We start from the raw sequence: 62,416 nt of genomic DNA on the forward strand, positions 1-62,416 counted from the left end.
CATGGCATCCATCTTTGGTTGAGAAGAAATGGCCTGTTCAAGCTTGGAGGAGAAAGCACAGTATTTTACTGATATATAGGGCGTAGTCCCCAACCATTTTGGCAGGCTTATACACCATTGGTCTGTGATTTTCACAGACGTTTATCAAATGAATTCAATCACGCAGTAAACAGGTTTCCCTATAGTATCAGCTACTGACACAGTGCTCGTTATGTTTTTTCATGGAACCAGGGTTATGTGAGTAACTTTATCTTTCTCTTGTTTAAAGTAGTTATATTATACAGAAACATTTTTGGCAACGTCAGTGCGAGAATCATTTATATAATTTCATAAAAGTCATAACGAAGTACATTTACAGTGGTGTGACAAAGTATTGGCCCCCTTCCTGATTTTGAATTATTTTGGCATGTTTGTCACACTTTAATGTTTCAGATCATGAAACAAATTCAAATAGTAACTAAAGAAAACACAAGTTATCACAACCTGCAGTTTTTAAATGAAGGTTTTTATTATAAAGGGTGTGGAAAAGTGCTTGCCCCCTAAACCTAATAATTGGTTGGGCCACCCTTAGCAGCAACAACTGCAACCAAGCGTTTGCGATTCAGCCACATTGGAGGGTTTTCCGAGCAAGAACCCCCTTTTTAGGGCCATGGCACAGTATCTCAATAGGATTGAGGTCAGGAATTAGACTCCAAAGTCTTCATTTTGTTTTTACCTCACAGCCATATCACCTTGTAGCCCAAGACAGCTTGCTCACTGAAGCTAAACAGGTCTGAGCCTGGTCAGTACTTGGATGGGAGACCACCTGGGAAAATCAGGTTGCTGCTGGTAGAGGTGTTAGTGAGACCAGCAGGGGGTGCTCACCCTGTAGTCTGTGTGGGTCCTAACATCCTGACTCTCTGTGGTCATTAAAAAATCCCAGGATGTCTTTCAAAAAAAGGTAGTGGTGTGCCCCGGCATCCTGGCCAAACTTGCCAGTTGGCCTACTAATCATCCCCCCATACTAATTGGCCATATCACTTTGTCTCCTCTCCATTAATAAGCTGGTGTGTGGAGGGCGTTCTGGCGGAATATGGTTGTCGTCGCATCATCCAGGTGGATGCTGCACATTGCTGGTGGTTGAGGAGAATCCCCCTTTCATATGTTAAGCGCTTTGGGTGCTGCAGAAAAGTGCTACATAAATGTAATTAATTAATAAATTATTTTTTTTTAGCCATTCAGAGGTGGACTTGCTTGTGTGTTTTGGGTCACTGTCCTGCAGCAGAACCCAAGTTTGCTTCAGCATGAGGTCATGAACAGATGGGCGGACATTGTCGGACTTTAGGATTTTTTTGAAGACAGCAGAATTCATGGTTCCATTTATCACAGCATGTCTTGCAGGTCCTGAAGCAGCAAAACAGCCCCAGACCATTACACTACAATGACCATATGTGACCAGTCACGGAAAGTAGGGACACAAATCGGATCTGGGCCATTTTGAGTTATTCACATATTCTGAAAGTGCAGTTTCTAAGCTTTCCAACGATGTGTAACACATGGAAATCTGATAAGATTTGGAAAAGTTGTGGCCATTTGAACATAGGAACTCAAAAACACTCAAACCGAGAAAATCGAGACGACAGGGACTCTTCTTTCCAGCTGGGGGAGACAATAGGGCTCATTTACATCTCATTTAGCTAAGCCATACCCCCTGTAAAGCCGTTTTGAGATACAGATGTTCAAGCATCATATGTAGTATTTTATGACAGAAGGCCGAATGACAACATGCAAAAATAAACATGACTTTTTACCTTTGTGTTGATCACAAGTCGAATCCAGTCTGTTTCAGATGTGTGAATCATCCAATGACCATTTTTGTCCACAAATACGTATAATCCATGAAATATACATATATAGTCTATTGTTTATGTCACAGGGTGACTTAGGGCGGAACCGAAAATGGAGAGGAGCGGTTCCGCCCGGACAAAATTTTTAAACGCACCCTTTACTTCCTGGTCTCCCCGGCAACATGAATCAGGGAGCAACGAGCCACAGGTGCAGCCAATTTAAGCAGCTGCTCTGATTAGAGAAAGCAATGAGGACGGGCCACATAAATTGAGCTGCAGCAGCACACAGGGGGGTCGTTTTTTGGGCACAAGCTCTATTTGCTGCCTAGGGCAGAGAAAAATTCACACGCTCCGTCCTTGGAGGAGCCGGAGGGCGCCGTTGATCCACGGAGTGCTTATAGCAAGAGGAAAGAGTGCGGCAGCCAAGAGAGGCGAAAAGGACGGAGCTGTGATATTTAAAGGAGCACTGCACCACGAGGACGCTTTGTGGATACTACTGTAAGAGGAAACCCTGTGGGTAGAAGAAAACAATGGAGATTGTGACACGCTTGGAGTAACCAAGGAGGAAGTAAACGAAGCAGTTTGTAAACTATTTTCCAAGAGGACCGCTGTGAGTATTGGCTCTGGATTTAACTGAAATATAACTACTAACCTGTGTATTATCGAACGCCTCCAGGAAGGCGGCCCTACCCCTGATCTAGCGTGGTAGGTGAGCCGCAGGAATAAGTGGATTGAGCAGCCGTAGCAGCAGAACCAAAAGCTCCGACCGTAGTACCATCGCCCCCATCCGACCTCAGCGAAGTGGAGGACGTCGGGCGTCTCGTGTGTACACTTGTAGTGTGGTGGGTGAGGCTATGTCATTTTGAAAAACCTTTCACGTTGAAGTGGTGCTGTGTGTTTGCTGTGGGTTGCTGTGCAAGTGCTGTGTGTCTTGTCAGACGTACCCCGCATCATCCCTTCTACTGAGGAAGAAAGCAGAGAGGCTGACGGTTGTGAGTAACACTAATTATTGTATGCTGGGTGCGATCCAGGTATAAAGTGACGGCGTGGGCTTTGGAAGTCGCCCCGCCTGTGTGTCGACAGTTACAGAGTGTGGCGGTGAAGACTTGGAAGCTGGCAGCGCGTGTGTGAGTACAACCTCGAACCTGTATATTGCTATTTTACCTGTGTGTTCTATCTTGTGGCAGAGTGAGAGGCGAAGCAGTTCCGCCGCCCCGTGGCCTCTACAAAGGGGCGCCCCTGTCCGGTATCCGATCGGCCTACGGACATTGAGGATAGGGCAGCGCTCGGCCCGGTGAGACGGTGTGACAGTTCGCCCCCTGCTGATCAGCGCATCCGCCGAGAGGGTTTTTGCCCCCGGCGACCCCTAGGAAAACTAGCATCGTTTGCCTTTCTGTGCAGGCCAGCTGTCGTAAGCCCGCCCTCGTATATTGTCGAACAGAACGCCGTATAACGAACTGTGAACAGTCATACATGCCCCGAGCTGTAAACAGCAGAGAGGTGAGAAGTATCCAAGTTGCACTAACTGTGTTATTGTGTCCAAGCTGCCTGTAAAGGAAGAGAGAACGAGAGTGAACGTCAGTAGAACGAACTGTGAACAGTCATACATGCCCCGAGCTGTAAACAGCAGAGAGGTGAGAAGTATCCAAGTTGCACTAACTGTGTTCTTGTGTCCAAGCTGCCTGTAAAGGAAGAGAGGACGAGAGTGAACGTCAGTAGAACGAACTGTGAACAGTCATACATGTCCCGAGCTGTAAACAGCAGAGAGGTGAGAAGTATCCAAGTTGCACTAACTGTGTTATTGTGTCCAAGCTGCCTGTAAAGGAAGAGAGAACGAGAGTGAACGTCAGTGGAACGAACTGGGAACAGTCATACATGCCCCGAGCTGTAAACAGCAGAGAGGTGAGAAGTATCCAAGTTGTATTAACTGTGTTGTCGTGTCCAAGCTGTCTGTAAAGGGAGAGAAAAGACGGGAGTGAATGTCAGGAGAGTGACCTGTGGAAAAGACCCATACTTACCAAGAGCTATCAGCAAACCGACCGGTGAGGACGATCCTAGTCCAGGTTAAACGAATCTTCGTGTCCCAGTCGAAGCCTGTGGAAAGAAACACAAAGTGGAGTGAGAAGTGAAGTATCGGCCAACGTGACACAGGTACCGCAGCTAGAGGGAGAGATAAAACCCCAAGTTCACACTATTTTGTCTTTGCCTCCAGGAGAGAAGAGGAGGGCGCCACGGATAGCGGAGTTGGCAGGAGCCTGTGTTCTCCGTCCCCTCCCCCCTATATCTTGGTCACCAGCCCCTGGAACCCCCGTTGCCCTCTTCCCCTTTCTGCCACTTTTCCGTGCTGTGGTCTGCCTGGAAGGCAGAGAGGCAGCTAGTTTTAATTGCCCCTTCCCCATTTCCCCAGTTCTTTTAAATATTTAAATAAAGTTTGTTTTAATACATACCTGCCCTCGTGTTGTGTGGTCATTGGGTTGGCTTTGGGGACCTCCTCGAGGTGGAAGTTGAGAAGGGGCGTGGCTTTAGGTTTAGCAGCCAGCCCCTAGCCGTGACAGATTTTGGCGTAGTCGGCAGGGCTCCACCTCGAGTTGAGTAACCAGGGTCGCCCAATGACCGACAACGCGGGGCCCGCATCCCAACCCCGTGCCATGCCCGTCCTGTTTTTAAAGAAGAACCCTACACCGTTTTTACCCGTCCCTATGAAGAGCCCGTTCTAGGGACTAGAACGGATTGGCGGGGGAGGATGTCACAGGGTGACTTAGGGCGGAACCGAAAATGGAGAGGAGCGGTTCCGCCCGGACAAAATTTTTAAACGCACCCTTTACTTCCTGGTCTCCCCGGCAACATGAATCAGGGAGCAACGAGCCACAGGTGCAGCCAATTTAAGCAGCTGCTCTGATTAGAGAAAGCAATGAGGACGGGCCACATAAATTGAGCTGCAGCAGCACACAGGGGGGTCGTTTTTTGGGCACAAGCTCTATTTGCTGCCTAGGGCAGAGAAAAATTCACACGCTCCGTCCTTGGAGGAGCCGGAGGGCGCCGTTGATCCACGGAGTGCTTATAGCAAGAGGAAAGAGTGCGGCAGCCAAGAGAGGCGAAAAGGACGGAGCTGTGATATTTAAAGGAGCACTGCACCACGAGGACGCTTTGTGGATACTACTGTAAGAGGAAACCCTGTGGGTAGAAGAAAACAATGGAGATTGTGACACGCTTGGAGTAACCAAGGAGGAAGTAAACGAAGCAGTTTGTAAACTATTTTCCAAGAGGACCGCTGTGAGTATTGGCTCTGGATTTAACTGAAATATAACTACTAACCTGTGTATTATCGAACGCCTCCAGGAAGGCGGCCCTACCCCTGATCTAGCGTGGTAGGTGAGCCGCAGGAATAAGTGGATTGAGCAGCCGTAGCAGCAGAACCAAAAGCTCCGACCGTAGTACCATCGCCCCCATCCGACCTCAGCGAAGTGGAGGACGTCGGGCGTCTCGTGTGTACACTTGTAGTGTGGTGGGTGAGGCTATGTCATTTTGAAAAACCTTTCACGTTGAAGTGGTGCTGTGTATTTGCTGTGGGTTGCTGTGCAAGTGCTGTGTGTCTTGTCAGACGTACCCCGCATCATCCCTTCTACTGAGGAAGAAAGCAGAGAGGCTGACGGTTGTGAGTAACACTAATTATTGTATGCTGGGTGCGATCCAGGTATAAAGTGACGGCGTGGGCTTTGGAAGTCGCCCCGCCTGTGTGTCGACAGTTACAGAGTGTGGCGGTGAAGACTTGGAAGCTGGCAGCGCGTGTGTGAGTACAACCTCGAACCTGTATATTGCTATTTTACCTGTGTGTTCTATCTTGTGGCAGAGTGAGAGGCGAAGCAGTTCCGCCGCCCCGTGGCCTCTACAAAGGGGCGCCCCTGTCCGGTATCCGATCGGCCTACGGGCATTGAGGATAGGGCAGCGCTCGGCCCGGTGAGACGGTGTGACAGTTCGCCCCCTGCTGATCAGCGCATCCGCCGAGAGGGTTTTTGCCCCCGGCGACCCCTAGGAAAACTAGCATCGTTTGCCTTTCTGTGCAGGCCAGCTGTCGTAAGCCCGCCCTCGTATATTGTCGAACAGAACGCCGTATAACGAACTGTGAACAGTCATACATGCCCCGAGCTGTAAACAGCAGAGAGGTGAGAAGTATCCAAGTTGCACTAACTGTGTTATTGTGTCCAAGCTGCCTGTAAAGGAAGAGAGAACGAGAGTGAACGTCAGTAGAACGAACTGTGAACAGTCATACATGCCCCGAGCTGTAAACAGCAGAGAGGTGAGAAGTATCCAAGTTGCACTAACTGTGTTCTTGTGTCCAAGCTGCCTGTAAAGGAAGAGAGGACGAGAGTGAACGTCAGTAGAACGAACTGTGAACAGTCATACATGTCCCGAGCTGTAAACAGCAGAGAGGTGAGAAGTATCCAAGTTGCACTAACTGTGTTATTGTGTCCAAGCTGCCTGTAAAGGAAGAGAGAACGAGAGTGAACGTCAGTGGAACGAACTGGGAACAGTCATACATGCCCCGAGCTGTAAACAGCAGAGAGGTGAGAAGTATCCAAGTTGTATTAACTGTGTTGTCGTGTCCAAGCTGTCTGTAAAGGGAGAGAAAAGACGGGAGTGAATGTCAGGAGAGTGACCTGTGGAAAAGACCCATACTTACCAAGAGCTATCAGCAAACCGACCGGTGAGGACGATCCTAGTCCAGGTTAAACGAATCTTCGTGTCCCAGTCGAAGCCTGTGGAAAGAAACACAAAGTGGAGTGAGAAGTGAAGTATCGGCCAACGTGACACAGGTACCGCAGCTAGAGGGAGAGATAAAACCCCAAGTTCACACTATTTTGTCTTTGCCTCCAGGAGAGAAGAGGAGGGCGCCACGGATAGCGGAGTTGGCAGGAGCCTGTGTTCTCCGTCCCCTCCCCCCTATATCTTGGTCACCAGCCCCTGGAACCCCCGTTGCCCTCTTCCCCTTTCTGCCACTTTTCCGTGCTGTGGTCTGCCTGGAAGGCAGAGAGGCAGCTAGTTTTAATTGCCCCTTCCCCATTTCCCCAGTTCTTTTAAATATTTAAATAAAGTTTGTTTTAATACATACCTGCCCTCGTGTTGTGTGGTCATTGGGTTGGCTTTGGGGACCTCCTCGAGGTGGAAGTTGAGAAGGGGCGTGGCTTTAGGTTTAGCAGCCAGCCCCTAGCCGTGACATTTACATCAGATTTCGCATGAACGTCTGTTAATACAATATAATATACAATCTGAGGACTATTTACATCGTAACATGTAAGGGTTTATGAGATTGCACTCCGGTAATTTACGTTCCGTTAAACACATTAACCCACCTTCAAAGTTTGTATTTAAAATAGGGAGGTAGTATAATAGATAATCCAAACAGTGCCATTGAAAACGTGAAGTCCTTTAGGGATGTAACCAATCGCTCGCTCGTTCCTCCATCAGCCAATGACTTCATGGAAAATATTGATAGACAAAACATGTTGTCAATTATATAACAAAGTCAACGATCTCTGTGTAAGTTATGTGTGTTTGGCCGCATAAAGTCAGTGATGTGGCTGACGTATGACGCGGCTGACTGTTATTTGTTACGCCCCCAGCTTCTTTTATTAATCTTTTGTTTTATGTAAATCTAATGTTAAAACATCTTAAACTGTGTTGAACGGAGGTCTTCCGAGTTTAGAACGACATAAGGGTAAGTCATTAATTACATTATTTTCATTTTTGGGCGAACTATCTTTATTTAGTAGTCACGCTGTTCCCTTTGGGGGTGGGGGCGAAAACACAAGCCGCACAGTATGTAAATATACACACAGACAATGATGCACGCTAGAACACGCTAGAATCTCCGTAAAAACAAGCCGATTTCAACCGCAAAATGTATGCTTTTAAATATACAAAAACTGCTATCTCAAACATGAAGAGGCTTCTTCGTGATCTCAAACTTGTGCTGCCGACTTGTGTCACTGGTTTCCGTGACGGGTCACATATTTTAATGTTGGTATGATGTTTTTTTCTGAAATGCTGTTACTTTTATGCCAGACATAATGGGACAAAAATCTTCCAAATATTTCAACTTTTGTCTCATAGTCCACAGAGTATTTTCCCAAAAGTCTTGGGGATCATCAAGATGTTTTCTGGCAAAACTGTGACAAGCTTTTATGTTCGGTCAGCAGCGGTTTTCATCTTGAAACTCTGCTATGCAGACCATTTTTGCCCAGTTTCTTTCTTATGGTGGAGTGATGAACACTGACCTTAACTAAGGCAAGTGAGGTCTGCAGTTCTTTGGATGTTGTTGTGCAATCTTTTGTGACCTTTTGATGAGTCGTTGCTGTGCTCTTGGGTAATTTTGGTCGACCAGCCACTCCTGGGAAGGTTCACCACTGTTCCATGTTTTTGCTGCAGTCTAAAAGCTTTAGAAATGGCTTTATTACACTTTCCAGACTAATATATCTTAATTTCTTTCTTTCTCATTTTTTCCTGATTTTTTTTATCTCAACATGATGTGTAGCTTTGGAGGATCTTTTAGTCTACTTTACTTTGTCAGGCAGGTCCTATTTAAGTGATTTCTTGATTGTGAATCAATCAACCGTTGTGGCAGTAATCAGGCCTGGGTGAGGCTAGAGAAACTGAATCAGGTGTTATAAACCTCTCGGGTTACATGTGTAACTCTTGTTCCCTGAAAAAGGTGTTGCCGTAGTGACGCTTTGGGAACGCCTACAGCAATGAGTGCTTCTGAATGTGTATATCAAATTCAACCGATGGTGGGGCGTAATGTCACAGGCAAGGTGACACGGGAGCCAGAAAGTATAAAAGGTGACCTAAAATATGCCCTTGCCATCTAGAATATTGCGGAAGACGACGTAATAGTGACGTAGGAAGTAGGGAGATGCAGCTCACACTGGACAGAGTAAATTAAACTTCCTTCTTAAAAGTTAGACAAAATTTTGTTTTTAGTGTGAGAAACTTTTCTAAAACTGTATCCAATGGCTCAAATGGTGCCCCTATTTAGCCTTCCAGCACCAAGGACAGGTCCTACGCAGGAATCCTATAATGAATTGAAGGCCTTCGAGTGTCACACAGGAAATGCCTTACTAGTTGGTCTCTACCTAATAAGGGACCAACCACTAAGTGTGGAAAGCAGATATAGTTGCCACATAAGCCTTAATGGTAGAAGGAGACAGCCCTGCTGCGAATCGAAAAACATATAGGAGCCTGTGCCATGACATCCAGCCTAAGCGGGGCTGGGTGAGTGAGGGAAAAACAAAAAAGGCAATGTGAGTTCTCCTGAGTCACAAACAGGTAAGCGTTCGCTTAGCCAAACCTGAGCCAGATTTGCTCCACTATGTCTAGGTGGAGTCTTCATTCCCCCAAGCTCAACGCCTGCCTAGAGTGATGCATCCATCTTAAGCCTGATGTGACGACCTTGAGCCCCCAATATTGGCCTTCTTGGGAAAGGTTTATTCCATAATACTAAGGCACAAAGCATTTGCGTGTGACTCGATCATGCGAAACTGGTTGCCCTTCAGGGAACCCCATGTTTAAAAGATTGATTCTATACAAGCAGGAGACAAACGAGCCTGCAGTCATTGAAATACATACTACGCCCAAGGAAGAGGCCCTCTGTGCTGGAGAAGCACACTTTCTCTGGCATTTAGCTGATGGGAAATTTTTGTCTCTTCTGGCCTTCCATAACCGATCCTCAGCCTAAAAGAGATGTTTATGTTGTTATCAGTGATGGGACTAACGCGTTACTAAGTAACGCGTTACTGAAATTCCACTACTTTTAGCGGTAACGAGCATGTAACAAAGTATTTTTTTAAATCGAGTAACGCAGTTACAATTACTGAAATTTAAATGAGTTTGTTACTCGCGTTACTCACGTTATTTTGTGAAAAATTAATACTTGCAGACACGACATTTCTGATCTAACGTAACGTCACTGCATCGTTGAGGGCGCGCATTTCACGCAATGAATCATTAAACTTCATCATGGCCGACAGTGCGGCAGAATCAGCTTTCTCTCCTGGAAATATGGACATTAATTTTCGCTCGTCGAAAATAAAGGAAAAAATGTAGTGGTGAGTTGTAAAATGTGTGCAGGCGCAAAGAACCTATCCACGTCTAAGAATAGCAATTCAAATCTTATGAAGCACCTGTTAAAACAGCACGGTTCGACAAAGCTAGTAGCGAAAGACTCCAGCCCTACAGATGTTGAAGGCGCCACTCCATGCAAACAACCAAAGCTAGACTTTAGGTCTACACGTACTGCAGTGCAGCCGATAAGCCAGGCAGAGCTGAATAAATTGATTGCGAGATATGTCGTCGATGACATGCTTTCTCTGTCAACTGTCGAGTCAGTTGCCTTTAGGCAACTAATAAGCAAAATTCCCGTGACAATAAATGAAGGCTCGGGGCACATGTGCAGGAAGACGTTTTCCAGCTATTTAGACAGAGAATATGCGAAAATGCAGGTAGAGCTAAAAAAACATTTGAGGGTTTACAACATGTCTCTACCACAGCAGACATCTGGACTGCTTACAATAAAAGCTTTCTAGGTGTAACTGCACATTGGATTAATCCGAACAACATGCTACGTGGGAAATCAGCCCTGGCATGCCAGAGATTTAAAGGCCGACATACGTATGACATTATTGCAACCGAAATAGACAACATCCACTCGTCCTATGGTCTATCTTTCAAAGTGACTGCAACTGTTACTGACAATGGGTCTAATTTTGTCAAGGCATTTCAAATGTACCAGCCACCCGAGTCAGACACTGAAGATCATTTAGAGGAGGATGAGGCGACTTTTACAAACATCGGGGATGTGTTAGATAATGCTGTCGATGACAATGACGTGGTTTTACCCCCGCATCACAGATGCGCATCGCACACATTGAACCTCATCTCATGCACTGATGTCAATAAGTGGCTAATGTCAATGCCGGAAACAAAATCTATCTACAGAAATGCTAACACAAAATGCGCAGGGCTGTGGAACAAGGCAAGTCGGTCAACGGTGGCTTCGGAGATTGTCACCGACGTTATTGCTAAGAAGCTGCTTGTACCTTGCACCACCAGGTGGAATTCATTCTATGATGCGGTAGCGCGAATTTCTGAGATACCTGTGGCTGAATTGAATACAATATCTTCCCAACTTCAGCTGAAATGCATCAGTGAAAGGGAACATCAGGTCCTTAAAGAGTATTGTGTTGTGATGAAGCCGCTTACTGTGGCTCTTGACATTCTGCAAGGAGAGGACAATTGTTTTTACGGAACACTCTTGCCCACTCTGGAGACGTTAATGTCAAAGACTTTGGAATAAAAAAAACACCTTGCAATCCTTAATGGTCTACCAGAGGCAATTGTTCGGGTAAGAGCTGCTATTTTATTTTGCATTTATATTTATACAATCAGTAGCTCAGTTGCATTTAATTTCATTTAAAAGAACGGTCTAAATCTTAACAGCCAGCATATAATGCAAAAGTTCTAATGGTTTAGGCCTACTTTGTGATATCCAAGCACTATTTTAGTAAATAAATGCCAAACATACCTTTAAAAAATTGTGCGCGAGTCATAAGTCCATCCGGTCTCATGTTTGTAAATTACGCGTTCCCATTATGATATCAACTTGCGTTTGTAGTCCACAAAAGTAATAAATATGAGAAATGTTAATATATTCCGATGTTTCCATTGTTGCTTTCCAGTAAAATATGCACCCTGTATTTTCATCATACATAATGTAGCCAATGGTCAGACGATTCCATTGATACGCGGGTGCTTATAGGCTTGACGAGTAATTCACAACTTGTTGCTGCTGCGTTGTCATCACACCTGTCATCTGCTTTGTTGACATTCCTAGCGGTTTGTTTGCGTTTTTATATCTGTCTAACTGATTAACATTGTTGTAAATTCGTAAAAATCAACATTAACATTGTTGTAAATAGTTAAAGTTTAAATTTTAAATACTGTACATGTGCACTTTTATTGTTTTTGTAAAATAAAACAATCATAAAACATATTTTGTGTGTGTTATTTTATTAAATCTCAGTCTTTTGTGTCATGTATTTCAGGCAATCAAAACCCGATTTGCACGTGTTCTTGAGGATAAAGATGCTCTACTGGCTGCTGCAACCCTACCCAAGTTCAAGTTACGCTGGCTGCGTGACCAGGAGAGGAAGGACCTGGTAAAAGCAAGTCTAGTAGCAGAATGCAGAAAATATGTCCCAGAGCAGGATGAGCACCCATGGGAAACTGCAACAACACAGCGCCGACCATTTACCAAAGAGGATGAATTCTTTAGCTTTGATGAAAGTGAGGAGGATGCCTTTGTCTCTGTTGAAAATGAAGTAGCTGATTACTTTACATCAGGTGCCACAGGGATGGATGCTCTGAATCAGTTTCCAACAATAAAGAGAGTATCACTTAAATTTAATGCAGCCACTCCATCCAGTGCCCCTGTGGAAAGACTCTTTAGCCTTGGGAACCTGATTCTCTCTCCAAAGAGGAATAGGCTCTCAGATCAAAAGTTTGAGAAGCTTATTCTCTTAAGGTACAATAACTGGTTTGAGAGCTAGCAATGTTGTGGCTACTGGTGGTCAGAGGAGAGAGATGAGACTTGTTAGCCCATTTTAATGTTTGTTGAGAATCTCATCTTATCTCTATTTATCTTTGCCTTATGAGGCATGTTTGTTAAAATATTTGGTTAACCTTTTGTTAAATTACATTCAATTATATGCAGCAATTATATGCAGCACCTCAAGGCAAATTTGTTTTCTCTTTTAATTAGTGTTAACTGTTAATATTGTAGGCCAATCACTTTTATTTAATTGGGCCTATGTGGTAAAAAACAATGACTGAGACAGTTATTTTGTTTAACTACCTGTTGAGATTACAATAAATAAGTCTAAAAAATTTTGTTTGACTGTTTAGTACTGTTCATATTTACATTTAAAAAGCAGACATAAAAGTAACTTAAAAGTTACTTTCTCTAGTAACTAATATACTTTTGATATACAGTAACTAATAGAGTAATTCAATTACTTTTAAACGAAGTAACGTCTCGGTTACGGATGTAACCCTCGTTCCCTGAAGGAGGGAACGGAGACGTCACGTCGTGACCGACGAATTGGGAACTCGCTTAGAGAGACCAATCTGCTTCGTATACTACTAAAACGCCAATGAACTTGGCATTGAGATATTTGCATAATGCTGGCGCCGCCCCGCCAGGTGCCTTTATAAGCAGCAGGTGCAAATATGGAAATTAGCTTCTTTTTGCTGAGAAAGCTGGGAGAAAGTGACCGGTCGATAAACAGCAGGGAGCAGCCCTGTGGCGACGGTACGTGACGTCTCCGTTCCCTCCTTCAGGGAACGAGGGTTACATCCGTAACCGAGACGTTCCCTTTCAGTCGGTCACTACGACGTCACGTCGTGACCGACGAATTGGGAATCCCTACCAAAACGCCACTGAGGGCTGACCTCTTCCAGTGTCTGCGTAAAGCCCTCCGGTTCCCCTTAAGGATAAGGAGAATTAGGTTTTAAGGCAGAAGGCCGAGCACTAGATGTTCCTTTAACCCCACAGTAGTGCCAGCGACTGGGAAGCGCCCTATCTGAGCGGTATAGGGACGCTGCGGAAGCCACCGCCCCGTTAAGGGCTATTGGTGGGCGAAGGTCAACCGTAGTTGAGGTATAAATGACAGCCGTGGCTGTGTAAGCAAAGCAGTGCTCTGCTGAGGGAAACGTGGGCTAGTAGGATTAACCCCACGGAAAAATACTCGCAAAGGAACCCGGTGGGACGCAATGTGGAGCCCGAGCCAGACACGTAGGTTCGCGAGGATACAGCTAGTGAAAGGCTGACAGCCAATGCTCCGCAACAAAGGCTGCCAAAGCAGCGGAGGAAGAGCAATTCAAACCATTACGCATTTTTGCTCTGATGGCCTTCCATACAGACACTCAATTTAGAGCACCAGTCGGAGGATGCAAGCCGACTTGCGAGTCTGCTCTCCGTGCTCTCCCTGGTGAGGAAAAACACGAGAGGATACAGGCTCGATATGAACACTGAAAATCTAATGAACGTATTAGGTGTCGCACAACCAGCAGCTCTGTAGATGTCTGTTAGCGAGGAACCACGAGCGATAGCCAAAGATGAGGCAACACTCCGTGTGGAGTGCGCTCTCAAATTAAAGGGGCAAGAATACCCTGCAGATTATAAGCCAGGGCGATAGTAACAACTACCCAAAGAGACATCCTCTGCTTAGTGACAGCCTTCCCTCTCTGCTGATCACCGTAACAAACAAAGAGCTGGTCTGAGGTCCTGAGGCTTTGCGTGCGAGCCACGTAGAGTCGCAGTGCGCGTACGGGGCACAACAAAGCCATGGTTGGGTCTGCCTCCTCCGGGGGCAGCGCTTGCAAGCTCACCACCTGATCTCTGAAGGGAGTGGTGGGAACTTTGGGCACGTAGCCAGGTCTGGGTCTCAGTGAAACAGCAGGACCAAACTAAAGGCACGGATCGTCAACAGAGAATGCATGTAAATCCCCTACTCTCTTCATGGGGGCCAATGCTAGCAGGGTCAGAGTTTTCATTGATAAAAAACTTCAGACTCGCAGACTGCAAAGGCTCAAATGGGGGACCTGTAGGCTTCAGCACCATGGACAGGTCTCAGGATGAAAGAGGGAGGGCGCGAGGGGTTTAGCCTGCGAGCGCCTCTTAAAATGTAATAACCAAATCATGCTGGCCAACTAATCTGCCGTTGATAAGTGAGTGATGAGCAGAAATAGTGGCGATATCAACTTCAATGGCGGAGGGACAGCCTACCATCTAACCTATGTAGAAGATATAAAAGCACAATGTTAATGGGCATTCTCTGGGGTCCTCGTGTTGCGAAGAGCACCGGGTGACGAAAAATGTTTCATTAAGCGTGTAAGCCCGTCTTGTGGAAGGAGCTCGAACCGCGTCGATGGTGTTAGATACCGGCTGCGATAAATCACCTAAACCTTGCGCGCGCTCAACGACCATATATGGAGATCCCACAGGTCGGGGCGCGAGTGCCAAATGTGCCCCTTCCTTGAGAAAGAAAGTCCTTCCTCAGGGGAATCGGCCAGGGAGGGCTGTCGCGAGGAGTATTAACTATGAAACCCAATTCCTGGTCGTCCAGTACGGACGATTAATAAAGGGCTATCCTCGTCCTGCCTGACAGTGTCTGTGCGATTAAGCTCACTGGAAGGAATGCGAACTTGCGCATCCCCCGCGGCCAGCTGTGTGCCCACGCATCCACGCCGAGGCTGCCCTCGGTTAGTGAATAAAATAGGCGACAGTGGGTATCGTCTGGCGACGCAAACAGATCTATCTACGCACGACCGAACTTCTTCCAAATTAGCTGGACCGTCTGGGGGTGGAGTCGCCATTCGCTGGGGCGCGCAGCTGGAGAAAGCGCGTCTGCCGCTGTATTGAGCGTACCCGGGATGTAAATGGCACGAAGGGACCTCAGATGCTTAACGGTAAATAACGCAACAGTCGCAATGTTGTCGGTGTCGGCTAATACATCCTTCCCTCGCATCTCCAAGCGGAGCGTACAAGTCCCAGATATACAGCGCACCGCTCGCGGCAGTTGGGGTGCTACGCACACCCCTGAGACTGCAAGCCCGTCATACGTGGCTGATCATCCCGTGCTGAGGGCATCGCATGCTACAGAATGCCAGGAGACCCAGAAATGCTGGGTCTACTACGGGGTAAAATTGAAATGACACGCAGGTGTAATGTTTACACGGTGCATGCCGGTGCACCACGCTCTCCTCGAGTCTCGATCGTAAAGCCAACGCTGAAGCGGTCTCATATGAAGCAGCTCGAGCAGTGTCACAGATGCGGCTGCTGCCGTATGTCCAGGAGCTTCTGAAATTGTTTCAGAGGGAACGCGTACTTCCCTCGAATTAAACCGAGGCAAGTCAGAACTGACTGGTTGCGCGCTCATGTAAAACATGCCAATTAGTCGATCGAGTCTATTTCCATACTGAGAAAAAGGATCCTCTGCACGGGGCAAAGTTGCTCTTTCCCAGATGACCTGATGACTTAAATTATTATAAGTCGACGTAAATATAAGCAGAATGCGAACAACGCTCTCTCTCTGAGATTTTAATGCCGTGACTAGCACTTTCATGGAGACACAGGGAGAGAGAGACAGCTCGAATGGTGTACTTAATATTAATATGCCCACCCCACGACGCAGAGCGAAAAAAACGGTCTAAGGCGAGGGGAGATGGACACATGAAGTACACGTCTTACAGGTCTAAGGCTGCAAACCGATCTGAATATTGAAATACGAGCCTTGGCTTTATCATCCTAAAGGATCACTTTTGTAGAGCCGGTGCGTAAATCAAATTGATCGTAACCCGCCGCGTATTTTGGGTACTATGAGATAAAGGCTGGAAAAACCCTATCATCATCTCGGTAAGAGGGACCGGCTCGAAACATCCTTCGCCAGCAGGACATCGACTTTTGCACGTAGTACATGTGCATCGGACGCTTTCACTGTAGTGAAACGAAAGCCCGAGAATTTTGGGGGTGTGCCGGTAATTGTATTTCGTAACCGAGGCGGATCGTGCGTAAAACCCAACGAAACAGACTGGGAACTGAAGCCAAGCACCCAGGCACCGTACAAGGAGAATTAACGACACTACCGAAGTACCCGCGGTGGGGCAGCGAAGCGAGACAGGTGGGACTGCCGGTGCGTCTGCTGTGACAGCATAAACATCTACAGTATGTGTGTGTGACACTGACCTGAGCCCGCTGAGGGTGACGGTCGTCTGGTCTCCTCTGCGGAGAGCGCAGACTCCGATTAGGGTGCTGGTGGTCCAGTCTCCTCAGTGGAGAGCTCGGACTCCTCAGGACACCCGCTGGCGATAGAGGAGAGGTAGGGGAGCTGGTGTGTACCCACTCACGGCTCTCTCGATCCTCCGGAGACCTAGAGAGGGAAGAGGAATGCACTCTTATGTGTGGTTAAGTGGGTACCGGCTGAACAGCCGGTGGAACACATGCAAACCAAGAATTTTCCACCCGACCCTCTACCGGGGGGAAGGAGCGAATCACCGTCTCCTGAAGAGTGATCCTCTGCCAATCCGAGTCGCCCGTCACTGGCCACTTAAACTCCCGATCTTCACGAGAAGCGGCTAAGCGGGCGGGGCGAGCTGCTGACGACCGGTTCCCCTGGCTGCCGAGACGGGGTCCGAGAAGGGGAACGGAGGTGGCCGCCGCAGGACGCCGATGGCGAGAGGCAGACTGAGGAGCCGGCGTGGTGGACCAAGGGCAGCTCTCTTTCGCCGGGGCGTGACCTAGGAGATGGCCTCAGTCTGCGCAGCGGAGCTGTACGACTCCACGGTTTCGCCGAAGAGGCCGGTCTGTGAGACAGGAGCATTCAAGAAGTTGTTCTCGTCTGCGTCCGTCATGTCAGCCAGACACAGCCAAAGGTGGCGATCTTGAACCACTGTGGTGGACATCGCACGACTGAAGGTCGCGGCCTCCCTCGTAAATCCTTGTCTTTGAACCTGTAGCAGCGTTATTCCGTTCAGGACTGAAGCCGCCTCTCCGCATGCCTGATGGGCAGCGCCCGTAACCGGACGACTGTCTACAAACACGGGAGGGAAGGGTTGGGTGGTCCCTCCAGGAACGCAGCTGCATCGCAACCCTCCGCTCCACTGAAGGGGTCCCCGCCCTTAGCGGCTCCGTTGGTGAGGGAGGTGAGGGGTGAAAGCTGAACGGCCGAGACGGCCGCAAATCACGTCAGCTCTTCGTGCCGTCGGCAAAGAAAGGCACAGGAGGAGAGGACAGAGAGGCCCGAACAGCTCCGAAATCATGTGGGCAGTACGGTTCGGGCGGAGAGGGGTTAACCTCTCCAGCTCTACCGTTTCCGACGCTCGAGCGGGCACGGCCGCCATCTCCGGGACGACTCCGCCTCGGAGGAAAAAATGGACACCCCTCTGATGCTGCAGAAGTGACGGGATCAGAAGGAGGTCCAATGGATTCGGCAGAAATCGTAGAACCCGACTCTGCAGTCTCCACCGGAGCCTCAACCGGCTGAGGATGAGAAGGCCGGTAGGTGGAGGACGTATCCTCCGTCCTACTCAGCGTAGTGATGCGAAGAGCGTCCTGCGAGCGCTTGACAGCCACACCATGGCGGCGTCAGCACTGCAAAGGCGCGGACAGCATTCCCGTAGAAACGTCAGTCGTCTCCGCAATCCAAGAGGGTTATGCTCTCACAGAGAGAACAAAAACTCTCCACCAACGCAGCCTCGGAGTGCTTGATGCCTAAGCACGAGGACAGCGCTCGTGACCGTCACTGGAACCTTTATACCTCTCGCATCCAAGATTGCACGGACGAAAAGCAATCCTGAAAAGGACGCTGATCTCCGAATATACGAGAGAGTGTCTGTCTTTAAAAAGACACAGAGCTCTCACGTATCACTCTTTAGGGAAATCACTCTTTAGGTGCTCAGCTGATGATGCGCACAGGGAGAGGCAACGCACACACAAAACTCAAAACAAAAAATATGCAGAGCAGTGGAATACTGCGAGCGTCCGCTGTGTTAGTACTGCTTGTCAATCAACTTCAGCAACCGTTCCCAGAAGAGCAGAGAGTAGCTTCTCAGTAGCAGATAATGCCGGCTTTCAAAGCGAAAAAGCTAATTTCCATATTTGCACCTGCTGCTTATAAAGGCACCTGGCGGGGCGGCGCCAGCATTATGCAAATATCTCAATTCCAAGTTCATTGGCGTTTTAGTAGTATTGGTCTCTCTAAGCGAGTTCCCAATTCGTCGGTCACGACGTGACGTCGTAGTGACCGACTGAAAGGGAACTAGTAACTGTAACTAATTACTAATTTTCAGTAACTTGCCCAACACTGGTTGTTATTGTCATGTGGAGACTAGTGTTGAACGATGCATCGATACCTCAAAAGTACCGCGATTCTCGGAAATAAATAACGACACGGTTCCTAAATGTATTAGTATCGATACTTTTAAGAATGAACGTGTCCCAGATTTGTAAGTGACAAATTTCATGTTTGTGCGTGCAATGCACGTTTCCATTGCCTCCCTGTGGATGTCTGTGTTTTTTCTCCTCACACACGCAGCCAAAACTGCAGCTGTCATGTGACAAACACAACAGCGAGATGGCTGCATGTGCGAGCACTAAGTGATACTGCCCGCTGCAGCTCAGTCTGACTTCTGAAATTCAACAGGATGCGTTCTTTTGCCTTCAAGCTTTGTTTATTTTCGCGCTTTGGTCCGCAGCACGAGCTTCCGGTGATCATGCGTGCGTCAAAGAGATGATCCATGTGCACGGTGCGCGAGCGATAGGCAGCAGAGCTCGTATATGCTTCTGATATATGGTTGTCATTTTCTTTCAGTTTGTTTCACTTAACCGTATCTCCGCTATTTTAATGAATACTCGACATGCACTCAATGATTTTTTTAACTCCTCAAAAAGAATGGAGTAATTAGTAAACGGCTAATTCAACATCTCTAAAAACGCAACTTTCATAAATAAAATTAATAATTTGCAAGCTGCTAAAATAAAGCATACAAAACATCAGCTAAAATGATCTACAGTATAGGCTATATGATTATAATCAGAGCATGTGCATGTTTGTCAGTGATTTATTTATATTAGGTTATTATATTAAAGCATTTAAAGAGCACAGACCTACACAAAGGAGGTGTATTTCATTTGTGAAAAGCATTGTAAGAAATTATGGACTCAAATATAAAGTTAACCACAGATAAATCAGACATTGAAGTACAGGAAACATTAGCCTATATTAATCCATATATCACAGCTTAAATAACATATGGTTATTATTTAGGCTCATTATTTCCTATTAATAATGGTAATGTTATGGTTAAGTGAATGTTAGCAGTTATCACTATAACCACTGCGTATAGAGATGTTTTTCATATTTTGTTCAAATGTTTAATATATCTGCTGTTCATATGTTCATTTATTAGTGTATTATAGTATTAGAATGTTGTCCTGGTTTTAAAATAAAGCACAGCAATGAGATTTGAGAGTGTTTCTCCCTTTTCATGAAAAGAATCGAAAAGTATTGGAACCGCGATCCTTTACTTGGTATCGGCACCGAAACAATATTTTTCGTATCGTGACAACGCTAGTGGAGACAGACCGCAATTAGCCTCGGGCCTTGAGACAGAAACCCAAAATCTTTCCATATTCTTAGGGCATGAAGACATGTGCGTGTAACCCTGAACATGCAAAAAGGGTTGCCTTTCAGTGAAAAACACAGTTATTTAGCCAACAATTGGTGTGTGATAGGCCTAGCTTCATCTTGTTCACTTCTGTGAAAATGGACATGACACAAGCAGGAGACATCCATGCCTGCATTGTCGTCAAGTTCCATTTCCACAAAATGCGATCACCCACCTTGGGACTATACTTTTCTTGGCGTTCCTTCTCAGCCTTAGGTGTCTTAGATGATCTTGATGCTGTGCTGCTGACTGGGCTAATATTAGCAAATCGTCAATATAAATTCGTATGCAAATGCCCTGCATTTTGTAAATGTGCGAGGGGATAGAGCTAGGCAAAAGGGAAGGCCGATATAACCAGTTTTCAGATCTGATTTGTGACAAAATGTGAGTGACCTTCAGCACCATTCATACACCTTCTGTGTAGCCTTTCAGCAAAAGGGATTTCACTTCCTGCTCTAAAATTAAGGATGTAGCCGAAATGTATTGTGTGTAACACCCATTGAGATATGTTTGGAATGTTTTCCCATGCTGTCAAAAATTATACCAAGGGAACCTGATTCACTGTGCTCTGTACTACGAGAGGTGGTGTGTTACCAGTTAATGCAGGAGGGCACTGATAGGTGTGGGAACCCGTAAATGGTGGAGATATCCCACTCTCCACAGGAAGGCATGTCCTTGATAGCCCTGCACCATTCATCAGGCCTTCTTTGTTTTGTAGGCAATGTTGGAGGCTTTAGGGATGCAGCCACTCATGGCAACATACCAAAAACATTCTCTAAATATAGCCGATTATGTTTAAAAGCTAGTGCTTGTGGAAACATGGGCAGATAATGGTCTGACTTGCATACTAAGAATGCAGATCAGAAAACATAGAAAGCCCCTCGTGTTGAGATTTTGTATGAAATCTACCATCTAATTTGATGGATGATATAGTTTCTTTCTTATCTTGTCTCTTATCTGGTCAATAAATATTAAATCTAGCAGTGTCACGAAATACAACCTCTATTAACTCCTTATTCAATAGACCAGTTGGGGTGGGACTCGAACTGTGAGGCATGCAAACATTGACAACAATGACACACAAGCAACCGATCGGGCTAGGAGAAACCGACTCCCTCCCGACAGCAAAGATTGTGCATATTGCTTCAGTGGACGCGGATCTTGAACTGGAGACACGTGATCATTGTCTGCCTCGTCAAACAATGATGCATGGGCAACCGATCGGGGCAGGAGAAACCAACATGTGGGCTCCCGAATCCCTCCCGGCAGCAAAGATTGTACAGCGGACTCAAATTTTTAACCGGAGACACATGATCATTGTCTGAGTCGTCAAACAATGACGCACATGCAAGCGGCCGGTGAGAGAAAGGCTGTGCTTACAACATTTGTCTCCTTGAGGTAGAACATTGCATAGGGTTCCCGTGCAGTGCATGCTTCCAAACCCGACCGGCGCATAGTTTTCACGGTCAAAGTACACTACACCGCCTTAGCGGACGCAGGTTTTACAGTAAACACATGCAGCCCTCTCAAGAGCCACAAGCCAAACACCTAACTTTCTGTGACTTTTCTGTTGCTTTCGTCTTCAATCAGTTAAGCTATTCAAACACTCAGATACACACACAGCTAGCCTTCTGAGGCAATTAATATAGTGAGGGCATTTTTCAGGTCGCCTTTTATACTACCTGGCTCCTGTGTAACACTGCCAGTGACGTTACGCCCCACCATTGCTTAAATATGATATACACATTTAGATGCACTTACACCTGAAGGCGTTCCCAAAGCGTCACTACTACAGATCGACCAATATTTTCCCTTATATTTAAGCATTTTCCCATTAGCGGATATCGGTTTTGTTATATCGGATTGACCGATAAAGCCGACATCTTGTGGCCGTTTTGAGAAATCCGCGTTGGACACCATTTCATCACAGCATCTGAGGATAGGAGCAAATATTACGGTGGAGTGATGCGACTTCGTTAAAACGACTTTGAGTATACTTACTTTGCTTTAATTAATTAACTTATTTAACTTAACAGCCATTAATGCACATATGAGATGTGTTTTAAATGCCTGATATGCAATGTATGCAGCTTGGCTAGAAATAGAGACAAACTCACATCCATCAAATCCATCAGATCCTGTCCCAACAATGACGTAGCATTTACATGAATGAAACAGCCATGTATTAATGCTTGGTGGAATTAAAAACGCTTAAAAATTATTTATGCTTATTAGAAGCCTCGTAACATCACGTTCATATTGCTGTTCACTTACCGTTTGAAGGCTAAAGCACAGCCACCACATGTAGCTAACTTTTAACAAGATTTACTCTAAATTATAATAAAGCAACACTATGTAGTTTTTTTACCTTTAAATAATGTCTCTAAATTTATTTCAGTGATAGAACAACTTTTAACTGGACAAATTGTTCTATTGCTGCAACCTGAGTAGCCTCTTAGCTGCTACAAGCACACTCTGAAAGTGGCGGTGGAGGGTAGAGCACACAGCCCCACCCCTCCCCCTGCCTGCAGAAGAGTGTCTGATACCAGGCACTGTTGCGCTTTTCAACCACATGGGGGAGCTGTAAGTCATTTTACATGGAAACTACATAGTGTTGCTTTAACCTTTACCAGATAAACATTATTTAGCTAAAAACATCTTAATAAACGTCTGTGGATAACTGTCGCAGTTTGATACAGTTAATGCATGAGTTAATGCATAGATAAACTGCCGTTTGTCAACAGCCATAAGCTATAATACCAAATAGTAATTACAAAATTCAATGATATATAAGCTGTTTTGTTTGTTACTTTCCTGACAATGTATTATTTCAGTGATATTATTCATTAAATTAATATTATTCTTCACTCTTTCAGACCCCTATTTATTGCATTATATGCAAATAGGGAGTGATTGTTATTATTATTAGGGTTTGTTCAGTTCATTAGTTTTGTAGTAATTGTTTCAAAAACATTTTAAAAGTATAAAAGTAAATACAAATCGGTTCAGCATATCGTTTATCAGGCACATAAGCATTCAAATATTTGGTATCAATATCAGTTTAAAAAAAAATCTGTATAGTCGAGTGACTATAGCAACGCAGCGCGAGTTCCCTCGAAAGGGAACCACAGTTAAGTTAAGTTATGTTTTACCTTAACTGCTAAGCACTTTTTCACTTAGGGCCATGTGGGTATGGATTTTGTTTTCCCTTCATAATGAAATCCTTAAATTAAAAACTGCATGTTGTGTTTACTTGTGTTATATTTGATTATATTTAAATTTGTTTCATGATCTGAAACATTAGTGTGACAAACATGCAAAAAAATCAGGAAAGGGACACTTTTCACACCACTGTTCAAGAGTGAAATCACGAAAGTTGAAAAGTAATTTGAGGAGCACAGTACAAAAGACAAAAAATGTGTGCCACAAGATATGAGATGCTTAGGGAGGCTTTAGTTGCAAAAAGGTTAAGAAACCACTGCTCTAGTATTTTCCAATCAGCAAGCACGCAGGAGAATTTGCTTTAAAACAAAACACTTGTGCAGGCCAGAAGACCAAATAAATAATTTTTGACCATCCAGTTGTGGATGAAGTTCAAGTGAAGTAGTGTTACCAAATGTGTTTTGCCTGTACTCTATATTTCCTTGTCTGAGTCCAGCTTGTTTACATGTTAAAATAGAAAAAAATCCTTACGTGGAAGGAAGCCACATTCAGTCTGTTACAAAAATTTATAAAAAAGTACTATTTTTGAATAAATGTTATCAATTAATATCAAAATATCTTATGGTAGGGCTGCACAATAATGTCAAAAATCATAATTGTTTAGACTACTTTATTGGAAATTATATATTTAAATTAAAACTGCAAGCAGTGATGGAAGGGCCCTCGCACACATGACACCGCCACGCCGTGGCATAAGAATTAAAGGGAACAGTAGTAAATAGGCATTTAAGCATGTAAACATAGGTGAACCATTTAAAAGTGTAGTATAATGTGCCACATTTCCTGTTCCTAATTACAAATGACAGCGAGGTAGCATCGTGTAAGATAGCATGAGAGAGAGAGAGAGAGAGAGAGAGTGAGCGAGTGTGAGTGACTACATGTAAATATTGGCACATAGATGTGTTCAGTCCAGGACTCTTATCAATCATGTGAAGTTTGGGACAAATCCGACTGAACGTGAATGAACATGAAAAATCTAAACGGGACAACATACCTTTGTTTAAAAATTGTGCGCAAGTCATAATCCATCCATTCTCATGTTTGTAAATTATCTTCACCAAGCAATCGCAGTATGACATCAACTTGCATTTGTAGTCCACAAAGGTAATAAATCTAAGAAATGTTCATATATTCTTAGATGTTTACATCGGCTTCATGGAAGAGAACGATCCGCGATTGTTGTTTCCACTAAAATATTCACACTGCGCTGTACACCCGTGTTAAAACTCCATAGTATGTGTGAGCTCGCTTTTAGTTTTAGTTTCAGTCTCTCCGTATCCGAAACAAACAATCCACTCGCTCTGTGTCCGTCTGACAAAACAATCCACGTAGCCTACTCCGTTTTCTGATTAAATATCTTCCTTTAATCCTGTGTATCATTTAAATCCAACAGAAAACAAACAATATATGACCAAAGAGCGCAGTCCCTGTGTTCCAATGCAAGGGCTGCACCCTACTAAGCATGCGATAAAAGGTGAACACTCGGCCTTTCAAGGCGCTCAGAAGTTTGCGAAGAGAACTGAAATGAGACGGTCTAACCTTCGGAGGACCCATAATTTGCCTCATTTGCTGCACGCGCATCGCGCCTGTCAGCAGGACACAGCGGAGACGTTTCTAACTTATTAAAATAAATATGAAATCAGAAAAATTATAATTTATTTTAGAAAATATGACATGTTGACACAATTGTCTCCAAGTTTTTAAAGAGACACTACACAATTTTAATACATTATATATTTTTGTAAACATGCAGAATATTTGTCTAAATGGTCTAAATCAGGGGTGTCAAACATGTGGCCCGCGGGCCGGATACGGCCCGCAAAGGTGTCCAATCCAGCCCGCATGATGATTTATACAGTTTTATTAAATATTAAATACATATTTTAAAAACCCTTTTAGGCAGGTGTCTAGTTCGTGTTTAATATGAGAGACTTGCGGAAAGCAGCAAAACGCGGAACATAGAGTAAACACGGTGCCCAAAAATCTTGCCGTTTTATTGTTACCGCTCCGCTAAAGATCCACCAATTCTGGTAATCCACTTCGTGTTTTCCCGCCCGCTCCGCAGCATCTCTGTGTCCACTCTCTGCCTGGAGAGCGAAGACAACAGTTTCCAAAGTTCGTTGCATTAACAGGTAGATTCATTACATTATATCAGTTGTTAAACCGGAGAATTAGTAATTTGTAAGTATGTTTATGTATTTCTTCCGGTAATGATTTGCTGTCAGTGTTCTAAAAGTGCTAAAAACTTAGAAAGCAAACAACAACAAAATATCCACATTCTTATTAACGTTACAAAGCTTGTCTAATCGATTTAATGTTCCCGATCAGATCTAAGTTAATATAAACACTAAATTTGCTGTTGTTGGCATACTTTGTAGACAAAAAAATACAAAAAACACCAATGCCTTCACAAAATAACGACAGAGAACGGAAAGAGAGGCTTTTAGCAGCAGTTCAACATTGCAAACATGGATTCAAAGCTCCATCAAGCTAGCAGGTAAATCATATTGAATTTTTAGCAGATTGTCACACTTTAATTCTTGTTATTATATTTCCCATTATAATCACATGTCTAAGTTGATGCTAGTTATATAACACATAATATTTATAATACTTTATTAAAACCATAATAATAGTACCACCCCCCATAGTGCCATTTTTGGTTTGGGCCACTGCCCCATCTAGCATTTTCATTTTCTAAATGACTGTTCTCATTACAAATATATTCCAAAGAAAAGTGAATGGTTTATAAATAATTTTGGCATTAAGGCAAAAGAAGTTAAATTAAAGCTTTTCAACCTATAAGGCCAGTGGGTTTTGTTCAGATGTAAATTTGTGTGTATAATATGTACAGTACGAGTGTGACCTTATGAAATGTAGTTTTCACAGAGCTGTGTGTTTCTCTGGTTTTCTTGCTAAACAAACTAATTAATTGGTTTGTTTAGTAATTTTAACACAATTATCAGCACACTAAGGTTTAAAAAAATTATCCGGCCCGCACTTCATGGCGTTATTTACCATCCGGCCCTCAGCCTAAAATGAGTTTGACACCCCTGGTCTAAATGATATACATATATAAACTAAGTTTACATATTAAGATAATTTCTAACAAAAATATTCAAAGGTTGAATCTAAAGCAAAATAGGCTCCTACAGTATGTGATATATTAGAGTCTTACGTGTAAAATAGCCCATCCATATCATTTTATTGTTTGACTGTTCAGTACTGTTCATATTTACATTTAAAAAGCAGACATAAAAGTAACTTAAAAGTTACTTTTCTAATTAACTAATTACTTTTGATATACAGTAACTGGTACAGTAATTCAGTTACTTTTAAAAGAAGTAACTAGTAACTGTAACTAATTACTAATTTTCAGTAACTTGCCCAACACTGGTGACTATTGACATGTAGATGTGTTCAGTCCAGGACTATATTAATCATGTGAAGTTAGGGAACGATCAGACATTGCATAATCAGTGTAAACATGTCACTTCCTGTTGCCAGCTGGTGGCGCTATAACCATAAGTGACTATTGACATGTAGATGTGTTCAGTCCAGGACTCTTATTAATCATGTGAAGTTTGGGACAGATCAGACATTGCATAATCATTGTAAACATGTCACTTCCTGTTGCCAGCTGGTGGCGCTATAACCATAAGTGACTATTGACATGTAGATGTGTTCAGTCCAGGACTCTTATTAATCATGTGAAGTTTGGGACAGATCAGACATTGCATAATCATTGTAAACATGTCACTTCCTGTTGCCAGCTGGTGGCGCTATAACCATAAGTGACTATTGACATGTAGATGTGTTCAGGTCAGGACTCTTAGCAATCATGTGAAGTTTGGGACAGATCGGACACTGCATGCCTGAGTTCCAGCAACCTGTTTCATAGCGAAACATCAAAATTTGGCTGTCCGAAACAGACACAAATTTTAATATAGAATCAAATCCTTCGCAATTTAGCATCACACAGGCCTTAAGATGAGACTCGCCAAATATGAAGATGATCCGTCGAAAACTGTAGGAGGAGTTAGTTAAAGTATGACGCCTGGAAATGACAAAAACTGCGCCCAAATCACAAAAATAACTCCGAATAGCTGACTTCCTGTTTGGTTTACGGCTTCGCTCCAAGAGACTTTTTTGTAGGTCTTGTCATGCTACAGAAGCGTACCAAATTTCGTAATTGTACGTCAAACACAGTCCGAGGGCTGCTTCGTTGAAAATTTGTAGGTGGCGCTATAGAGCCATTTTCCCATGCCTAATTCTAAAGCCCACACCACATGTAAATTTTCATCACTCTTGACATCTGTGCAAAATTTCATGAGTTTTCGAGTATGTTTAGGCCCTCTAAAGTCCCGCTGAAGTCGGATAAGAAAAAGAAAAAAAATAATAATAATAATAACTCCTTGAAGAACAATAGGGTCCTCACAGCCCCGGTGTGCTCGGGCCCTAAAAATACAATCAATTGCAAGGCTGCAGAGAAAAGTGCACTGTTGCAGGCTTATATACTGAGAATTGAATTATATTATTTTAATATAGTCAGTTGTGAACAAAAGTGGGCCAGTCCGCGTTCCAAATTATTATGCACATGCCATTTTTGTTTATTTTTCCAATACAGTCAATAAGTTTAGACATTTTATTGTTCCCTCAATACTTATATGATAGTGTGGATGTTATTCTATTTAAATGAAATAAAAATTTGAAAAGATACTTTAATACTTTGAAAAATTTGAAGAATATGCTGTTCCAAATTAATAAGCAAGTTGAAGTTCTCCTACAATATCGGTTACAGTACAGAAGGATTTGACTATATAAAGGCTTTTTTAAATATTTATTTTAGGAAAATATTAGGAAAAGGAAGCAATAAGTAGCCACCGTTAAGAAGCAAACATGTATGTAAACCTGCTGGTGTCTCTAGAATACCAAGAACCCCTTTAATATGGGATCCTTTAGTGCATAAAGCTGTACTTCTACCCCTCCCCCAAACGAAAATGTGCAAAAATGAAACATTTGCTGTGAGCTCAGAATACAAGAATACTATTTTCACATAGTTTTATTCATTGACATTCCATAATACACTGAATCAATGAATGTCATTCTGGTTTGTTGTTGGATAGCCACTATGTTCAAACAAGGCTATAACAATAGGGAGAGGTGGCAGAGTAATGATTTGGGCTGGAATATTGGGAAGTAAGATGGTAGGTCCCTTTAGGGTCCCTGAGGGTGTCACAGGGGCATCTAGAAGAAATGCAGAGTTCCTAAAAATATGTTTTTCACAATGGGATATAAAAGGAATCATGTCTTCTGAAATAAAATTACTTTGATGGAGGATAATACACCATCCCATGCTGCAAAAGCATCACTGACTATTTTAATTAATATGGGCATAAAATAAGAAAGAAATCAAGGTATTACCACCATCATCCTCTGACCTTAGTCCTATTTAAGAGCCTGTTAAGCATCATAATATGAAAGATCTGTGAGGTGGACAGCACTATAATTCGAAACATCAAGTTAGGGATGCAATACTAGCGTCTTCCAATGAAATTAAGACAAAACCTATACTTGTATACTTACTATAAGTTTAATGAATGGGAGAGTTAAAGTCATGTCAAATATATGCTCATATATTATTATGTAACTTGTGTAAATACATAATTTATTTTACATTGTGTTTGTTTTTGGACAATGTTTGTTTTGTGTCCATGCAGCACATTTGACAGATATCTGTTTTTGGATCATTTTAATCCATTATATCATTATATATTTGGTTAAAGTGCATTCTACATAATAATTTGGAACAGCATATTTAGCATATTTTTCAAGTATTAAAGTATCTTTTGACATATTTATTTCATTTAAATAGAATAACATCCACACTATCATATAAGTGTTGAGGGTAAAATAAAATTTGTAAACTTACTGAAGTTATTGGAAAAACAAACAAAAATGGCATGTGCATAATAATTTGGAACTGTAAGTCATGAAACTCAGGGCTGAAAATGAGTCCCACTCCAGCCCTGGTTCCCTTTCAGTCGGTCACTACGACGTCACGAATTGGGAACTCGCTTAGAGAGACCAATCTGCTTCGTACTGTACTAAAACGCCAATGAACTTGGCATTGAGATATTTGCATAATGCTGGCGCCGCCCCGCCAGGTGCGTATATAAGCCACAGGTGCAAATATGGAAATTAGCTTTTTCGCTTCGAAAGCCGGCATTATCTGCTACTGAGAAGCTACTCTCTGCTCTTCTGGGAACGGTTGCTGAAGTTGATTGACAAGCAGTACTAACACAGCGGACGCTCGCAGTATTCCACTGCTCTGCATATTTTTTGTTTTGAGTTTAGTGTGTGCGTTGCCTCTCCCTGTGCGCATCATCAGCTAAGCACCTAAAGAGGGATTTCCCTAAAGAGTGATACGTGAGAGCTCTGTGTTTTTTTAAAGACAGCCACTCTCTCGTATATATGGAGATCAGCGTCCTTTTCAGGATAGCTTTTCCTCCGTGCGATCTTGGATGCGAGAAGTACAGGGATTCCAGTGACGGTCACGAGCGCTGTCTTCGTGCTTGGGCATCGAGCACTCCGAGGCTGCGTTCGTGGAGAGCTTTCGCTCTCTCTGTGAGAGCATAACCCTCTTGGATTGCGGAGACGACTGTCGTTTCTACGGGAACGACGTCCGCGCCTTTGCAGTGCTGAACGCCGCCATGGTGCGGCTGTCAAGCGCTCGCAGGACGCTCTTCGCATCATTACGCTGAGTAGGACGGAGGATGCGTCCTTCACCTACCGGCCTTCTCATCCTCAGCCGGTTGAGGTTCCGGTGGAGACTGCAGAGTCATGTTCTGCGATTTCTGCCGAATCCATTGGACCTCCTTCTGATCCCGTCACTTCTGCAGCATCAGAGGGGTGCCCATTTTTTTCCTTCCGAGGGGGAGTCGTCCCGGAGATGGCGACCGTGCCCGCTCGAGCGGCGGAGACGGTAGAGTTGGAAGGGTTAACCCCTCTCCGCCCGAACCGTCCCGCCCACATGATTGGTACTTCGGAGCTGCCCGGGCCTCTACAGTCCTCACCTCCTGTGCCTGCCTTTCCCGACGACATGAAGAGCTGACGTGATTTGCGGCCGTCTCGGCCGTTCAGCTTTCACCCCTCACCTCCCTCACCAACGGAGCCGCTATAAGGAAGGGGATCCCTTCAGTAGAGCGGGGGGTTGCGTTGCAGCTGCGTTCCTGGAGGGACCACCCAACCCTTCCCTCTCGTGTTTGTATAGACAGTCGTCCGGTTACGGGCGCTGCCTATCAGGCATGCGGAGACGCGGCTTCAGCCCTGCACGCAATAACGTTGCTGCAGTGACTTTAGAGATTTACAAGGGAGGCCGCGACCTTCAGTCGTGCGATGTCCACCACAGTGGTTCAAGGTCGCCATTTTTGGCTGTGTCTGGCTTACATGACGGACGCAGACGAGAACAACTTCCCGAATGCTCCTGTCTCACAGACCGGGCTCTTCGGCGAGCCCGGGGAGTCGTACAGCTCCGCTGCGCAGACTGAGGCGATCTCCTAGGTCGTGCCCCGGCGGAAGAGAGCTGCCCTGGTCCACCAACGCCGGCTCCTCAGTCTGCCTCTCGCCGTCGGCGTCCTGTGGCGGCCACCTCCGTTCCCCTCCTCGGACCCCATCTCGGCAGCACAGGGGAACCGGTCGTCAGCAGCTCGCCCCGCCCCCTTTGCCGCTTCCCGTGAAAATCGGGAGTTTAAGTGGCCAGAGACGGGTGACCCGGAGTGGCAGAGGATCACTCTTCAGGAGACAGTGATTCGCTGCTTCCCCCGGTAGAGGGTCGGGTGGAAAATCCTTGGTTTGCATATGTTTCACCGGCTGTCCAGCCGGTGAAACCACACATAAGAGTGCATTCCTCTTTCCTCTCCAGGTCTCCGGAGGATCGAGAGAGCCGTGAGCGTACACCTGCTCACCCTACCTCTCCTCTATCGCCAGCGGGTGTCCTGAGGAGTCCGAGCTCTCCACTGAGGAGACCGGACCACCAGCACCCTCATCGGAGTCTGCGCTCTCCGCAGAGGAGACCAGACGACCGTCACCCTCAGCGGGCTCAGGTCAGTGTCACACACACACACACACACACATACTGTAGATGTTTATACTGTCACAGCAGACGCACCGGCAGTCCTACCTGTCTCGCTTCGCTGCCCCACCGCGGGTACTTCGGTAGTGTCGTTAATTCTCCTCGTACGGTCCCTGGATGCTTCGCTTCAGTTCCCAGCCCGTCTTGTTTGGTTTTACGCACTATCCGCCTCGGTTACGAAATACAATTACCGGCACTCCCCCAAATTCTCGGACATTTCTTTTCACTATAGTGAAAGCGTCCGATGCACATGTACTGCGTGCAAAAGTCGATGTCCTGCTGGCGAAGGACGTTTCGAGCCGGTCCCTCTTACCGAGAATGATGATAGGGTTTTTCCAGCCTTTATCTCATAGTACCCAAAATACGCAGTGGGTTACGACCGATTTATTTACACACCGGCTCTACTAATGTGATCCTTTAGGATGATACGCCGGGGCTCGTATTTCAATATTCAGATCGGTTTGCAGCATAGACCTGTAGACGTGTACTTCATGTGTCCATCTCCCCTCGCCTTAGACCGTTTTTCGCCCTGCGTTCATGGAGTGGACATATTAATACTAAGTACACCATTCGAGATGTCTCTCTCTCCCCGTGTCTCCATGAAAGTGCTAGTCACGGCATTAAAATCTCCTAGAGAGAGAGAGCGTTGTTCGCATTCTGCTTATGTTTACGTCAACTTATAATAGCTCGTTCTTGGCAGACGTGCGCGAACACAGAGATTTAATGCTTAAGCATCTCGCTCGTTAAGTCATCAGGTCAACTGGGAAAAGAGCAACTTTGCCCCGTGCAGAGGATCCTTTTCTCAGTATGGAAATAGACTCGATCGACTAATTGGCGTGTTTTACAAGAGCGCGCAACCAGTCAGTTCTGACTTGCCTTGGTTTAATTCGAGGGAAGTACGCGGTCCCTCTGAAACAATTTCAGAAGCTCCTGGACATATGGCAGCAGCTGCAGTTGTGACACTGCTCGAGCTGCTTCATATGAGACCACCTCAGCATTGGTTTTACGATCGAGTCTCGAGGAGAGCGTGGTGCAATGGCATACACCGTGTAACCATTACACCTGCGTGTCATTTCTATTTTACCCCGTGGTCAGACCCAGCATTTCTGATAGCAAGATATGCCTCTGAGTCGGGTCTCCTGGCATTCTGTAGCACATGCGATGCCCCCAGCACGGGATGAGCAGCCACGTATGACGGGCTTGCAGTCTCAGGGGTGTGCATAGCACCCCAACTGCCGCGAGCGGTGTGCTGTATATCTGGGACTTGTACGCTCCGCTATGGAGATGCGAGGGAAGGATGTATTAGCCGACAACATTGCGACTGTTGCGTTATTTACCGTTAAGGCGGTTTTTGCGCTCTCGTCACCTGTCGCATCTCGCTCGTCATCTCCTCCTTTGGAGTCAGAAGCATCTGAGGTCCCTTCGTGCCATTCACATTCCGGGTTCGCTCAATACCGCGGCAGACGTGCTTTCCCGAGCTGCGCTCCCTGGAGAATGGCGACTCCACCCCCAGACGGTCCAGCTAATTTGGAATAAGTTCGGTCGTGCGCAGATAGATCTATTTGCGTCACCGGACGATACCCACTGTCGCCTGTTTTATTCACTAACCGAGGGCAGCCTCGGCGTGGATGCGCTGACACACAGCTGGCCGCGGGGGATGCGCAAATACGCATTCTCTCCAGTGAGCTTAATCGCACAGACACTGTGCAAAGTCAGGCAGGACGAGGAGAGCCTTTTATTAGTCGCCCCGTACTGGACGACCAGGAATTGGTTTTCAGAGTTAATGCTCCTCGCGACAGCCCCTCCCTGGTGAATTCCCCTGAGGAAGGACTTTCTTTCTCAAGGAAGGGGCACATTATGGCACCCGCGCCCCGACCTGTGCGATTTCCATGTATGGTCGTTGAGCGCGCGCAAGGTTTAGGTGATTTATCGCAAGCGGTATCTAACACCATCGACGCGGTACGAGCACCGTCCACAAGACGGGCTTACGCGCTTAAATGAAACCCTTTTTCGTCACCTGGTGCTCTTCGCAACGCGAGGACACCAGAGAATGCTTAATATTGTGCTTTTATATCTTCAACATAGGTTAGATGGTAGGCTGTCCCTCTGCCATTAAAGTTGATATCGCCGCTATTTCTGCTCCTCACTCACTTATTAACGGCAGATCAGTTGGCCAGCATGATTTGGTTATTAGATTTTAAGAGGCGCTCGCAGGCTAAACCCCTCGCGCCCTCCCTCTATTCCTCCTGAGACCTGTCCATGGTGCTGAAGCCCTACAGGTCCCCCGTTCGGTCCTTTGCAGTCTGCGAGTCTGAAGTTTTTATCAATGAAAACTCAGACCCTGCTAGCATTGGCCTCCGTGAGGCGAGTAAGGGATTTATATGCATTCTCTGTTGACGATTCGTGGCTTCAGTTTGGTCCCGCTGTCTCACTGAGACCCAGACCAGGCTACGTGCCCAAAGTTCCCACCACTCCCTTCAGAGATCAGGTGGTGAGCTTGCAAGCGCTGCCCCCGGAGGAGGCAGACCCAACCATGGCTTTATTATGTCCCGTACGAGCTCTACGCCTCTACGTGGATCGCACACAAAGCCTCAGGACCTCAGACCAGCTCTTTGTTTGTTACGGTGGTCAGCAGAGAGGGAAAGCTGTCACTAAGCAGAGGATATCTCATTGGATAGTTGTTATTATCGCCCTTGCTTATAATCTGCAGGGCATTCCGTGTCTATTTAATTTTAGAGCTCACTCAACTAGAAGTGTTGTCTCATTTTGGGCACTCGCTCGTGGTTCCTCGCTAACAGACATCTGCAGAGCTGCTGGTTGGGCGACACCTAATACGTTCATTAGATTTTAGTGTTCGTGTCGAGCCTGTCTCCTCTCGTGCCCTTTCCTCGTTAGGGGAAGCACAGAGAACAGGCTCGCAGGTCGGCTTGCAGCCTCCGACTGCTGCTCCAAACTGAGCTCAGTATGGAAGGCCATCAAGACAAAAACGCGTAATAATTTGTTTTGCCTTCCTCCGCTGCCTTGGCAGCCTGATGTTGCAGAGCATCCGCTGCCAGCCTCTCACTAGCTGCATCCTCGCAAACCTGTGTTTGGCTCGGGCATCCACATTGCGTCCCACCGGGTTCCTTTGTGAGTATTTTTCCGTGGGGTTAATCCTACTAGCCCACGTTTCCCTCGGCAGAGCACTGCTTTGCTTACACAGCCACGGCTGTCATTTATACCTCAACTACGGTTGACTTTCGCCCACCATTAGCCCTTAACGGGGCGGTTATACGCACCTGGCGGGGCGGCGCCAGCATTATGCAAATATCTCAATGCCAAGTTCATTGGCGTTTTAGTAGAGTACGAAGCAGATTGGTCTCTCTAAGCGAGTTCCCAATTCGTCGGTCACGACGTGACGTCTCCGTTCCCTTCCTTCAGGGAACGAGGGTTACATACGTAACCGAGACGTTACTGTACACTGAAAAAAGTGCACAACGCATGTCATTACTCTAAAGAAGTTTTTATAATTGATCTAACTCAAAAAAATACATTTTCTGTCCAGCCATCAGTTTTATGTAAAAAATGTGTTTGATTTAAATTAAAAGTAAGTCCTGTTGGTGTAAAGTAAATAAATTTCTGTAAATTAAAGTAAAAATATTAGTTTCCATTGTCACGTGACTTACGTAACGTCATCCTGGTCGTGCGTGAGGACGTTCAGCTGAAGTTCAGCTTTCCGCCATCTTGTTATACACTGCACCGATGGATGAACTCCGCGCCGTACAATGGGATTCAAGAAAATTGGTAAGTAATTTTAAACATACGTTTTGGCGTATTATTAACATTATACATGTGTGATTGTACTGTTGTTTTACATACGGTTAGTATTACTTAGTGGTGTACCGGTCGGATCGCAGTTGATTGAGCATGACGGTTCGGCTCACATGCGATTCGCGGATTAATGCGCAAATTAAAATAGGAAACGTTTAATCATTTGCACGTGTTTTAAAGGCTTGCAGATGTTAATACTAAAGTGATTTTAAACAATTTCACCGCAAAAAGGCGCTAAAGTGGGCAGTTTCTATACGCATGCGGATGAAAGTGTCTCTATGCCCTTCAAAGATCAGAACTCTTGATGTGTAAACTTTAGCGACAGTTTTGCTACTTTGCCTCATACTGTAGTCGATTAAAATGCATTTGGCCAATAGAGCAATGAGACTGTTTATGCTGCATCTCCTTCCGGAAGCGCTGTTTGAAATTCGCGCTCCGTTTGTGTGTAATATTATGCACTCAAAACTGCACACGTGGAGAGACGAGCAAACATAAAATCTTTCGGTTCTTGACAGGGTCCATACAAACAAAATGATCTCCACAGTATTCTTTTTTTAAATAAAAACTTTTGTTTATGTCACAAGATGTAGTGAACATGTAAATGTCTAGAAATTATCTATTATTTGTTCAGGCCAATCATATACCATCCCTGGAGAGACATCAGCAAACATTATGACAAAGACGTTTGCCTTACGCAGACAAGAGATTGTGGAAAACCAACCTACTGTTCAAGAACTGCAAGAAAGATTGCCAGAGGAGGTAAAAGCATTTATTTTATTATAAAATGTTAAAATGTGACTTGTACTGAATTAACCATAGTTTTTACCATAGGATGTAGTGCTTTTGAAAATGTCTTAGATGCTCTAATTATATATTCATTCAATGTTTTGTGTGTATATCTATTTTACAACTAGTTCTAGAAATAATTTTTTCAGAAGTGTATTTTCTGTTTCTCTTACTTTCAGATTAATGCAGAATTGCGCATCACGATCTTACCTTGAAAATCAAGATTTATGGCCTCTTTGGACAGACAGAGCTCTCATGTTATTAGGAGCAACGGTGGAGTCCTCCATGAAAAACTAAGGACACTATTAAAGTTATGGATCAGGTATTGGTTGCATGCGAACAAAATTGCTTGTGGCAATTAATTTAGTAGTATTTTGGTCTAAAATAAACAATACATCTTGAACATTTTGTAGAGTCTGGACGTAGAAATCAGAAGAGAAAGCCTGCTGAAGTGCCTGATTCATGTACTATTCATGTGAAGATGCAAGCTGTCTGATCAAAGAATACCAGGTAATGTTGACAATGCAAACTACTGAAATTTTCTCCAACCATGTTTGCCTTAAAGGGATAGTTCACCTTAAGATAAAAAATCTGTCATCATTTACTCATCCTCATGTTGTTCTAAACCTGTATGAATTTCTTTTTTTTTTGATGAACACAAAAAAAATATTTTGAGAAATGATGGTAAACACACAGCAGATAGTGACCATTAACTTCCATAGTAGGAATAAAAAAATATGATGGAATTTAATGGGTACCGTCAACTGTGTGCTTACAATCATTTATCAAAATATTTTCTTAATTTATCACAATACTTCCAAAATATTTTTCCTACTATAGAAGTCAATGAACACTATGCTGTGTGTTTACCATCATTTCTCAAAATATCTTCTTTTGTGTTCTTCAGAAAAAATACATTTATACAGGTTCAGAACAACATGAGGATGAGTAAATGATGACAGAATTTTCATTTTAAGGTGAACTATCCCTTTAAAGGAAAACACCACAGTTTTCCAATATTTTATGTTCTTACCTCAACTTAGACGAATTAATCCATCCCTATCTTTTTTTCAATAACTACACTTAATCTTTGTACAGTGTGTCGTAAATGTGTTAGCATTTAGCCAAGCCCTATTCATACCTTACACTGAAAAAAGTGTTTCATTGGATCAAAGTAAAAATTTTGCGTCAACTTGTTACAACTAATTACTTTACTTTTTATCAACCTAAAATTTTTACTTTGAACAAAATGAACTATCCATTACTTAGCCAAAGCAAAAAGTATCTTTGAATCAAATACATTTTTTAAGTTTAATGAAATGTCAAATATACTTTGTCTTAATGCATTAACGTAATTATTTTACTTTGTATTTGGTTGGATATTTGGTTTGATGTAAAGTAAAATAATTAGGTTAATGCATTAAGACAAAGTATATTTTGACATTTCATCAAACTTAAAAAATGTATTTGATTCAAAGATACTTTTTGCTTTGGCTAAGTAATGGATAGTTCATTCTGTTCAAAGTAAAAATTTTAGGTTGATAAAAAGTAAAGTAATTAGTTGTAACAAGTTGACGCAAAATTTTTACTTTACATCTAACCAAATACAATTTAAAATATTAATTTAATATAAAGAAATTTATTTACTTTCAGAATGTGTAATTTTACCATCTGTCTAAGATGAATGACTTCAAGCATCAAACTTTTGACAATTTATTTTGTCATAATATACATTTTTTGTACAAATACACACTGTCTAACAATGTCAACACATTATAATCTTGACAATGGACTCTATGCACGCTTAACTTCCGCGTTTGACTCAAGGCTGCTCTTCAGTTTCCGGTACGGGAGATTTAAAGCGGAGTGACGGCAGAATCGCTAAATGTACTCGTTGTTTGCTGGATTTACCCAAATTTACAACCTGTGATGTGTGAAGAATTGTCCAGATGTGCAAACTCGAGAAAGGTTAACGTTACAAGTCGTCTTATCTCTGTAATCATTATGATATGTTCATCATACTAGCAGAGCTTTGTGCTGTTTTTATGATTCAGGATTAATGTCTTTGTAATGTTATCTTAAAGTGTCAGGTAAATTAAAAGATGTAAATGAAATCTCACTGCTATATGAGGAAAAAGCAACACGAACTGCAGCAGGACTGATATTAAATGTGACGTTTAATACCTTTTTTTTTTTGTATATTTACGTCGATTGTCAAAACATTTTTACTTGGATATTTTTTAGTTATATCTTGGAACTTTATAGGATATAAATAACAACGAAAAAAGAACTATTGACTATGGTAAAGTCCATTTAAGAAATCTATTCCATTATTTGTTTATTTCTTGTCCTGTTTGTTTATTTTAATACCCCGTGTATTTAGTTTGTTGTGTGTGTGTTTTATTTTTCTCTTAAGTTATTCTTGTTGTCATTGATATGAATTTTCTATTTGTCTTTTGCATTTGTTATTAATAAAGCATACATAAATGCGCAAAATACACGTTTTTTACTGTTCTAACATTTTGCTTGTATAACCACAGATGTTATCTTCGCTAGTACTGATGATAACAATTATACAAAATTCTTAAGTATATCAACAACAGATGAATATCACTGTTATCAGTGCAATTTCTATCTAAAACTAGTGTTAATGCAGATACAGGGTAGCAGTGTAGAAGTTGTCATGCTTGAGTCTAATGCTGTAAACACTATGACACACACCAGTGGTGGCTAGAAGTTCGGTTCTCCCGTCTATAAAAATATACTTTCATACGTTTAAATGTCATTATGGTATTAAATGTAAAGTATAAGTTATTTCTATGTAAATTTAACAAGTATCAACAAAATTTGCAGTGTTATTTTGGCTATTTTGGCAACCAACGTTCCTGAATATCATTGAGCTCTATGACTGGCGGAAGTAGTCCAGCATCCTGAGATTTCACCGGAAATACGTCAAGCACCGCCGTGCATAGAGTCCATTTGTCATAAAACATTTCAACAATATGTATAGTATTGTTATAAAAACACATACTGTATAACAGTTTTTAGTATTTGTAGACACACTGGATAAAATGTAAATTCTAAATAAGAATCAGTTATGGTTGATAGATAAACCATAAAACTTAATCAAGATAAAACAAATCAGGTTTAGTAAACAGTATTACAGTTAATGTTGTATAAAAGGCTCAAAAATGTACCTTCAGTAGCTGGGTCAAAGGAAACAAATTTACTCCTGCAGTTTTGAAGAGGGGTTCTGCACCCTTCGGCTCATCTGCTTACTGTCTACGTCCATGACATTTTTTTTAAAGGCTTTAAAGGTATATTTGAGTCCATCAGGATATTTTAAGTTCAGTTCAAATGAGTCCAAACATGCACATGCAACAGAGGGCAACTCATTTATTACTCCACACCATCAATGAAAATGTCCAGTGCAGGATTAGGAGCATCACTTTCACGGATCACAAAAAATTCCATGGTGGTCTTTTTGAATTCCCTCTCCGCTTCTTCCCTCTTGTCAGCCTAAAAACATACAAGAACAGAGACCAATTTAGGGACTGTGCATATATATGTACACTAGATGTCGCCTTGGCTACGGCAGTTCATTGGACCGAATGCGTCAAACAGAGCCGCCATCTTGAAACAGGGGAATCCCGCATCGGCGTCATTGTACGCAATGGTGTAACAGAAATAAAATCACCATAAATCGTCATGAACGCGATTTTCTTGGTTTTCTTTTGGTTCGTTTCAACAGTCAGACATGTTTTTAGTACAGGAAAAAATAAGTTTTGATTTTATGAAAATGTACTTTTTCTAACTGTAATGCATAGTGCTAGTAGCCCTTTCATCAATGCGCAGCACAAAAGTCTGGCATCGTTCATGAATTCGAAGTACAGGCGGAGATAGCTGCTTTACCTAGATACTTCATATGACAAGCCCCCTGATCTAAGATGCCGGCGGTTTTGACGCATGCTCAGAACCCAAGGCGACAAAAATTAGTTTCAGTGCAGCTTAAAGGGCTTTAAACTATACCAGACGAGGAATAAGTGTCTTATCAAAGAAATGATCGGCCCTTTAAAAAAAATACAACTGTATTTGGTTTATAGACACAAATGATCGCCTTGCTTCAGCTTTCTGTATTCTTCAAAGAGCTTACGCTGTATGTCCTACGCCAGGGCTATTCAAATCTTACCCTGGAGGGCCGGAGCACTACAGAGTTTAGGTCCAACCCTAATCAAACTTACCCACCTGTGATTGTCTAGTGATCATGAGGACCTTGATTAGCTTGCTCAGGTGTGTTTGATCAGGGTTGGAGCTAAACTCTGCAGTGCTCTGGCCCTCCAGGGTAAGATTTGAATAGCCCTGTCCTATGCCTTCCCTATTCTACTTACAGAAAAAAACAGAACTGGTGCTGCGTGCGTTTGTTCCGTAAGTAGGATAGGGAAGGCGTAGGACATACAGCGTAAATTCTCTGAAGAATACTTCAGCCATTTGTGTGTAATTGAAGTCCACTATATATGGAGAATAATCCTGGAATGTTTTCATCAAAAACCTTAATTTCTTTTATTTAGTTAAGAAAGAAAGTCATGAACATCTTAGATGACATGGACGTGAGTAAATTATGAGGAATGTTTAATTCAGAAGTGGGCTAATACTTTAATTGCTGTAGCGTGCATATGTTAAGCATTTAGCTTAGCACCATTCATTCCTTGGGATCCAAACAGCATGCAGTTACACCATCATACCTGACTAGTCCCCCTTTTTTTAGAATTTGAGGGAGAGTTCTGATGATGTTACTGCGACCGAGGTCCGAGTGCTGCAAACTAAGTGCTCTTCCGCCATACAATATAGTTCTCACTTTTTATCCGCTTAGAAAATCACGTTTTATTTTGTGCCACCATACTTACTCATGTTACTACTCATGTAACAGTCTTTAAATAGGGAAAACATGGAAGTGTTTGGTGGCTTCTAAATGTATCCCTGTTTGGAACCTAAGGTATGAATAGGGCTTGGCTAAATGCTAACACATTTACGACACACTGTACAAAGATTAAGTGTAGTTATTGAAAAAAGATAGGGATGGATTAATTCGTCTAAGTTGAGGTAAGAACATAAAATATTGGAAAACTGTGGTGTTTTCCTTTAAAGGGATAGTTCACCTTAAAAAGAAAATTCTGTCATCATTTACTCATCCTCATGTTGTTCTGAACCTGTATAAATGTATTTTTTCTGAAGAACACAAAAGAAGATATTTTGAGAAATTATGGTAAACACACAGCATAGTGTTCATTGACTTCTATAGTAGGAAAAATATTTTGGAAGTATTGTGATAAATGAAGAAAATATTTTGATAAATGATTGTAAGCACACAGTTGACGGTACCCATTAAATTCCATCATATTTTTTTATTCCTACTATGGAAGTTAATGGTCACTATCTGCTGTGTGTTTACCATCATTTCTCAAAATATTTTTTTTGTGTTCATCAAAAAAAAAAGAAATTCATACAGGTTTAGAACAACATGAGGATGAGTAAATGATGACAGATTTTTTATCTTAAGGTGAACTATCCCTTTAAGGCAATTTAGGCAAACATGGTTGGAGAAAATTTCAGTAGTTTGCATTGTCAACATTACCTGGTATTCTTTGATCAGACAGCTTGCATCTTCACCAAAGTACATGAATCAGGCACTTCAGCAGGCTTTCTCTTCTGATTTCTACGTCCAGACTCTACAAAATGTTCAAGATGTATTGTTTATTTTAGACCAAAATACTACTAAATTAATTGCCACAAGCAATTTTGTTCGCATGCAACCAATACCTGATCCATAACTTTAATAGTGTCCTTAGTTTTTCATGGAGGACTCCACCTTTGCTCCTAATAACATGAGAGCTCTGTCTGTCCAAAGACGCCATAAATCTTGATTTTCAAGGTAAGATCGTGATGCGCAATTCTGCATTAATCTGAAAGTAAGAGAAACCGAAAATACACTTCTGAAAAAATTATTTCTAGAACTAGTTGTAAAAATAGATATACACACAAAACATTGAATGAATATATAATTAGAGCATCTAAGACATTTTCAAAAGCACTACATCCTATGGTAAAACTATGGTTAATTCAGTACAAGTCACATTTTAACATTTTATAATAAAATAAATGCTTTTACCTCCTCTGGCAATCTTTCTTGCAGTTCTTGAACAGTAGGTTGGTTTTCCACAATCTCTTGTCTGCGTAAGGCAAACGTCTTTGTCATAATGTTTGCTGATGTCTCTCCATGGATGGGATATGATTGGCCTGAACAAATAATAGATAATTGCTAGACATTTACATGTTCACTACATCTTGTGACATAAACAAAAGTTTTTATTTAAAAAAAGAATACTGTGGAGATCATTTTGTTTGTATGGACCCTGTCAAGAACCGAAAGATTTTATGTTTGCTCGTCTCTCCACGTGTGCAGTTTTGAGTGCATAATATTACACAGAAACGGAGCGCGAATTTCAAACAGCGCTTCCGGAAGGAGATGCAGCATAAACAGTCGCATTGCTCTATTGGCCAAATGCATTTTAATCGACTACAGTATGAGGCAAAGTAGCAAAACTGTCGCTAAAGTTTACACATCAAGAGTTCTGATCTTTGAAGGGCATATAGACACTTTCATCCGCATGCGTATAGAAACTGCCCACTTTAGCGCCTTTTTGCGGTGAAATTGTTTAAAATCACTTTGGTATTAACATCTGCAAGCCTTTAAAACACGTGCAAATGATTAAACGTTTCCTATTTTAATTTGCGCATTAATCCGCGAATCGCATGTGAGCCGAACCGTCATGCTCAATCAACTGCGATCCGACCGGTACACCACTAAGTAATACTAACCGTATGTAAAACAACAGTACAATCACACATGTATAATGTTAATAATACGCCAAAACGTATGTTTAAAATTACTTACCAATTTTCTTGAATCCCATTGTACGACGCGGAGTTCATCCATCGGTGCAGTGTATAACAAGATGGCGGAAAGCTGAACTTCAGCTGAACGTCCTCACGCACGACCAGGATGACGTTACGTAAGTCACGTGACAATGGAAACTAATATTTTTACTTTAATTTACAGAAATTTATTTACTTTACACCAACAGGACTTACTTTTAATTTAAATCAAACACATTTTTTACATAAAACTGATGGCTGGACAGAAAATTTATTTTTTTGAGTTAGATCAAATATAAAAACTTCTTTAGAGTAATGACATGCGTTGTGCACTTTTTTCAGTGCAGATAATACTGAATTAATACTGACTCATTCAATTCTAAAGTGGTCAATGTACATATTACTGCAGGATACAACTTTGCTTAAAGGAGCATTTCACCCGTAGAAACATTAATCTTTATTGAAAGTGCATCATATTTGTTGCTTTCAATTTGGCCTCTATTTGACCGAGAAAAGGGGTGTTTGTAGTCTCACTCCCTCATTAAAGATATTGGACTTCCTTCTTTCCATGATGCAAAATGATGATTTTTACATCACTGAAAGAAGGAAGTGCAACACTGAAATCTGTATTTCTCCTGTCTCAGCGGCAACTGAGAAAATGATGCACGACCATTCAAAAACATGACTGGGGTTCTAACTATACAAAGCTTAATGCCAATGGGTGAAGTGTCCCTTTAAAGGGATAGTTTACCCATGTTGTTACAAACCCATATAAATTTCTTTGTTCTGATGAACATGAAGAAAGATATTTTGAGAAATGTTTCTAGCCAAACCGTTCGTGAAACCCCATTTACTTCCACAGTAGGAAAAAATAATAATATGGAAGTAAATGGGGTCTATAAACATTTTGGTTACAAACATTTCTCTAAATATCTTGAGTGGGGTTCATCAGAACAAAGAAATTTATACAGGCTTGTAACAACATGAGAGTGAGTAAAGATGACAGAATTTTAATTTTGGGGGGAACTATCCCTTTATTTTAGATCAACATAAATTTTCTCTGAATTTTCTTTTTCTTTCAAGATCTATCTCTCAGTTTGTTCTTTAGATCTCGCTCTCACTTACTGACCTTCAATGATTTGGTTACATCATCTCCCTGTGACTCCCTGTGTCAACTTCAGTTACACTTTCACTCATACTGTATGTTCTTGGAAGAAGAACAGAAGAAACCGACATAACTTTCATTAGCATCAAATATACATAGCAGTTAATCCTTAAGTGTACAACGTAACAATATTTTTTTCTTATTTTCTTATGATGTCCATGTTGGGTAATCCACCCGAGCACAAGTGCAAATCAGTCACCAAGTGATGTGAGCAGTGGTACTGTATGACTCTCTCACCCCACCTCTCTCTCTCTCTCTCTCTCTCTTTGTGTCTCTGAAAAAGTGGCCCCAGCCATAGCAGACATTTTTGTGGTGAAATCATTAAACCCACGTGCGGAGCTCTCTCTGTGGTCACTGGGGGTCTTGCTCCTCTGCCTTTGGCTGAATAAATCATAAAGTTTGCTGGGAGACCACACAAGTAGCAGCAGCGGTGGAGGCAGGCAGGCAGGCAGACCCAGAGCTAAACGAACGAGTAAAGCAAAGCACAGACACACATACACTCAAACCTTTCCAGTCTGTACAACCCCCAAGCACACCCCACCCTCCTTTGCTTGTTCAGAACTGCAGAGGAGAGAGGATGAGAGTAGTTTGTGAGAGAAGAAATCATACAGAATGGAAGGAAATAAGAGAAAGGAAAACAAATTTAAGGAAGACTGTATGTAAAACATAAGTAGGTAGACAACGTTAAGAACAAGTATATGTTAAGAACATGATGGGGATATAATTAAAGTTTAGATTTGTACTAGAATAGAAACATGTTTGCAGTACTACTAAAGGTTGTTAAGAGATTTACTTTAACTGAAAATCTTATTCATCAGGATGAATGTGGAAGTGAAAGCTTGGGTGTGCATCAGTTTTAAATTAAATTCTGTCAAAAATAATTTGACAACCCATACTTTCCATATAAGTTTATAAAAAGGCATGTAACTGCTGTGTGTGAGGAACAGATGACAATATAAGTCAATTCCAGTAAGCTGCTATTAACTATTAACAGTGAGCTGCACTAACTTCTCAAATCTGAACTGAACTTCTGAACTTTTTAACTATACTGTGTAAGCCAATCAACTGTTACAATTAACATTCTTCAATAAGCACTATTATTCTCAATTTACAAGAAATGATGATATTTTATAAAACATACAACAATGTGTACAGTACATTGCAAATGAAGCCTCAGTTTCAATCATCAACAGCAATTGGTTACATATGGCTGGGCAACCTTAAAGCAAAGTTAATGAAACCCACTCTACTTCTGAGACGTTCCTACTCCATTCGCATCCTTGTTTAATGTATCTGCCCTCCCGGCCAATGAAATGTGTCCGTCATGCATGTCTCTGTGAAAAATGAATGGAGCAAGGGTGAGATAGAAGAGAAGGAAAAAGGTAATTCTACCCTGATCTTTAGAGAAGGCCAGAGCAGTTCTTGACCCAGGGGTTCAAACATTTTACGATGACATTTGACCTCAGAGCTACATGACTGGTGTTAGGTGGCTCAACCCCACCCATCTCATTATAAGGCAGGCCTGAGCTTTGATTGTGGCAGGAGAGAGACTATTATTTAGAGATGGTATCAGTGTCAGTGGTGTGAATGGCAGATCCCAAAGGTGAAACGTCACAGGTGGCCCCTATTGTGGCCCCTGTGAAAGAGCTCACATTAAAAAAGACCTGGAGGCTTAGTAGGCAGGAACTGAAGATCTGGGTAGTTGTTTCTCTATACCAGGGGTTCTCAAAGTTTACATTCAAAGGTCCAAATCTGAATTCTCATCATTTTCATTGGTCCGGAAAAACTGGTTATTACAAAAAATTGTCAAGCATGGTAATAACTTTATGTAAATAATTTGTTTATATAACAAATCAACACAAATAGTTTGGGAAAAACATAACAAGTGTATTTTGCATTTAAAGTAAAAACATTTTTTAAACATAAACACAATATGCCAAAAGTAACCAGGTGTAAAATACAGATCAACCTAATTAGAGAAATGGCAGAGTTTGTGTGATCCATCAGATGCATAAACCATGGCAAAAAAAGTGTGGTTTGTAGGCAGAGACACTGACCAAAATTAGGGGTGCACCTATAAATTGGCTGATGATGCTTGCTATGCTTCTCAATGAATTACGGTGAAGTGCCGCTACATCCAAAAGCCAGGAGGCGCTCTAGTGCAGAAACTCAATATGCGCTGCAGACGAAGAACCAGACGCACGCAGCTCCAGGAAATGTCTTAAGGATATATTTATTTTGCTGTTCTTCAAACCTTTTCAGGTATTTCCATGATAATAAAGAATATGTATAAAGATTATGTTTGATGAGTGTTGCTTTTTCAAATGCATGTTATAAACGACTCAAACCAACAGTGATTTCAGATTGATAAGGACTTACTGATCAAAAGCGTAGTACATGAAGTAGCTGTGCATAATATCTGGGTGTGATGGCTACAGCGTGACACAGGAAATTTTTTAAATAACTCGTTTTATTTTCGGACCAGGAATAATCTTAAATCTAAAAAGAAAAGAAAACTAAACAAATGGTTTACAAGTTTAATATGCATTTGTAAAGTAGCAAATGCACACATTTAATCAATCACATAGAAATTAATGCACTTGTACTATGAAGTGGACGCGGGTCCGGATCCCGACCGGAGTCCGGACTTTGAGAACCCCTGCTCTATACCATAATCACAGAATGAACATGTGATAAAACAACATAATGCAACAGAACAATTGCTTACAAAGTAACAAAAAGCTGCTTTGAAACCATCACCAATTGTGAAAAGCCCTATTTAAATAAAATTGAATTGAATTGAATTGAAAAAAGGTACTTTTAACAAAGTTCAGTGAATAATAGCTCTATATAATAGTACTATAATACAATAATAGCTACAATAAAATCTCTCTATATATCTTAAAATTTGCCACCTACAGTATTTGTTGTACAATGTCATTGTGACAATATAGAAAAACTAGCAGAATAGTGCTAAATTGCAATTTAATTAAACATTTTTCTTACTATACTATTTCATATTCTACCTGAAGACTTAACAGGTGCCTTGCATCCCCAAATCAAAGAAGGCCACCCAAACCACCAGAGAAGACACTGTCTTTGTCGTCCCGATGTTCTGTACAAACACAATTTTGAGAATTTAATAAGCTTTGTGGTCTGCTATCTGTGTGTGTGGTTATGGATTTCTATTGCACAAATCACTCTTTATACTACTGTTTATTATGGTCAGAACGAAGTCATGCCTTGTGCTCTGCACAAGAGCGGCCATATGTCAACATCTTGCTGGTGGTTCTCCGACTTCCAAACAACAGATAGGGTGCAGTGAACCTGTCATGTAAACTTTGGACAACACATTTAGCAGAACTGTAATTATTTACAAAGACCAGCGCATGGTATGTTTTTCCCTTGGTAACTCTGAGTATTAAAACTAATTATATTGGTGAAATCATCTGCATTAATAATCAAGCGAGTTTTATTTTTTAAGGGTAAAACTGACTTACTACTGTGGTAAATGTTTGTTTTTAGGTGTAAATGGTTATGCATCTGTATATTTTTTTTTAGTTGTTTGAATCTCATTATATGTTGCACCTTCAGTGCTTGATGAACCGTTCTTACAAAATGTGGTTCGTCTTTTCATAGGAAATGTTTGGCATGGTGCATATGGGTGTGTTTGTTCTTGAGAGCTTGTTATTGGGGGGATATTTGTGTGCACTCCTACAATGCCCCACCTGTGCCTGAGCCGTAGCCCCTCGGACCACCCACTTAGGGGAGAGACAGGGCAGTAGGAACGGCCTATAACCTCTCTGGGTGGGCATAAAGACCTTGATCTCAAGTAGAATATTTCAGACAACTAAGAGTTGAGAATCACAGAAAATCTGCATGTGCCTGTTAGATCATTGAGGTTTTACTGTACATGTAACTGCGTGGATAATAATAATAATAATAATAATAATAGAGTCTTGGTTTGAAGTGAGTGTGAACCAAAGTTACATTGAATTAAAGTCTAATCAAATCTAGTTTGCAAGGTTAAAATTCCACGTACTTGTGGGCCTTACAAACAAATCATCTAGAAGTGTATCTCCTGTACTTTACTTTACTACTTGTACACAAAAGGGCAGAGAGGGGATTAACTATGGTTAGAAGGACATGCTCCTTAAAGGGGGAGAGTTAAGCTTTTGGTAAATTGTGATTAGAGTGCTGTTTGTTTCTGGATTTTAAGAGGTCATCCAATGGAAACTATAGTCTAAGTTCAACTTCCATGTGATTCTGTGAGCTTTAATTGGAGTGATAAGGCTTTCTGTGTACTCAAGGATAAGCAGTACAGTTAGAATGATGAGCCAGGATGGCCGAGGGGAAGAACACTTCCACGGTGGTCTGAAGAGGAGCTAAACTCGCACAGCCACAGTGCACTGACTGCTACTGACCCTAATTACTCCAGCACTGACATGGAACTGATGCTCTTGCACTTTCTTTCTACACAATCCATCCATCCATCCTGAGGATTATTTGCCATTTTCACTGTATAGTCATGACTTTAAATTGTTTGGTCATGTTCCTTTACCTTTCAAAAAACATAATCTGGTTACATGCAGAAGCTGACATATAGCTATTTGTTTTGTTGTGGAACAAACATGGGTTGGAAGATAAAATTAATTCAAGCATGCACTGGTGTTCAAATAAACACAGAGTTGGAACCAAGATGAACAAACCACATATTCATTTACTGTTCTGCTCACATCAGCTATACAGTAACATTGGCCCTCACCTTATAAGACAATCAAACTCTGCTACTGACCCTTGGCATGGCCAGATTTGCCAGTTTTCTCCGGTCCATTGGCCACCCCCTTCCCTTTAACTTGCAGCCGATCTTTGCCTTGACTGATGGATTGTATTGTTTGGCCTTCCACCGCTATCATTGGCTCTGTTGTACAGATTCATATACTCAGCAGATATCAAACATGCCATCAATGGCCCTTGGGTCAATAACATTTTTATTAGTCCAGGGGCATCTAAACAGTAAACATTATCACCTTCTGCTACAACAGAGGTCCGCTCCAGTACTCCAGGTCCAAATTCACAGATTTAATGGAAAAAGTGACGTGTTTTCTCTCTCTTTTTACTGATCTGATAAATATTTAGTCAGCCCTAAGATGATGTGACAGATTGGTAGTCCAAACAATTTGCTTAACATTTGTTGAGATGTGATTTGTATACTGTTCTGCCTCTTTGTGGCAATGTTGAAAATAATATTCTAAACAGAAAGGGCATGTGTATTTCCTTATCTCTAAAGGACCATTAGATTTACTCAAAATGATACATTTAAAGTCATACAAATACAATTTGAATTTATAACAATGCTCCAGGTTTATTGTGCATCAGGGCATACACACATTCCTGTCCACTGTGGGGTCTTCGAGCACCACTGCGGAAAGGCAAGTGATCCTTATATGGTATGTGCGGGAAGGCCCTACCTGCCATTCAACACAGGGAGTGACTTTAAAGTCCACTACAATTAACATTATGTCTTACTTTTAAGCTTCCGTGCACTCCATTCATAAAAAGAGAAAAATAGAAAGAGAGTTAAAGGAGTTTAGAGTGAGGCCTACCACGTCAAACAGTTCACTATTAGTTTAAATGGTTTGCATAAACTAACATCAAAGAAGAAAGATAAAATTGTATAATGACAACAACAACTTCATCCTAAACATGGCTAAAATAGTCTTATCTTTACTCTTCCTAAACATTAAAATCTGGCAGAGCAAAAAACCCTCCTTAAATTAATTTTAAAAACATAATGGTCATGTAATAAGTCAAGTAAATCTACATCTATAGCTGCTATCTGTCTGTGACATGTAATTCAAAGAGCTGAAATTCAGAAAGCTCAAGAGTGTTTGGACATGACTCGTGGCCTGCAACCGCAACAGTACACTGTCCAATTGACCATACAAATATTTGGAAACTGCAAAGTGCTCATATTTGGCAGGCGACTATCCCTTAAAGCGGCGTGGAAACCGCAGGTTGAGAGTAATAGAAAAAAGGCTCTCCCAAAGGAAAGACAAGTGTTGAAAGGTCTTTGAGAGTTCTGCTGCACACAGCAGTGATTGATGATCAATCGGCTGCTTTGTTCCTGCATCAAAAACGGGCTGTGTGAACTTAGCAATGCTGATCCGCTGAGAGAACTTCACAAACTTGGTGGGCCAATTGCATCCGATTGTAATGTCTCAGTTCATTAAACTTTTAATAAAAAACACACCTTGGGCCTTGTTGCTTGGCACACAGAACAGCAGAGACGGCCTCAATTTGGTAAGAATCAAAGGGCTGCATGCAAATGCGACAATGACTTGAAGATTGATTAGAAACACTCCGAGACTGCAAGGATTTTTGGTAGGAACCACATGCACAGACCGAGATCCACTGCAATTTACAAGATGAATACCTTCTGGATTAGTTATTTATGCCTCATTAGCTGATTCTCGATATGATTTCCTATTCAGTGAAATTCATGCAATGGAAAAATCCCATGTGTGGCACACAACACGGTGGGCCTTAAGACAGTGATGACAAACCACATCTTACATACTCTTCGCTTAATATGTTTGGGTACAATCCTGAGACAATGCATCACAGCTTGTGCATTCTTCTAAACGCACTAGCTGCATTAGTAACACTGTTAGGCTGACATTCACTAAGGTAACTGTAACATCTAATACTGTATGCAAAAACACATACCACTCACTTGCCAAAATATGCACATATGTTATTTCTGTGGCTTAACGGGGTGTATGTGTTTCTTTCTCTTTAAGATAAGAAGACTAAGAAGAGCCAGAAGCTGAGACAGAACACTTTGGTAAGGAAGCACAGATCTTACTGTCCAGCAGTGTTAGTAAAAAAGTAATTAGTTATAGTTACTCGTTACTTCTCACAAATAGTAAATGAGTTAGTAACTGCATTAAATCATTATAAAAGTAACTAATTACCAGGGAAAGTAACTATTGCGTTACTTAAAAAAAACTTAAAATATTTCAAATAACTTGGATGCACCAATATTAAATCTGTTAAATGAATTAAATGGATATTACAGAGAAACCACAAATTTTGTAGCAGCCTGTGATGCAGGGCCGGCGCCACGGGGGGCGTGAGGGGGCTTCGCCCTGGCACTATCCCGCCCCCTCAGATCACCATTAATGTTGAATGGGATTTTAATGATAAAATGCGCTATTTAAAAATCACATTTGCCTTGTGTATTGTCTTCCTAAAGTGATTTTTATAGTCTAATTATTTAACAAAACAAAAAAACAAGTGTGCATGTATTCTACCGTGACACACGCCCACTCCATGTGTCTAGGCTTGTTCGACTTCATGCGGCGCCGCTAGGACTGTCAGGCGAAGACGTCAAAATGCAGCGAGAGCGAGACGAAATGACACTGAGTATGATTTCTCGAATCGTTCTCGCGGTACTTTGACGTCATCTGGCTGTTGGTTCTTGCAGCAGCGCATGAAGTTGAACAAGCCTTTTGTGTTGACGGCTTGACGCACGCCGACAATGAGCCCGCGTTCTGAGTCTCAACCGGAAATCAAGATGTCGAAGTGGGAAAGTATATAAAGAGTTACAGAAAGGAGTGGGAGAGTGACCTCGGCCTAGCAATGGATATATGGAAAATAGCACTGCAAGTTCTGCACACCGGACTCCGGATTGTCACACATCAATTAATGCTGTGGCGTGGATGAATTATCGGAGCATTTCAGGTGCACAGATCCAAATGTTCGGCTGTCATTAAGTCAATTCTGGCACCATGAACTTCAGCCAGACTGTACATAGTTTTGAAAAGTTCAGATGTTCATGTTCTTCAGCATCCTTGCAAGTTAACGTACAATCAAACAGCCTATTATTGTTCTGCATTTAACGTTAAAGGTAAGCCTGTACAATCTCTCTCTCTCACACACCTGTTTATCAAGAGTATAGATAAAAAACAGACATTGTTGAATTTATAATTAACGAATTTGAATTAGCCTATCCTACAGCATAGCTGTGTATGTAAACGAGTTATTGTCATTTTGCTATTGTGGTTCTCCAGCTGCTTAATCGCTAGCTTATGGTGCATTACTTGTGGCAGTTAAAATAACTAGGTTATATGATCAAATTGAACCAAAATGTTGATAAAATGTTGCGTTTGGACCGTTTTTGGGCTGAAAACCATCAACTCTATTTGCCAACACTGTCCCCCACCATTACGTAAGTTGCGCGTTACATAAACATGCCTTTCACCTCAACGGTGGAAAAGTAGTGCTTATTATACTTTATGTTTGCGACTGCTACTTTTGAGCTTGTAGTACTTGCCATCGCTCTATCGTTGAGGGTGTGTGTGACTCGGACGGACTGCGTCGCGAGAATCGAGTTGTCTGTGAGTGCCTTGGATGGGGCTAACAACAGCAGCAGCACCCGCTGCTCGTTGAGAAGAGAGAATCACGCATGCTTTCACATCAGTCTCCAAAAGTCTCCAACCACACCAGAAAAAATTCCTAGATTTGTCCTAGTTGCTTTTTTTAAATAAAGTCGCTAAAGGGGTCTAGAAAGTTGGTAAATCCAGCGACAAAGTTATCAACACTGCTCAGACCTTTTTTACACTGTTTAAACTGCCTGGACTGACTGTGCGTGTGCTTGTGTATCCCTTCTGAAAAAAAACAGCAAGACCAGCATATGTTGTGTTTTGGTTTGCTAGTGAACACCAGCTAAACCAGCATCAGCACCAGGATTAGCACCAGCTAAACCAGCACCACACCAGCATTAGCACCAGCATCCCATGCTGGTCATACCAGCAAGACCAGCATATGTTGTGTTTTGGTTCTGGTATGCTGGTGACCACCAGCTAAACCAGCATCAAACCAGCATAGACCAGCATAATTCCCATGCTGGTCCATGCTGGTTTGATGCTGTTTTTTTCAGCAGGGAACTCTGCCTCTGGTAGGCTAAAGATGGAAATTAAGCCAATCATCATCAGGTATGTTTTTGTCCCACACCCAACACACACACACACACTTAGAAAAACATTGCCTGTCTGGCTGAGAGAGAGAGCCTACTCGGGTGAAAATTGCTTCAGTGAGATCAATTATAGTAATGCGCAGCATTTTAATGTCAGTAACGGTAACGCTGATTACTTATAACCCTGTTATTCCCATCACTGCTGTCCAGACAAAAAAAATGGAAAGCCAAAAGAGCCTTTTATTTGAATCTTTTTACATCTTAACTCAATAAAGGGAACTTTTTGTTCTTGCACAAGCCCAGCAATGTGTCTTTTCAATTACCTGAAGATAAACTTTGAGGTTTGCATTTATTTAATTTTGTTCTGTAGGATATTTACATAATGAGCTTTTCAATGCAAAAGGAGCAGAAACGGAGCAGTTAAAGTTATGCAGTGGCAAGAAAAAATATGTGAACCCCTAGAAATAAACTGGTTTTCTACTTTGATTTGCCATACAAATGTGATCTGATCCTCATCTAGGTCACAACAATAGACAAGCACAATGTGCATTAGCTGACATCACACAAATAATTATAGTTTCTTGTGTGTTTTTTGAAAACACCCATTAAACATTCACACTGCTGGAGGAAAATGTAAGTGAACCCTTGGATTTAATAGCTTGTTGAACCTCATTTGGCAAAAATTACTTCAAGCAAACACTTTCAGTAGTTCTGAATCAGACCTGCACATTGTTCAGAAGAAATGTTTACCCATTCCCCTTTACAAAACCAGTTCAACTCAGACACGTTTGTAGAATGTCTGGTGTGAACCACTCCCTTGAGTTAATTCCACAAGTTCAGGTCTGGGGTTTGACTAGGCCACTCAGTGGTGGATTTACTTTGATGCTAATTGTCCCGCTGCATTAACCAACTTCTACTAAGCTTCGACTGGAAGACAGCCACCCTGAAATTATCCTATAGGATATTTTGTTAAACTTGGGAATTTGTTTTCCCCTCGATGATGGCAAGTGATCCAGGCCCTGAGGCAGCAAAGAATGCCCACATCATGATGTTTCCTCCGCCATACTTCACTGTTGGGATGATGCTTACTGTTGGTAAGCGGTGCCCTTTTTGCCCCACAGTATTTTTCTGAACAATTCAACTTTTGTTTCATCAGTCCATAAAATAATTTCCCAGTAGCACTGGGGCTTGCAAAGGTGCTCTTTTGGAAACTTCACGCTAACAGTAATGTTTTTCGGGAGAGTAGCGGCTTCTTTCATGGTGTTCTGCCATAGACACTGTGCTTGTTCAAAGATTTACATATGGTTGACTCATGAACAGAGATGTGTGCCAGTTCCAATAATGTCTTCAAGCCTTTAGCTGTTTTTTCGTGGGTTTTTCTTTACTTCATTAAGTATTCTGCGTTGTGCCCTTGGAGTCATCTTGGCTGCGGGCCAACTTCTAGAAAGGATAGCTACAGTTTTAAACTCTCTCCATTTAGAGACAATTTGTCTAACTGTAGACTGATAAATGTCTTAACATTTTGAGATTGTTTTGTATCCCTTTTCAGTCTTATGGAATGGAACAACTCTTGATCGGATATCTTTAGAGAGGCAGGGTTCATAAGAGCTGATGCTTCATAAGGACAGCAATCTTAAAATGTTTAAGAGTTATTTAATCAATCAAAGTTGTACTAAACCACACCTTTAAACTAATTTTATTTATTGGACTCCAGTTTGCCAGCTTCAGATACATATACAAAGCTTTTATTTAAGTGCCTCCAGCACTGTAAATGTTTAATGGGTGTTTTTTTAAAAACATAAGAAACTAAAATGATTTGTGTGTTGTCAGCTTATGCACATTATGTTTGTCTATTGTTGTGACCTAGATGAGGATCAAATCACCTTTATGGCAAATCACTGTAGAAAACCAGTTTATTGCTAGGGGTTCACATTCTTTTTCTTTCCACTGTAAATAAGAAGGCTAATGTACGTTTAAGGTAGTACTATGAGCACATTAGGTGAAAAGCGGGATAAATGTGCCCCCTCAACAAAATAAGTACATAACGCCCCTGGCTTCATGGGTGTATGAGTGTGGACAGAAGTCATCATATGCCTGCTGAGGGTCAGCAGAACAGACTGTCCCATGGCTCTCTCTGGCTCCACGATGCAGTTGAGGAATGAGAGAAGACATGTGTTGTTAGACAGGGTGATGACCCCGCTGCCTGCAAGGGTGAAGGCCTTGCTGGGAAAAGTCCCCGGCCCTACTAGCTCGATCATATTGGCTCAAGCCACCACTTGCTAGGCGAACCTGAAGGAACACCCTGACACCCACGTCACCCGGGAACTAATGAGAACCTTCAGGCCGACCTGACTAAAACACACATGCAGGAACTACTAGAGGTTAGTGTCAGCAACTTTTCAAAATATGCAAGAAAACATTTTGGAACAAATGAAGCGATGCGACACAGAGGGCACATAAGAAATTGTGAATGCTTGACTTGTGCTGTCTGTGTGGCATTCGGAACAGCAACCAAAAACCCGCCTTGGACTGTATCAGCAAATACAACACCGACCACAGTTTGTGTTTCATTCAGGGTGGCAGGATGAAAAAACAGGCCAAACCTGTTGTTCTGTGGTTTCTGTTGGACTTAACTTCGCCCTTACAGAAAAACTAATAACAAAAACATATGGACATAGAAAGCTGAGCTTACTAGTGGAATGAGTCATTCCTGTTAATCAGATGCATGTCAAAGGGAAGTTTTCACTTTGGGTTTTGATATAAAAGAATAGCCAGAGGGCCGAGCTGGGAAATATTATTCTGCAAAGGAGACTTCATACCATTCCCTGGGACAATTAAACACATGACCTTTTGAACTGAGATGAAAGTAAGAGCTCAGCGTGGAGCACACTGGACCAATCTATGCCTACCCACTGTGTATCTCAGCCTATCGGCACTATCAGATCTGGGCACCCGCTTTTACTGGAAAAAAGCAGACTGAGTCAACATTGTTTCCATGTCACATTTCAGATTCCCACACACATTGTAGATCAGCACTAAATAGCGGTTAAGTCAGTTTGATTGCAAACTTGTCTATTTTAAAATCATAATACATTCACAAGCATGACATATATGATATATTCCTGGCTCACCCATGCTGATATTAATTTTGCTTCTAAAGTACAAACACTCATACTTTAAAGTCAATGTGAACCTTTGGAGATCAACCTGCTGTCTGCATGGATGGGCACATAATTTTTCCATTTCACTTGCATTTGGACTTGTTTGAGCAATATTAAGTGAAATATAGATTGCTAATTTCACAGTACATCTCCTATCAGTTAACCACAAGCTTAGATGGCTTGTAGATGGATAAAGTTTCCTCAGTCCAGAGTAATCTAATACAGAGGAGCTAAAGACACAATTTAGTCAACAGTGGTAGACAGTACCACCAATATTGGTTGCATTAAACAGTAGACATCTTCCTGATAGCGATTCAAGGAGGCCGAGTCGAAACAGATGGGCCAGGCGTGGGGCACTGGTGGGATCATGTTGAAGGACCACCATCAATGCTGCTATACACAGCACATCATGCTCAAAGCCCATTCCTCCCTTTCAACTCAATTGCAGTAAAGCACAAGATGCAAAATCACAATGAAGCCCCAATTTGCACTGACATATGGGAGGCAAATCTATGGGTCTACTTTTGGTAGTGCCTTTGGCCCCTACTGGAACCGTTTACAAATAATTAGCCTAGGGACAGGAAAAAAGAAAAAGAGAAAAATCCATCTGTGTGCTAACCCTATGCTAACCTTTCAGGATTGGAAGCTTTGTGTGATCAGAATGAAATTTGGCAGTTCAAGCATAAAATGGACATAAATTATGTGGTTTATTTGACATTATCCAATCCACAAGACCTCATAGTGGTGCAGGTTCCTTCTGGTCGGCAGAGGAATCAGAAAGCGATGATCAAAGATGATGAAAGGCATGTGTGAGTTTGCATGTGATAGAGTGGTGCGGAGGTGGGGGCTTGTGGTGTGCGTATGTGTGGTAAATGAATAACTCTATGATGAACATCCAGCATTGCACACAGGTCAAGCAAACAGTTTTAGGTCATGAGGGCTGCAATTCAACGCCACTTTGATCCATTTTATTCATAGGGCAATGTCTACTACCATGCACCTAACAAATAGTATCAAACTTTGGCTTTAACATGAAGGAGGGGGGCACGGAAAAATGAAATGTCATGTTTTTTAACTAATTCAGCATCTTGACTTGCTTGCTTTCATGTAGGATGTCCTGTTGCAACGTCAGTAACTAATATGGGTTGCGGGAGGGATTCAATTACTTAAGGAAAAGTCAACCCATTACATTCTGACAGAAAGCATTTAAAAGAAAGAAGGAAATAAATACATTGGCGGAACAGAGGAAATTAGAGAAGAGATCTGCAGATGCCAGGGTGAAATGATAAAGGGAAATTGGGTGTGACGGAGTTTGAGAAATGAGAGAAAAAGAGAGATATGGACAGAGGCTAGTAGTCAAACTTAAGCGGAGGTAAAGGACACGAATGGAAGGAAACTTCGTGTGGTCCAATGGCGAAGGCCAATGATTTAGAGGTTGTTGATTCTGGGCAGACAGCCCAGCGGTTCAGCACAACCAATGACTCACTCACTTTCACACACACTCACTGGGAGCTGCTGGCTCACTGTCTAAGTCACCACACTTAAAACATCCTTATGTGTTTAGAGTCATTGAAGTGGAAACCAGGGCCTACACCGATTGCTGGAATGAGCTACTGAATCCCTCTCTCTTTTTCTGCAGAATGTTCATAAACAGATGGCCAGACCTCATTAGCCATGTCACAACTGCTGAGAACACCATGAACACATTCCATTCTCTCTGAATATGAAAGCCTGTAAATAAAATGTTAGACAAATTCCCATTAGTGCTGAGATAAGAATGTATCAGAGTAGGTCACGTTTTGTCTCCCTTAATTAGAGATCTGACAAGAATTAACGGATGCTATAAAACAACTTAAATTCTTTCTAGACATCTGACAGGAGCGTAGGCTAGTCACATGATTTAATGATAGTTAAAAGAAAAGGGCTCCCTAAGATGTCACCAATAGGAAAAGTGCACCTGCACACTCTTTAAGTCACATATGGAATCATAGGAAAAATTTAAATGGTGTCTTAGTTTAACCTAATCCCCTCACAAAGTGCCCTTTCACAGGAGAAGTGTAATTTTGCCAAAACTAATTTTGGAAAAAGTTTGCTTTCCTAAAATTAAGTTCAATTTAAATGCAAAGATATGTATATGTATATATAGGCTTTATTTGCAGCATTATCCATAACAGGTATAATCTATGTTTTCAAGGTAACATTCTAATTCAAAACAAAGTGGCAGTGAATAGAGTTTAAATCCAACTTTTGAATTTATACTGTATGTGAAATGTCATACTTGGACTTTTCTTCTTCTCTTATAAACATTTACCATAATTTTACTATAGTAGCCTGTGATATTTAAAATTATAATAGTCTTAAATCATTATATTAACCATATATATTTTAACTGCTGTTTATAGCAAAACTATGACAATAAAAATGTTACTTAATCTGCCTAGAGTATTACTACAGCAGGACCATAGCTTATTTTTAATAACACTGTTTCCCAACCAGACAAAGTCAATCAAAAATCACAGCCAATCAAAAAACTGTGAAGTCAGAGCTCTCTATAAGTGTGTCCTGCATTTGCATCGAAAATTGGTAGGTACAAAATCAAATACTAAATTAAACAATTAAACGTTATTTAAAATAAATACTCAATTGCTGATACGCCAATGAGCATGCGCGTTCTGTGCCTGCGTGTGGGGGCAATAATACCAGGAGGTTGCAATAATAATAATATTGGTCGGCTGAGTAGGGTGTCTGTTGAAAGACCTGAAACACCCAGTGATGCAAGGAAACAACACTGATGATGTGTCCAAGTTTGAGCATGAGAGGCTGTATGAAGAACAACTTAATAGGACATATTTACAAATATACAGATATAATGATATGGATGTGTAATATTTATGTTGATAATTAATATTCATAATGCACAGAACTTGTCATCAGTGAGTCTGGTCTATTGTAAGCAGTTGTGTTGTCATCAAAGCTTTGGTGCAGACACTCTGCGGAAGCTCTCAAGTTGCTCTTGAGTTACTCTGATGTTATACAGTACATCACAGTGTTGTGACAAATTGTAACCAACATGCACTGCTTCAAGTTAGATCCCAGTTTGTCTGTGCAACGCTTGCATGTAGATTAACACACTCAAAGTCTGGGTAATCAAGTACACCAGATGCAGTGTAAAGTACATGCACACTTTTGGGCAATATTCTTTATATTGTTAGTGGGCAATAAGTTTAATGTATGCATCGATAAATAGTAATCCCATTATGTGTAAAAACGGCATATACTGTACGATTGTATATGTCGGTGAACTTAATTTACCTTAGGGGAGAACCAGGGCGAAAGTATATGAAGGTATATTTGGTGCAAAACAACTCCACACCTGTGACAGTGGAATTTGTATTTGTAGAGATTATCCACACATGTGTATCAGTAAACTTGAAGTCGCAGAGGACGTGATGCAAACTTGTAGATTTTTTTTCTTTCCCTCAAATACAACAACAGTTACACATTCACAAATCCTTCAGTGCAGCTGCACAAATCCCATTTTACAAATCACAGATTAAGAAACTCACAAGTTCACATTTTTTGCTACAATTGATGCAGTAAATATGGTGCATAACCTACTTGAACGCCTGCATCAAATAATGTGAAGTCACACACAAATTTTGTACATTTGCAAAATCAGTTTGTGCTTCTGTGTGTACAATTTATTTTTCACAAATATTTTTTTATTTTTTTTAATATTTTCTAGCCCAAACACAAGTACATAAATACAACTGCTTGAATCTGCTGCTACGAGTTTCAAATACTCTTTTTCGTGTGCTCTCTCTTCTGCACCAAATATCTCGAGATAAATGGTGCGAAAGTGATTTGTATACCTGTAGGCTTTGGCGAGCACTGTTCAGCACTGCCCACCAGGTGGCGCCCCAGACACTCACTGAAGCAGAGTTTATTAATTACCACCAATGTTTCAGCAAGGTAAATCATCTTTATCAAGGTATTATTTTCACCAAGTGGAGAACAATATAAATGGGAGTGCTAATTATACACACATGAAGGTAATTACATACAATACTCCAATGATTCATTAGTAAACAAAATATAAGTTTCATAAATTTCAAACCATCAATATAAGTAGATTAAAAAATACAAGCAGCAAATACACACATAGGCCTACATTTAAATAAGATACCAAATGATGTAAGTCCCATTCATTTTTAATATCATAAAACAAATTATTTTATTTTTCAGACTAATTTTTAATTCAAACAGGAGGTGGGGCCATGGAAAGAACGTTTGTGATTTCTTTTGCAAAATAACCTTTTTTTGAAGAAAAATATGTGTATTTAAATCATGCTTTTTCTTCTAATATACTAATTTGGATGATTATTTCTGTCTTTTTGAATCGGGTTACTGAACAACTAAATTCTTTTTATTATTATATAAACAGTTGTTCTGATTTCTTAACATTTACTTTGGATGCTAACCCAAATCAAATCAGCTTTTTAGACTTGTGGATAACTCATAATTGTTTATATAGGGATCCGATTAAAAAACCTACAGCTCGTAATACACTATTGAGAGTGGATTCTTATTGTCGTGAGCAGGGCCGTACGCAGGGTTTTATAAATACCGAGGTCCATATGTATTTTTTTAGGGCATGCACGCCAGGAAAAAAATTCTTATTTCTCTGCTCTACATATATGAATTATAACACATCAGAAAACCAAAGAATCGAATAACTATAGATTTCATACCATGTCAGTATGCGCAAGACTTGTGTTGTTTATTTGTAAGACATTGAAATAATTATGTTACCATCCTGGGCACTGTCAGTTAAGTAAACATAGGCTAACTGAATATAGGATCAGTTTAGTGAATTAACCAAAGGCTATCAAGAATTTGTTTATTGAATTCATTCACAATATGCACACACTTATTATACACTTAATATGCTGAAATACAACATCAATATTGCAGTGGCAGAACTAGAATTTTATAAATGGGGTGGCCAAGGCTACTTTAGGGGGTCCATATCCCATGAAAGAAAACGATATGTAATTATTATAATACATCACATTACCCCATATTAGATAAATATTCTTCTTGCCCTGAATTCATTACATGCATTATACTAACTGTAAGATACAAACATAATGCAAGGCTGAACTTGCATAATAAACCAATAATAAACCAACTTACTTCAAAGAGCAGAGCTCAACATTAAGGATTGTTGGCAAAAAAAGATATTTATTTAAAATTAAATATGGATTAATCTTTTTTACGAAGTTACAGTCAGGACCAGTGAGTGATTTTCTCTTCTTTTGTTATTTAAGTAACTTTAATGACTTCAACAGGTACTGTTTTTTAGACTTTAAGACAGAATGTAATAAAATGTTTACATTCGGAAGACATATTAAGATATAATCAGTAGTTTACTATGATACTCACTAAAACAGTCCGGACCTCAATGGTGGGTACGGCCAAGGTCAAGAGTCCTGTCTGTGTCTGCCCTATTTCCCTCTTGTTCCTTTGTTGCCCCGCCCCCTTTTTTGTTGCCATGGACATTAATTCATACTTCACCCACTGCCCATCTGTTTCCATAGTAATTAATTGTTTCTGTTCTGTCATTGGTTCTTGTCACGTTTAATTACCCTGCCTGTTGATTGCCTGTTTTTGTCCGCCGTTGTTTTATGTTGGTTGTTTCCTGTCATGTGTTACTGTTCGTGTTCTTGCCTGTGCTCCTGTACCTTTTTTGGATTTAATACACTTAAAAACTGCATTTGGATCCACTCATCTTGCCATGTCTTGCCTTCCTATGACAGTTATCATCCGTTAACATTGAAGAAAAGTCTTCCTTAAGGTCAAATGTAATATTTAAAGTCTAAAATAATAATACCAAATGATTTTATTAAGAATCTTAATGATATGGAAATATCTTTGGGATTCACCCCCAAACAAATACAAACTTATTTATTTGATAACATGTCACTGTGGTAAATCATATGTAGGAAAAACAAATAGAGAGTATAAAACACACATTACAAAACATCAGAGTGCAATAATATGCAGAAATATGAACCTGCCATTAGCACTGCATTTTGTTGAACTGAATCATCCTTTTACTTC

General features: G+C 41.8%; 2 long non-coding RNA genes across 2 annotated transcripts; one reads left to right on the forward strand and one right to left on the reverse strand.

Annotated features, from left to right (window-relative positions):
- The first annotated feature begins 34,982 nt into the window (after positions 1-34,982).
- Positions 34,983-36,564, forward strand: LOC135786215 (uncharacterized). Its single transcript, XR_010546905.2, has 4 exons — positions 34,983-35,241; positions 35,900-36,027; positions 36,234-36,376; positions 36,468-36,564. It is a non-coding gene; the product is annotated as an uncharacterized lncRNA (long non-coding RNA).
- Positions 36,565-37,650: 1,086 nt separating this feature from the next.
- LOC135786034 (uncharacterized) lies at positions 37,651-43,301 on the reverse strand. Its single transcript, XR_010546773.2, has 5 exons — positions 43,007-43,301; positions 42,221-42,348; positions 41,872-42,014; positions 41,687-41,780; positions 37,651-39,573 (listed from the first exon to the last, which is right to left on the reverse strand). It is a non-coding gene; the product is annotated as an uncharacterized lncRNA (long non-coding RNA).
- Positions 43,302-62,416: the final 19,115 nt, after the last annotated feature.

The sequence above is a fragment of the Paramisgurnus dabryanus genome, chromosome 4 (genome assembly GCF_030506205.2).
Source record: "Paramisgurnus dabryanus chromosome 4, PD_genome_1.1, whole genome shotgun sequence".
NCBI classification, from domain to species: Eukaryota; Metazoa; Chordata; class Actinopteri; order Cypriniformes; family Cobitidae; genus Paramisgurnus; species Paramisgurnus dabryanus.